This window comes from Lactuca saligna, chromosome 6 (assembly GCF_052625555.1).
Source record: "Lactuca saligna cultivar CGN05327 chromosome 6, ASM5262555v1, whole genome shotgun sequence".
NCBI lineage: Eukaryota > Viridiplantae > Streptophyta > Magnoliopsida > Asterales > Asteraceae > Lactuca > Lactuca saligna.
In genome coordinates this window covers 58995241-59067329 of record NC_136422.1, presented here as the reverse complement: position 1 = coordinate 59067329, position 72089 = coordinate 58995241, and the positions used below count along the sequence as shown (strand labels likewise).

The window sequence follows — 72089 nt, the reverse complement described above, 5'->3', positions numbered from 1 at the left end:
TCAGTGGTGGTGGAGGGTTTTTACAAAAAATGGGAGGAATCGAAGATGAGGACATAGTCGATTGGGTAGAAATTATTTTTTATGGGATTTTGAACACCATGACCCCACGTTGGGTGCCACATTGTTTTGGTCAAAAATCGACTAACTAGAAATCAACCAAAGTGTATGAGAGGTTGTGGTGTTGTTAGTGAAGTGATTAATGAAATTAGAAAAAGATTGCACAAGTGATTTACAAGGAAAGTCCTTGACTGTTGCTAGGATCTCCGACAAAAACCTTGGAAGGTGATAATGATTACCTGCCTTGATGATTTTATTGATTGAAATGAATTATTAAAGAGAAAATATAATGAGTATGAGTACAAGTGCTAATATACTGCCCAAAATCGTGTGTAGTGTGATGAATACATGTGTTATATATAGTCTAAAGTTGATAACAACAATTCTGAAATTTATGGGATCCTCCGAGATCAACTTGTAGTCGTTGCATGATTTGATCCTCCAGGTCTTTTGCATGGTTGTAACTTTTTATTGAGATTTTGACTAATTATTTCTACAGATGTGAGAAAGACAAAAGAATATATTGCTGTTATAAATATTAAAAAATATCAATCAGGATCCTAGAGTTTATTTGGGATCCTGAGGTTCGAGGATCGTAGGTTCTTGAGGATCCTTATACTTTAGGATCTCAAAGTAGTTTAGAGATCCTAGCCCTATATATATATATATATATATATATATATATATATATATATATATATATATATATATATAGAGAGAGAGAGAGAGAGAGAGAGATAGGTTCAAATGTTTCTAACAACTATTGTGTTAATGAATGCACCAATCAGAATTTAAAAAAACTTATATCCTTATTAATTAATATAAGTATTATAGTTATCTTAGTTATATCTAATTATAGTAAATATTTAAACCATTTAATATCCTTTAATTTGGTAAAATCAATTTTAAAACCCTAAATATCATCGACCCCTTTTCCGAAACACATAACCAAGTTCATCACAATTGTCGACACCATCCACCATTTGGAAGATGGGACTGCAAGAAAAATAATGGATGATATGGATATATAGTTTATATTAAATCTCAAGATTTGTGAAAGATGGAATTGTAAATTGTTTTGTGTAGGCGCATTTAATAGCTAATTCTTGGTGGATGGACTATTCATTACTATAGAATAATTTGGTTTTACTCTTAATTCAACTACATTTTGTTGTTGAGGATGATTTCTTTACATAGATTGAATACCTTCCACCTATGGAGACATTTCCATTTTCCCATTTTGATTATCACTTCTGAAGAAGAGTTGCCTCTTATTAGAATATGTCAATATGGTCCTTTCCAAGAATTTACACCATACTTTTAACTGTCCATGAGCAACCAATCTTATATAACACCTCAGATTGTTCTCAACAATTGCTTAATCACTTTACTCATGTCCATTTCTAGTACTTTTTCCCTCTAAATGCCCTAGGCATTTAAAGAAAAATTATAACATATGAATATTATAACACATGCAATCGATCCTATATCCTAATCATATGGGACACGATTCGTGATTTCTCACATAATGACATGATTCTAGATCAGTCTTTTGCTACAATATTTTTTTTATTTGCCATGTTTTCAAAATTTGACTATGAAAAGGGATGCCCTAATCATAATCGAATTTTGAGAATGTGATATATATTGAATTTCCTTAAGTTGAACCATTCCAACATAAAATTAATATATATATATATATATATATATATATATATATATATATATATATCCGTGACTAAAGATGATTAAAATCTCAATCTAAGCTTTTAGAATTGAAATGACGTATAATTTCCTCTCGCTTGATTATAGCAAAACAACTTTTCCCAATTGAATGTTTTGTTTTCTATAATTAACATTGCTAACTTGCAAAACTTATCATAATTATCGTGCTCCCACTAACATGATAATTATTAGCATAACAATTATGCTTTTACTAGCTTTGACATGTATACAGAAATCCGATGGACTTGTAGAGATCAGTACATTAGTGACTTTCTTAGCAAAGTTCAGAGTTCTGATATGAGATGCTTTGATAAAACTTTATCAAAATGATAATCCTTTCCTTAGATACCTCACATGTGTGTCTAAACATTTTTTTAGAACTATGAAAAGGGATGTCGTAATCATAGTCTCAATTGTTTAGACCTTTACCATTTCTCACAGGTTCGTGTTAGTGTGCCGGTTAACCACACACGCTCTATTAACGACTTTTGAGAATGCAAATATCACAACTGCTATTTACTTAAAATCTATTTAGTGAAAGCTTTTCCTCACCATCATTTTCATGAATCGCAGAGAAACCTTATGACACTTAGATTTTATGGTGTATATGTTCCTATCCATGTAAATTTTTCATAACCATAGTCACAACATCAGGTTAGTGACAAATCCAAACTCATATGGACTGAACTTATTTATTCTTAATTTCTTGCCACTTGGCAGCACAAGGGCCTACCATGTCTTCCAGGTTGTTATGCAAACAATTGAGAACTTTTAGAGCTCAGATGCATAGTCAACTTTAACTGGAATGGGCACAGAAATAAGAATATGTCAACACGATAGGTTATAAAGCTCAAGTTGTGTGCTAGTGATAAACTACAGGTTTTATTCTTGATTAGTTATTGAAACTTTTTCAAGACCTTTAAGACTCCCACTGTCCTCTTGACATTTAAGACTCTTTTGCCAAATATTCAAGAGATATTGCGGATTCTTTATCAAGACATACACTTCACATAATTGGCCTTAGTTGGTGTTTGTTTTATCCAAAACATCACAACTTACTAGTTTCAAATGTACAAGAGTAGAAAACATTTTACTCTTACATTTGACAAGTGTTATAAACCTTCTTTAAGATGTGTCACTCAAGTTACAATCTTGGAGTACGACTCTAAGAATTGTTTTGGAGCAAAGTATGACTCATCTTCTTGATTTAACCATTTCAACAATTCATGATTCCTCTTCTTAGCCATAGGAATGCACTAAGATGTCCTTAGATGACCAATTGTGATATGGTTTCTTAATCATTTAGATGATCACAAAACATGATACTAAAGCACTCTCCCATCTTTTTATATTTGAGAAACATGTATCTTGCTTCCTAATTTGATTCTTCTCATTCGTTCTGCCATACATTGAAACTTTTTCAATGTTTCAGAATTATACTTAAACTTGTAAGTATAAGCATATTAACTAAACTTTAGTAAATCATGACGAATAGTCTTATTGATCTTTTGTGGTGGACTTGACCAGTACACAAGAAAGTGTACTCGATCCCTTAGTCCTTCACTTGACTCACATATAAATGTGAGGACATAATTAGTCTCAATTTTCCAAAGTTGAAAGTTCTCATTCATCATACAATACAACTTTCATGATTCCAAGTTTCTATCCAAATGAAACTTGGGTGATGAGAATCTGTCCTTATTTGGTAAATTTAGACACTACCACAAAAGAAAGAATCAAATTCACATTTCCAATATCGCAAGAACATACAAACATCAATTTTTCATAAATGCCATTGCAAGGACATATAATAATTTTATTTATTTATTTATAAAATGTGGGAAAAAACTTTTTCCTTACAATGCAACTTTAAATGAAAACTATGCTATTACATATTTCCTAGAAATCTATCATAATTCCTAAGCAGCATCTCAAAAATCCGATCTCCAAATCATGTGATTGAAATCCATCTTTGCAATCAAATTCATCCTACTCTTCCTTTAAGTTTCCTTCCCTTTTCTTGATCCTACCATACATCGAAAGGTAACCTAGTCACATCATATATTAAGAATCAAGAATTATAAACTTAACCGAGTTAGATAATGGACTTACCTGAAGCAGAGTCAAACTTTTTGATTCTTTCTTCAGGGCGGATTTGCAACCAATGCCCCTTCTCTTGGCAATAGAAACATAAAGACTCTTTGGGAATGGTACACGGGACTATCACAGACTTAGCCTTTCCCTTTACCTTGTGGTCAACTGGGTTGACCATGGCCAATCTCTTTCCATTGGGAAGAGAAAACTTTTCCGGACTTCCAATGTTACCTTGAGGGGTAGACCTTCCAATCAAATTTGTTGGACCTTTGCGCCAAATCATTGTTGATTTAGCAACAACAAGCAAATAAGAAAGATCTATTAGGGTCATGTCATGATCTGTCACAGAGTAGTCTTTAATGAACTCACTATGACTCAGGAAGTGACTAAAGAACCTAGTCAATACCCAACTTCCTTGGGACATCGACACCCAATACTCTCAGCATGTCGATATGTGACTTCATATCTAAGACGTGAGAGCACAGACATTACATCTTCACGTTTCATTGCAAGCAGGGCTTGAGTGATCTTGAACTTTTCAAGTCTTTGAGCTTGTTGACAAGGGAGAATAACTGAAGGAGGTGGAGGAAGAGAAGTATAATTTCCATGATCCAACCATAGAACATCATCTTCATTAGGAAAGCTAGTTTCAAGAGATTTAGGAAGATCATAGTTGTCTGAACCTGACATCTAGAATGGGAGAAATTCAAGTTAGTTGATTTAAGACCTTAATATAACACCCAATATGAAATATTAAGGCTAGAACCCAACACAATATTTAATAACTTGGAAGAGGGATGCCGTAATCCAAGCTACAAAATATTTGAAGGTAGGAGAATGACGATTCACCAATTTCCACCATGAAAAACAAAATAAATTATTAGGTTTTAATTGGATTTCAAATTCCTATATCTTTTGAGATTCATTGAAATTTTCAATGGCATGTTTAAATCTCGATTGTGCCCTCTCAAGTTTGTGACTGGGATGCCGAGGATCACAAACAAGGTGTGAATAACCTTGCAAATATACTTGGTACTCTTAATTTTTATCACCTAATCGATGTGCCAGTTAACCACATGCACTCCACCGATCTATGATAAACCTTAAGCCACCCTTTGCCAACCTTGTTAAATCAAAGTTAGTGTGCCGGTTAACCACACACGCTCCACTAATGACTTAAGCAATGTGCAAAGTGTAATTTCATGGGTTAGCACCAAATTCACATTTTCCTAAGTAACTAAGATTGGGAATCTATTAGTATTTAGTTACTTAGTCTTTATCATTATACTTTTAATTAAGGGAGAATTACAGTCTTGTCTTACCCGTTTGGCTAACAACCAAGTGTAGGAATCACATGTGATTGAACTAAGGGGAGTGTACGGCCAATATGAGGAGTGTACGGACATGGGTGTATGGCTATGGAGTGTACGGTCATACACTCATGGTGAAAAATGTACAAAAACCTTTTCCAAGGGTAGGAATGCTTGTGGGACAATTGCTCTTCAAGTGGTGAAGCTAGGAATGCATTTTGAAGGCCCTTTAGGGGTGTTTTGAGGAGTGTACGGCCACACATGGGTGTACGGCCGTACACACCTCATGTTCATGAGTTCTAGGGATTTTTGAGGTATTAATCTAGTGTTCTAACAAGATTCAAACATTAGGAAAGAGTACTTACGATTTGGAGGCTCAAAAGGGCTCAAAATCACCAAGAACAAGTGTGTATTCCTAGTCTTCTTGGTGAGATTTGAAGATCTAGTCAAAATATGATTTCCATGGATGAAATCAAAGAGTGTAACTAGGAGATGAAGTGTAACAACAAATCAAGGAAAAAACACTTACAAATTTTGAAGATCAAGGATGAAAATCGGGATGATAGTTGAGAGAAAAATCAAGTGTTCTTGAGGTGAAATGCAAGAATGAATGAAAAATGAAGGGATAACATACTTAAGGAGGGGATGTACTGCCCAACATGGGTGTACGACCGTAAAATCATTTGTACGGCCGTACACTCCTTCAAATGGAGTGTTTGGCTTGTTTGTTGGTTTAGAAGTTTACGCGACCCAATCCTATACTCGAGAGTTGAATGTACTGAGCTTTGGACCTTTGAACGGACTCAAAACAAGGTTAAATGATAGCGGAAACGAGTCTGACACTCATTTGAGTTGCCAGGCTGAGCTTTACAAGGCAAAAATTTTCGGGATGTCACATCATTCCCCCGTTAAATGGAATTTCATCCCGAAATTAGCTTTCTTAGCAGTACTACCAGCGCTGAGCTCCTTTGATTTGCAGAATACCCACTTGCAGACTTGGAAATGTTGCCCTAGTGTTCATGATAGGATTCATACTTGGTCCATCTATCATTACCTCGTTTATACAAGTCGTATACAATTAAGATTAGTTAGACGGTCGGATGTGCGACTCTACCCCAAGTCCACAACCAAACAAGGAATAGGAGATAGGGAGGAAACACACGTACTAGATCTACGTACTCGTAATCATATACCACTCTCGCATATACATTGAATAGTAATAGGTGGGATGTATTCGTCCTTAGTCTCTGTGCTCGAACTTGGTCTGGTGGATGAGTGGTATTTCTTGACGGTCTGTGGAACATACGATGACAAGGTTTCGGAGGACAAAGTACCCTTCACACGAGTACTCCGGGGTTTAGAATATGAAAGACAAAACTAAGGTTTAGGTCGGAATGTCTTGATGAAAGATGAAGGTTTCGTGAATTTGACGGTCAGAGTGATAGAAACATATGAACTTAGTTTGGTGAGGACCACGCTGATTCATGACGAACGATGGTAACAAACTCTTTACTGAACAATGTTTTTGCCAATTTGAAACAATCGTCTGTTATACGATGATGTACTCCTAGTGTATTCGACAATTTACTCTTTGTAAACATTCTAGTGCTTTATGTTTTCCCCTTGACGTTAACACTTCTACGTATTGTACCGCGATGAGCGAGTACATACAATGAAAGTGATTTGATAACTAGTGTTGATACTTTATACTACGATCCTCGTTGGTACCACTATGATCGCCTATCATATACAAGTTATGAATCATTAAGATAAGTAAGATGGTCGGTTGAGTAACTCTGCCTCAAATCCACAACCAAACAAGGAACACGAATTAAGGCGGAATCACTCACTCTAAGTTTGCAAAATCTTAGCTATGCACAACCCTTAATGTACATACTAAGCCATCACATCTTCTCATAACGAATCTCTTAGTTCTCTTGAATATCATGACTTCTTTGAATATGTGAGTTTTTATAATTACTTTTAAGTGTTTTTTCCCCATGTTTTAATCTTTTATATAAATGTAAATTAATTTTAAAGTAATTCCTAGGTCGAAGACGTACCGCTACTCGTTGATGACTCTAGGGTTGATTCTCCTGCAGTGATCATCAGAATTCGTCCATCAGCTCTTGAGTTCTTTGTTATCGGGCAGTCCCTCTGGTAGTGAGCAGTCTCACCACAGCCATAGCAGACTTGGTTTTCTTCAACTCCAGGGAATTGGGAGATCGGTCGAGTCGGTGTCCTATAGAAACGGACTGTGTGTCCCTTGTTGTGGCGGTTTAGACACTACATTTCCCGGCATACTACAGTGAGGTGGTAGTTGGAGTTTCCACACTTCAGGAGGGCTCCAGCATATTGACTGGTAGGTGTTGAAGTAGCAGGTGTTGTAGCGGCGCACATATTACTTGTTTTTTCCTCCTATGGGGTTCCCCGTGTTGTTCGCTTCTTTTTCCTCTTGTTCCTTAACTTTTGTTTATATTCCTCTCCCTTTGATGGCTCGGGAACGAGGACTTACATACCATGGCTGACTCCATTGTCGATGAGTCGCTCGGCTAGGCATTTGGCACTATCGAATGTAGTTGGGTTAGAAGATAACACATTTCCTTGGATCGGGGTAGTCAGACCCCAAATATATCTTTCTATCTTTTTGCTCTCTGGGGTAACCATCCCAGGGCATAGCACTGCTAGGTCACTGAACCTGTCAGTGTAGGCCACTGTGTCTGAGCCGACCATCGTGAGCTCCCATAATTCTTGTTCCAGGTTTTAAACTTCGCCCAACGGGCAGTATTCTACCAGAATTAACTCTTTTAGGTTCACCCAACCTATTGAGTTAGCCACTAATAGGGTCAGTGACTTAACATGGCAGTTCCACCATGTCAGGGCTCTGTCGGAGAAGGTACAGACAGCAAACTTCATTTTGCTCCCTTCTGGGCACGAACAGATTGCAAAGACCGAAGCTGTTTTCTCGAACCATCGGATTAGAGCAATGACTCCACCATTTCCATAAAAGGAATTGGGTTTGCAGTTCATGAAGTCCTTATACGAACACTCCCTTGGGTGTCTGTAAGAATATTTGGGGTTGTCTAAGTGAGTACCACTACCAGATCCAAAGGTACCACTTTCACCGAAGTGAGCTAGAGCAGTTACCACTACGGAGGATATCACTGCTTGGAGAGCAGCATGATCGAATTGTGGTGGAGGTAGTGGTGGTTTAGTTGGAGTTATCAGAGTAGTGTGTCTGTTTGATCTGCGAGGAGGCATCTTTGCTAAAAAGAATACAAAGATGACATCGAATAAGTCTATAGCAGTGGACATAGGACAAAAGCTGAAAGAAAAGGTTATCCTAGTTTTAAGTGTATCGGGTCCTGACTTCCACAAGGTTTTGGAAACAATTCATAAACGAGTCTATACCTAATAAAATTTATGAATTTGGAATGGCTATTCTTGAATGAATATTTGTTACTTGAATAACTGTTACCAGCTGCATGTAAGAAAATAATCCTAACACATAATGTGAGCAGTGTTTCCACTAAGTCATTAAGTTAACTGAGATTATTATTTATTAGTGTGACGCATAAGACATTTAGGTTACTTCGGCTGATCTTTCTTAGAAAACTTCTCATGAACCTGCTCTTGTTCCTCCTTAACTCTTCTGTTGACTGCTATGAGGAAGTGGTTACATCTATCAGGATTTGTCGTACGAGAATGGAAGTGTCTAAAGAATCTATGAGATTTAGGGTAACTTTATGGGGTGATCCTTACAGGGTCCTCTTATAATTGTACATTGTATACAAGTTGTTTAAATTTCAAGATGAAATAGACCTTCGAATAAGTGATCCTACTCCAAAACCACAACCAAACAAGGAACAGATAGTGAACACTACCGTAGATCACAAATTCTAAGTCTATAAAATCTCAATTATATATAACCTTAGGAGTATACATTGCAAGATTATAGACCTATGTATAAAGGTCTTTTAAGTTATCACATAAGTTATTTATATATTGCCTAAAATACTCCTATAGCATTTTAACGTAATGTACTTGGTGTGTCTCAAACTTGTTATCGTGTCACAGTATCATAGAATACCCCTATAGTATTCTAACTCTTATGTACTTGATCTAGAATTCTCTTAGCGTTAGGTAAGTTTTAAGATTGTTGCAACACCATATCACTCCCAAACACATGTCGGTGACATCTTGAATGAATATAGTTGATCAGGCTATATTGTTCCTAGATATGATTACATAACTGTCTAGGTTTGACCGTAATGTTCAACCTTTGAATACTTCTATTCTGTTCTTCTTGTGATACTTGTTCTAGTATGTATACATGTATAAGCAAGTAGGTATACTTTTTATAACTTATTGTTATACTCTTAAAATATATTATTATCCAGACCATTTAAGCCCCCTTGTATTTATAGTTGTATATCTTTTATCAGTTGATATACTTAGTTCAATATAAACAATGCACTGATACCAATCTATCAAACCCCAAAACCGAAACGACGGAAATGTTCGGGGTGGAGGACGTCATGTTTAGTATCACAAGACATGTATCATAGTAATAAAAGTAATGAACAACCATTTTATTAGAAAGAAAGTGCTTACAAAGTATGTGTTCACAAAACATAGAATACCTATGTAAATATCAAAACAAGACACAAAGCTATACTGCTCCATCTTCTAAATTCCCAGCGCGAGTACTTGTCTACTAGTTTCCTGAGTATGGAAGTTATTTTGAAAGAGTTGATCAACAATTAAGCTGGTGAGTTCATAAGATTTTAGTGATGTAAGTAAGTTGTAGAAAGTTGTAGTAATTTGTAAGTTCTATTTAGAAAAGTTCGTCTGTTCCTTCAGAAAATCCTATATTTCCTGCTTTGATGAAAGATAAGTAAAAATGACTCTGCAATCCTTTCTATGAGTACTAAGTAGATACATGTTATATAAAACCCCGAGTAAACAAGCAATCGATTGTGTGTATCTGCCCTAAGCCCACAATCAAACAAGGAACAGGAAATGAGGCAGAAGACACACATCCCATTGTTTGTTAGATCATCGTTGTATATAACCCTGGCGTATTTACTTGGTACTCACAGAGTTAAGTGTAATACTTCCTTTATATTTGATGAAAGGATTCTTTAAGAAAACCCTTATTTCTTATAATAAAAATGGTAACAACAATTGTTCCTTCTATAATCACTTAGTTTATACTAGCTATATATAATCTAATATCGAGTAGCTAGTTAATTGTGTGAATCTGCCCTAAGCCCACAACCCAAAAAGGAATAGGAAATCAGGAAAAAAGGACACATCCAACTACCTATCGGGTATTAATTATATATAACCCTGCTGTATAAACTAAGGTATTATAGAGTTAACCACCTAAGATCCTTTAAGTTTATACTGGTTTAATAAAATGGATTAAACCCTTTACTGGTAAGTTTCTAGTTTTATCTACCAAATGTTCTATTTGAAAAGTATGTTTTGTACTAGAAAAATGTGCATTGAATTAGTGTCCTATGACTTTACCCATACCCGGTACCCCTTATGATGACTTAATGTATACGGAACATATATATAACTAAGATCGATTGGATAATAGGTTGGGTGAATCTGCTCTAAGCCCACAACCAAACAAGGAACAGGAAATAAAGCGGAAACCACACATCTTATTATCTATAAAATCCTAGTAATATATATCCCTTGATGTATACATTAAACAATCATAAGGTTAGCATTATGGTCCCTTTCTACTAAATGTACTAGACCCTACTATTCTGTTTGCCGTTTGAAAAAATGTAAGTTTTCCGTAGTTTATAACTATCTTGACTCGAAAATAGTTTGCATTAACTTTCAAGTGGAACTGTCATAATATGAAAGTAATGGGAAAATGTAAGTACTGTAGTATTGTATATAATAACTACTATTTTACTAACTACCTTAAATCAACTATTAATTAAGGTAAAATGTGATATGTTGTAACCATACTTGAATGAATTAGTAAAACACGACGCTTGAAGATGTTGAAATGGTATGATATTTTGTCACCTGCAGACCTGCAAGTTCTATTATAGCTAGCAACAAGGTGTAGGATGGTCAATCTAGTATAGATCTATACACAAATTCATGCTCTTCCTCTAGGAGACTGTGATTACAAAATGAGCCATAGCAGTGATGCCATGCCCCAAAGTAGTGCTCACACTTATGTTATAGTATTCTTGTATATGTATTGTATGTACTAGTGTAGTGTATGTACTCTCTATCTAGTATGTAGTATGTTCTCTTTGTTTCTCATCATAGTGTGTTCTAGTATCTGGTATGAACTGAACCTCTAAACTATACCTCTTATAGTTTACTAGTGTTTTACTTGAAGTGTTATTGAAAAGACTCATTTTACTACTAAGTTATGCTTGTACTTTAGAAACAGAGTTTTGTTAAACTATAAAGTAACATAACTTTAAAAGAGTTTTTGTAATGTTTTGATCACTTATTAAGACATAAATTTTTTTTGAAAGATATTTATAAAAAACATTTACATAATTAACATTGTGTTCAATTTGTATTCCACCCTTAAAAGCATTTAAAACAATTAAAAGATTCATTATAGGGGTATGAACTCACCTGATGTGGGTGATTCAAACGAATATACACGCAAGGATGAGAAGTTCCACAAATGAAGTCCCGAGACTAAACGAGTCCTAAATGACATATAATGGCATATACTGACATAAATATAGTGTTTAGAAGCAACCAAATGCAACGAAACACCTCGTGAGACTAGGAAACACTTTAACCAAGTGTTGGAATCACATGTTATTGAACTAAGGGAGTGTACGGCCAATATGAGGAGTGTACGGCCATGGGTGTATTGCTAGGGAGTGTACAGCCATACACTCATGGTGAAAAATGTACAAAAACCTTTTCCAAGGGTAGGAATGCTTGTCGGACAATTGCTCTTCAAGTGGTGAAGCTAGGAATGCATTGTGAAGGCCCTTTAGGGGTGTTTTGAGGAGTGTACGGCCACACATAGGTGTACGGATGTACATACCTCATGTTCATGAGTTATGGGAATTTTTGAGGTTTTAATCTAGTGTTGTAACAAGATTCAAACATTAGGAAAGAGTACTTACAATTTGGAGGCTCAAAAGGGATCAAAAGCACCAAGAACAAGTGTGAGTTCTTGGTGAGATTTGAAGATCTAATCAAAAAATGATTTCCATGGATGAAATCAAAGAGTGTAACTAGGAGATGAAGTGTAACAACAAATCAAGGAAAGAACACTTACAACTTTTGAAGATCAAGGATGAAAATCGGGATGATAGTTGAGAGAAAACTCACGTGCTCTTGAGGTGAAATGCAAGAATGAAGGAAAAATGAAGGGATAACATACTTGGGGAGGGGGTGTACAACCCAACATGGGTGTACGTCCGTACACTCATGTGTATGGAAGTATACTCCCTCAAATGGAGTGTATGGCTTGTTTGTTGGTTTAGAAGTGTATGCAACCCAATCCTATACGCGAGGCTTGAATGTACTGAGCTTTGGACCTTTGAACGGACTCTAAACAAGGATAAATGATAGCAGAATCAAGTATGATATTCAGTTGAGTTTCCAGGATGAGCTTTGCAAGGCAAAAAATTTTGGGTTGTCACAACAGATCATAGGTTGTCGATTCCATGAACATGCATACAAAAATGCCAATAGAAGCTACAAAAACAGCAGAGATGGTTGAAGCTGTAGAAGAAAATTTTATGGGGAACCCTGAGAAGTTTAGAGAACTGATAAAAGATGCCGAGATGCCCCTATATAAAGGGTGTCCTAATTACACAACATTATCTGCATTCATACAACTACTCAACTTGAAGAGTAAGTATGGAGTATCAGATAAATGCTTTGCAGAATTATTAGTATTGATAAAAATAAGCTACCAGAAGGAAACGAAATGTACATTAGTACATACGGGCCAAAAAAGCATTCAAAGTAATGGGTTTAGGGTATACGAAGATACATGCATGTGTCAACAACTATATATAATTTACAGAAAAGAATACACAGGCATGGCAACATGTCCTACTTGTGGTAAATCAAGACGGAAGGTCGATGAACAAAAAACTAAAATTTACGAGAATATTCTTGAAAAAGTTTTGTGGTGCTTTCCAATTATTCCGCGTATGAAACAACTTTTTCAGTTTAAGAGTATTGAAAAAGATTTAACATGGCACGCAACAGCCGGAAACGTGGATATTGGTGTTATACGTCACCCAGCTGATTCACCAGCATGGGCTGCCATTGATGACACATATCCTAACTTTGCTAGCGATCCAAGAAATTTACGGTTAGTCATTCCAGCTGACGGGGTCGATGTGAATAGAGGAAATAGGAATCATAGTGTGTGACCTATTTTATCTGTCATTTACAACCTTCCACCATGGTTGTGTATGAAGAGAAAGTTCATCATGCTTTCGTTATTGATTTTGGGAACACCAGAAAATGATATTGATGTGCACGTTTTATTGATGATCTGCAATTATTATTTTATATTGTAGTTGAAACATACAATGCAGATGCAAAAGAACAGTTTAATCTACATGCAGTTGTGTTATGGACTATTAATGATTATCCTACTCTAGTTACATTAAGCGGTTGTACTTATAACGAATTTCAAGGTTGTGTTGTGTGTGGCGAACAAACACACTGTATTAGACTCCATGAATCGAATAAACAAAGTTATGTTGGTTATATACGATTTCTACCATATGATCAGCCATTCAGAAGAAAAAAAAAGGCATTCAATGGACTACAAGAGTTCTCACCCTCTCCATAACATATGAACGGGGAGGAAATATATAATAAGGTTAAATCTATAATTAATAAATGGGGAAAGGTGTTTAATGGAAAGGAGGAAGAAATCCAACAATCTACAACTAGAAGAGGTGGGAAGATTATTAAAAAAAGAGAAATTCAAACCAAGTGGGTACTTCAGATGTGGGCCAACAAAATAATACACACTGGATGAAATTTAATCTATGGTATAGACATCTAAGGTATTGGCGTGACAATTTGATTCCACATTGTATAGATTTTATGCATGTCGAAAAGAACGTGGGAGAGACTTTGACTAGAACTGTGTTGAATGTTCCCTGGAAGATGAAAGATGGTTATAAAACTTGATTGGATTTGGTTCATTATGGTTTAAAACCAGAGATACATCCTAAAATAGAAGGAAACAACACAACACTTCCTGCAATAGGTTGTACATTGACAAAAGAAGAAAAAGATAAATTCTGTGAGACTTTATACAACTTCAAGGTTCCTTAAGGGTATTATTCTAATTTTTCTAGTTTGTTGAGTCTGAAGGATAGGAAGTTGATCAGACTAAAATCACATGACTGTCACATGCTCATGCAACAATTTTTTCCCATAGCAATTCGATCTATTATGCATCCACCCACCAGAGTTTCTATTACAAGGTTTTGTTTCTTTTTCAGAACAATATGTAGCAAAGAAATCAAACTGGATGAGCTCAATAAGTTGCAAGAGGAGCTATGTGTAACCTTATTCCTTCTTGAGAAACACTTTCCACCATCATTTTTTGATGTGCTGATTCATTTAACCGTTCACCCAACTAGGGAAGTAAAATTATCCGGTCCAATATTCTTTAGATGGATGTACCCGTTTGAAAGGTTTATGAAGGTTATTAAGGGGCACGTGCGAAACAAAAATAGACCAGAAGGATGCATTGCAGAAGAGAATGTTGCGGAAGAGATGATTGAGTTTTTTAGTGAGTTCCTCAAAAATGGATACTATTGGTATTCCACATGACAATCATAACACATGTGGAATTCAGAAAGGTGTAGATATTAGTTCTATTACGGACGATACTCCTCTATCAGTTGCTAAATCGGTAGAAGTCTCTGCTGAACTATTTAGCAAAGCACATTTCATTGTATTGCAAAATACAAATGAAGTACTCCCGTATATCATGTAAGTCTTTTTTACATGTATGTGTTTTTTGTTATGATACTAACATTAACGTATTGACAGATGACACATGGAATTTTTGCAACATTAACAACCTACTAAACGAAAGGCACAACTAGAGAAAGAACATAATAAGACATTTGGTCATTGGTAACGAAAGGAGTTATATTGTTTTCATATATTTAGTGTTCTTTGTTATGTATTTCTTTGTATCTTAAATTCATAATCTAGTTACTATTAAGGTAGAGAGAAAGATATGGGTCTGTAGAGAAAGTATGACATAGCAATTAGATGGATTTCACATGGACTCAATAAGAACATTATTAAATACGATGTATATGCTATTAATGGATATACTTTTCATAAAAAGCTCGTGAAGGTAAAGTTTACCAAAACAATGGGGTTAGTGTCATTGCATATTATAGCAATGTACTTTCATTATTCAATATTAGACAAAGTTGTAGTTTTTTCATTTATTTATCATACTTTTCTGTTAAAGAAATTTGTATTCTTTTAATTTTTTAATGGTGTATGATCTAGTGCAATTAAAGGAATAGATGACAAAAGGGCAATTTGGTCCTTTCTTATAGCTCTTATTCAATACAATTATATTGTTATTTGTTTTTTTATTTTTTATTTTTTCAGAAATTGTTTCTGTTGAGGTAACTTTACAAAGCTACCATTCAAATTTTATCATTAATTTATACAACCCATTAATTGCAAAAAAAAATGTACTTTTTTGAAATGACATGATTGACCTTTTTGTTCATTTTTTATTCTGCCAAATGATATTAAATATGAAAATGGTCAAATTTATAAGTCTTCCAAAAAGTCTAAAACTGTCATTTTATTGTTTAATAACTTAACCAGAAAACAATTTTAGTTTAACAACAACAAATTTTCATTTTATGAAGACTATTCTTTAAACTTGCAAAATGCAATAGTACAACCAGAATGAACATTACATAATTATAACAACATATTGAACGTATGACTCCTAATCATACCGATAAGACATTATTGTTCTTTTATAACTATATTTACATATAGACACATATAATAGTTGTAATCATAGCTAAATGCTACCTACACTCATAATATTTTTTTCTTCTCAAAGTCAATTAATCATATTTTGACACACATAAAAAAATGTACATGACCATTAACAACCAATACTAACTTGTTTTCTTTTCCTGCGTTAACTAAGTACAACTAGTACTAAACCGCCCTATGGACACACAAATATTTAATGTGACCATATGTATCATCTTTTAGCTACTTTGTCTGTTATTTGTTAAAAAGGCACCAGGTTATAGACACACATACAACTGCCTCATGTTACAATACGTTTATCTATTGTCTCTTATAAAAAAAGTATGACAATATTAATCGATACCTGTGGCTGATTGTGACCTATGGCATCAATGTTCGAGTGTGACTAATATTTGTCACATTTGGTATAATTAAGTGTGGTTAAAGTTTTGACTATCTATACAATGACATAACAAACTAATATAAATGTATCCAAAAACAGTTCGTAAATTTTGTTAATGACCTTTGGCCACACTTTTAATAAAAAGTGTGACAGGCCGTTTCTCGGAAAGTGTAACCGTAGGTCATTTTTATACTAGTGAAAAGCATGTCTGAAAAACTATTTATTGTTCGTTGTATTTAAATTTATTTGTATCAAACTTGATTGCTATATTTTGCTAGGTATGTCTATGCAACTTGAAACATGAGGTCTTATCGTCTTAAGTCCATTCCCTTACACTTTACTTTAACGACTAACTCTTTGAGCCAATTGTCATTATGGATAGCACTACTAGAAATTAACAACTCCTCACTCACCTGATTGCTGGAGTTCATGATACCATATAATCTATGGAACGATAAACATAGATCTTGATAAGGCATCAGTCATAGGCTTGGTTGTGAACTCATTGTTTGCTCATATACATACAAACTAGCTTACTTATTATAGCAACATACTTTTTTCTCATTATAGCAACAAACTTTTATTACTAGAAACTTATATACTCGTTTTAGCAATGAAATTGTTTGCTCCTTGTGACAACGAATTTGTTTGCTCATCATAGCAATATAACTTGTTACTCGTTTTAATAACGAACTTTATTTCCCATGAGATTATGAACGTTACACCTCATTTGGGCAACATACTTTATTCATCATGATGACAATAAACTTTGTTTATGCGAACTTATTTATTCATTTTAACAATGTACTTTATTTATGGAAACTTCTATCAAAACTTTGATTACATTTCATTAAACTAATATTATTTTTAACATATGAGTACTCACCAACTATTTTTATAGTTGACGCTTGTTTTAAATGCTTTCTCAGGAATCATCTAATAAGAGACACATAGAGACACAACACTTGTAAGAGCATTTGCATGTGTTGTCTTTCAAATACATTGTAATTTACTTTAAAAAGATGTTCAAACTCATTGAAAATTTTATAATGCTTTTTAATACTATGGTTGGTGTTGTCTTTTAACTTTTTCTATGAAACCCTTTGTACTATCGCGTCCTGTGTTTCCGCTTTAGTAGGGCGTGGCAATAAGAGAGACATATATAAACCACATCCTCGTTTGATAAGTCATTAATTGAATGCTCAAACACATTCTTCACATCTTCTAATTTGATGGTGACATTTCTCGCGACCATAGGATGCACACGGGAACGGAAGGCAGTGCTGGAAAAAAACGTAGGACAATAATCTCCAAAACGAAAGTCGGTGACAAGAAAAATTTTGTTCTTCCCAAAAGATATCTCGTAAACCCCAATCTCAAAAACAATTTCAACTACTTTGCTCCATGGGTCTGTGATAACTTCATAGCAAAAGACATAATGTAGAAGCAAACAATCCCAATGTACATTAGGAATGTCTTATCACCTCCCAAGACATAAATTTTGGAACATAGTCTCGCATGCCGAATTTTCATGCTGATTTTGGGTTTACAAGACAGTGAAATGGATGAGTCAAATACCTTGTTGTGATGCAATGAAAAAGATGATACAAACCAACCCCGAAATGAAAACTTTCCAATATTCTAGACTTGTTCTTAGTGTTCCAAACATGTTCTTCACGTTCCGAACCTGTTCATCGCATTCCGAAGCATTCCAGAATGTAATTTTAAGTTTCCGAACACTAGATATCGATCACATAATACAAACAACTAAACTAGGTTTGGGTTCGTCCTAATAGAATGACATCATCTATTGTAACTCCGGAACGTTGTCAATTCATTCTGGAGGATAAACATAAATTTTAAGTTGGAGTAAATAACTTACCGTTAAGACATCTAGATCATAGTTATCATCTTCCATATCTGAGTGGCGTGTCGGAGATCAGAATCAGTATTAGAGAGTCGGAGTGGTGTGGTGGTGATCTGAATCAAAATTGGAGAGTCCAAATCGGAAGCGAAATCACGTGTCGGAGATCGAATTCGTAAAATCGGAGTGGGATCCAGAATGAAGTCGATATCTAGATTTTTTCATTATATATTCCGGATTTGAATTCTGAGTGTGAGATCTAGAATATGTACGGGTATTCCGTAATTGTTTCCGGAACGGTCCATCCTGGAGGAAATGTAATGGGCCGACCCACAAGAAAACGAGTCCCAAATTGTTTCCGAAACATCACAATCCGGAGAAAATGATTATTTTGGAAAAATACTTTAAATGAGTTACTCTTTTTAAAAAAAACACAAAAAATAGTTAATTTACTCGATTTCCAAAAAAAAAAAATTAAATAAATAAATAAAAACTCTATAAGGACCTGGAGTAGTATGAGTTGCTCACTAAGAATTTAATAGAACTCTTCTACCATACTTTTCCACGTATCCTTCTTTTTGGCATCACGTCTTTCACATGATAAGATAGTTAACATTCTTCCAAATTCTCGACCACCAATCCACCACTAAAATTATTTTTCACGAAGACTCTTTTTATTCTTACCGAGTTTCAATCTAAAATTATCATGTATCCTACACCATATCGTCTAATAACATGTAAATGAATAATTATGTAATTAATGGCATCAGATTCAATAAGGTTATCCGTTTATGCCTAAATAAAGAATGCATTGAGTTTTTTTGTCAATTTAAGTAATCATGTTTCTGGTTTTAAACAAAACATTGCGAAATTACGACATGTATAAATTTGTAACAAATTGAAGATGGTTGCATAAACTACTAAACTAGTAAGAAGGCTGTTTTGTTTTAAAAATTAATGTTGCCTATAACATTTCTAAGATAGATAGTGTAGGGAATAGATATGGGAATCTTTGGCTAATACCGTATTAGTCTTACTTGTAACTCTAGCCTCTTGGTGTTCTAATAATAAAAAGTCTAGCCGTTAAAAAAAAGTTTGTAACTCTAGCTTCTTGCTGTTCTAACAATAGTCTAGCCGTTAGAAAAAAATGTTCAACAATTTAGAGCAAAAGGTTTATTAGTGATCCGTTATCTTATTATTACTATGCCTCCAAATAAGGTATTCTCTTCAAGTAGCCCAAAGCTTCCAATCTTATTCAAACTGAAATCAAACATCCATATACGAACAGTAAAAGAAAACCCCTTAAAGTCTCGTGGCCTTCAATCCCCTTTAAACTCCCTTTCTTCCATGACAATTTTCATTAGTCTTTTCTTTTCCTAAAAACGATTTAGAAAACCCCTTAGGAAGTGTCGTGGCCTTCAATCCCCTTTAAACTCCCTTTCTTCGATCACAATTTTCATTAGTCTTTTATTGTTGTTTTTTACTCTCTCTCTCTCTCTCTCTCTCTCTCTCTCTCTCTCTCTCTCTCTCTCTCTCTCTCTCTCTATCTCTCTCTCACACACACACACACACAACCTAGCACTCACACACAACCTAGCACTCACACAAACTAACACATGGGCACTTTGGTTGGACATGTTGCACCAGGGTCTGTTTTTCTTTTCGTCGGATTATGGCACCTTGTTAACCATATCAAACTCCATGTTCAAAACCCCAAAGCCTTCCATTTCTCCCCATGGGTGCCCACCACAAGGATAAGGTATTTGGAACTTTACTACATCATGGTAAGTTGTTCTCTGGCCATTGTTATGGAGATATTTGTTTTACCAGATCATCACCATCCGTTTGACACAGATGGCACCATTCCTTCCAACCATATGCAGAACATGGAACACTTGTTCATTTTTTTGATGTTTATAATCTACGCTGGCTTTGCCATACTACTTGACAAGTTTCAACCCAAAGCGCAATACGAGTTGACACAGTTGCTTTTAGGTATTGCGTTTGGGCACCAACTCCTCATCACCCACCTTCACTCAACTGGAAACATGGGTATCCAAGGACAGTACCATATGCTTCTACAAATATTAATTCTTATCTCTTTCATTAGTACACTTATGGCCATTGGCTACCAGAAAAGCTTCATAGTTAGTTTCATAAGGTCCATTAGTATGTTCTTCCAGGGTCTTTGGCTCATGGTTATGGGTTTCATGCTTTGGACTAAAAGTTTGATTCCAAAAGGTTGTTTCTTGAACCTGGAACAGGGTCACCATGTAGTTCGGTGCAATGGAGAAGAAGCAGTAGAACGCGCCAAGTCGTTAGTGAATATTCAATTTAGCTGGTATCTACTTTTGGTGACGATTTTTGCTATCTCACTTTACTTGGCCATGACTAAAATCTACGATAAACAAGTTGAGTACCAATCACTAGTAAGGTACGATGAAGAACACGCAGATGAAGACATTGAGACTCAAAGTAAAACAAGCAAAGTCGACGAATCACATAGCTTTCTTCAAATGGAGAAATCTTTTGCTCCTCTCGACATGGAATTGTAGATAAATATAAAGTGATGAAAAGAAACTCATAATTGGTGAGTTTTGATAAAAATAGCTTCTATATATTTCACTACAATTTACATACAATTTATAGAGACCACAATAATTTATTTGAGGAACCTATTTTATATGTATGCATTATTTATAGTTTACATTCTACCAATCCATTAAATTAAGGGTACTCCTAAAATTAACATAGTCATTAAGGATGCAAAGAAGTCAAGATACTCGAGATCGGGTCGTTGAAAACTCAATTCAAAACTGATTTTAATCGAGTCCGAACCAAGCTTGAGCTTAGTATTAAGCTTGGGTATTAAACCAGCTCAAGCTTGAGCCTATGTCACTAAGCTGGATTAGGCACGCAAACGTAAATGAGTCTATATATAATATAAATTATTATTATTTTTATATATTAAAATAAAAAATATTTGGGTAATTTGGGATTTATTAGTAAATGAGCTTCTTAATGAGTTTGAACCGAACTTAAGCTTATTTAGGCATGTTAGCAAAAAACGAGTCAGGCACAAGCCCGAGCTAAGCTTGTATAATTCTTTACGAGCCCGGACCGAGCTCAATACAAGGGAGCTCGAATCGAACCAAGCTCGACCTCGAGCTCGAGCCTCATATGACTTAAATGAGTCCAGGCTGAACCAGGTCAAGCTCGTGTTCGACTTGCCCCGTTTACACCCATAATAGTAATCAAGTTCACAACTGAAGATTAGGGACTCATGTTGACACCTGTTGAGTTCGAAATTTGTTGCAACAAGAGATATATTAGTGCGGTATCTTGTATTTATAATAGGTGCTTTGAGTTCCATATGTTATATCTATGGAATGATACTTACGAATGCTGTTATGCTCCTAATTCATGGTGTATGTCAGTCCGAGTTGTTTGTTAGTCTTTCAAGTAGACTTGTCTTAAGTGATCATAATTCGTTGCGTAAAACATACCATATGTTTATTCGTCCTACAAATAGATGTTTGTATATAATGTTTAAGTACAAAGTCTTTTTTATTCTGGTTTCAAAGAGATTTATTAATATTCAATGAAAGGGCACAAACTATTATATTTGTTTTGATTTGTTGAATTTTGGTTACGCTCGTAAGATTTGTCATGGATTGTTATAGAAAAATAATTGTTATTAGAGTAGAAATCATCCAATCGTCTGAATTTAAATTTCGTTTTGTAGTGTTTTGATATGGTTTGAGTCAATATTATATTTGTTTCTTCCTAATCAATTTTCATTATAATTTTTAATTAAATCATTGTTGTTAATCATTTGTATCCAATCTCAACAGTCAAGCTATTCTCAATTACACAAAAAAATAAATAAATAAATAAATAAATCTCAAATACTCGTGCACCACTTCTTTTTCCATATTAATATAAAGATTGGTGTGAACGCATGGAAGACTATCTTTATAGTATAGATATAGGTGTTTGGCACACAATCAAAAAGGATTATTTAGTCCATATGTTAAAGGTCGTTTTAGTTGAAAAACTATTGAACCTACTACTATTGCAAACAAGAAGAAAATTCAAATGATAAGAAGTGTTTGAGGGAATTAAGATATATAATTCTTCATATATTATGGTTCGTTTGAAAGAGCACAAAACGGCTCAAACAATGTGTTTCTTACTTACAAAGAATTGTATGAAGGCACTAAAAATAAGGAGATCATGGTGACAAATATCATTTGTGAATTTCAATAAAAAAGGTGATGAAACGTTGTGTGAAGTCTATAAAAGGTATTGTGTATTCATTTATAAACTTGAAAAGTATGAGATTATTCGGAATCAACATGAAATGAACAAAAAATTTATCGGATTACTCTAGAAAGAATGGAAGTACATTTTATTTTTGTGAAAATCCATGAGAATGTCAATTCTTAATCGTTAAATGAGTTGTAGGTTGTTTTAAAAGCATATGAAGATGATGTCAATGGGTTTTAATACATCTATACACACTAGATTTGCACATCAAAATAATCAAACTATCCTATGCATATCTGCAACCTCAGAATTTATGTTTTACTAATTATAGAAAATTACTTTTAAAACTATTAATATACAAAGAAATACATAATTACTAGCCTACTTTGTAGCTTGATCTTGTTCTTCTTGAACCCTTCATCCTTCTTGATCTTCTTGATATAACCATGTCGGTTGGATGAGCAGATCCAATCCAGAATCCCTCTAGTGGAATGACACCCAATACTTTAAAGATATAACTAAAAAATCTAAAAGAGTGGATGATCTTACAAATCCTAAAAAGCTTTGGAAGTCTTGCCATGAGGAGAGAAAGCAAGAAATTAGGAAAAAATCAAGTCAATGAACAAAGAAGAATGAAATCCTTAGCATCTTTTTATAGCCTTGGCTCCTTATCCAAGTTTCATCACCCATCCCACATCACATGGAGTGAATTTCAAATTTTATTTCCCATAACATGTGGGATTGAGATAAATTTCAAATTCCCTTATGTATTTTGAAACATTCTAATTATTCAATCACTTAACTAGTTAATAATCAAACCTTAGAATTAATTAATCACCAATTAATTTATTAAACATAATAAATTAATAAACTAATTTTCTTCTTAATTATAATTTTTTTTTAATTTCTCATTTTCCATGGGAGGCACCCAAAATGATCATGTTACTATTTAGAAATATTACTATTTAGTTAATAACCATGAACACTCTTTCAACACCCTCTCACTTGGAAAAGTCATAAAATATATCACGTTAAATAGTTCTCAAATTATCAATATGGAATTATTCATCCAATGATACTACCGAACTCTGAATTAATCATAATTTTAAACCTTAGATAAGTAATTAGTTATTATTTTGTTCTAGATATATTTATGAACCCGAGACATGGATAAAGGTAAATGCTAATGTTTAAAATTATGCTTCCCGATAAAGATTTGTCACGAATAAATCATAATACTAAATTGAACAAATCAATTTCAGTCAACGCTCGACCAAACACTTTAGATGTCAACACCAAGTCACCTAACAATCGATAGATATCACTTCTCCTGTTAAGACAGAAGGAACAAACAAACATTGACTACATAGTTTTTGTCAGCTCACCAACTCATACGTGGAGATACCCTTTATTACGACCAGTTTTGGATAGTATTGGAGCAGAGGAATCCCCAACATATTTGTAAGGTAAAACACCATTTACAAATCTCAGTTTGAAGAATAATAGATATTATCATATTAGAATTACTCATGATTTGATCCATGAAGTAATTTCTAAGTGCGGGTTGTTCTAATAGTTAAATACATATCAATTACTCACACGTGTTTGGCCAATCTCCATGCTATTTCCAAACTCTATCGACAATCAACCAATGATCTTATGATAGTATTAAATCACTACTTCCTTCCATAAGCATGATCGATTATGTAGGTTTGAGTAAATTAAAATTTGGAAAGTGGATTCCAAACATGTAAAATAACAACACTTTAATATGCTAATTGAAATGATGGATCTTCATCATATATTAAGATCCCCACTTAATAATTTTCAATTGAAATTAAGGCATATATTACTTAACTTCTCAAATTTAAATCAAACTAAAGTAAGTGTGCTCAAGCTAATTCTTTTGCAAAACTAATGTTACTTGACTTTGTCTGACCGTCAGAATTGGTCATAGCATTGACTTAGGGAGTGGATCAACAAGGCTATCTTCAAATATGACTCTGTTGGCTATAATGTCTTCTCATTTGACCAACCATCAAATGTGATGGTACATACTGAGTAATTTTCATGTGAGCTTGTAGGCCTTCGGATCCGTACATTGTAACACCCATAAAATTCGAGCCAATTTAAAACATTTTAATTCACTCAAATACCATTAAGTTCATACATTTGTTTTCAAAATAGTTTAAACATCAGAGTATTCCCCAGAACCATATCACATAAATCATAAAACATGAGGAGCGGTATAATTACACCTTCGCCTTGCCACGATCTCCTGAAGTACCTGAAACAATACATTGAACTGTAAGCACGAAAGCTTAGTGAGTTACCCCAAAAATACCAACCACACATAAACATACTAATATCATATCACAAATAGAACAACCATGCACATCGGGTCTACTGTTTTACTGGTCCGCCCGCACCGGGGCTTCAGTACACCTGGTCCACCCTCCGAGTCTAGCCATGTACATCGAGTCTATAGTGTGATTGGTCCGTCCGTACCAGTCCTTAAATCCACCTGGTCCAGTCTCTGAGTCTACAGTATGACTGGCCCGCCCACACCGGGCCTTCAGTCGGCCTGGTCGACTGTAACATACACGTTTTAAAATCGTGTTTTGTAATGAATAAAATTGTGAAATATTACGTAAAATTCATTGTTCAGTTCTAACAGATGGTTTTTAGTAGAAATAAAGTAAAACTATGTTTAGAATCACTCAGAAAATATTGGAAGTCTTATGAGATTCAAATTAAAAACCAAATAGTGAAATTTAGCGAAAATATGAAATTTTAAATAAGTAAAATTTTATTATTTGATGTTGTAGAGAATCTCGTTAGAAATTTGTAGGCGAAAACCTCGTCAAAATCCGAGTTATAACGAAGAAGTTATGATCAACCGAAGATCCGCGACAAAACCGGCACGGCGCCGAATGACGTAAAAAGTGAGTTTTTGATAAACTACTTTTTAGCCTTAGTAATTTAAATGAAAGTCGTAGTATTCGTTAAACCGAGAAATTCGATAAAAAAACGCTAAAATCTTACTTCGTATGAGGAAGTTCTGATTTTTCAAAGTTTCAACTTAGTAGTAGACAGCTAAAAACTCGAATTTTAGATCGAGCGATATTTTACCGATACATCCTAAACGAGAATCGAAGGTCTCTTCATATGTATTACAATGGTAAAAAGTCTGACGAAAACGGATGTCGGATGAAGAAGTTATGAAATTTTAACGGATTTTCTTGTTCCGGTCTGTTAAAAATAATAATATTAAAATTAAACTCAAAATTAGCCAATGAAATCTAAATGAAAGTTGTAGAGCGTAATTTTAGCTACGCGTGCATATAAAGAACGTCCAAAAACGGAGCTCGTATGCGAAAGTTATGGATTTTAGAAGTTTGGGGCACATTTTCTGAGAAATTCGCATGAATAGTACTAGCCTCGCGAGATCTCGCCTCGTGTCCGACACGCGTCACGATTCGGTTCGCCCAGAGCGTCGGTTCCTCGCATGTCTGACGCGTGCTGCTTCCGGATTCGGCCGATGTCGCGACCAGTAGTCTTCCGACGCGCGTTTCGCACCTGCCCCTCGCTGATGATGCCACCGAGCTGCTTCGCAAGCAGCTCCGTCACCCTTCCGTCCGAGCCTCGCTGGAGCCTTGTGCATCCGCCGCGTGTCCTCGCTGAGTCACCTTCTCGGTCGTACCCTCGCCTATAGATTGGAGGGTGCGAACCCTCCCGGCTAAAATGAGAAAATTTCCATTTTTCACCCCTAAATCCATATATTCACTATTTTGACTTTTCCCGAAGCCCTGGTATCATTTTTAAAGCCCGAAACACGTCCCGAGACCCCCGAGAAGCCCGGAAAATTTTAACTTTTCGGTTTTGAAGCCCTACCTTCGCAGAGCCCGGTTTTCAAACAAACTCCTGGTTTTCAACATAGAAAGGCATATTTAAAGCTGAAGTGTTGTCCAAATTACTATTTTAACCCCCGGTTAACTTAAGGTGAGTTTAATATATAGGAACAATTGTATGTTATGTGTTATATGTGCTATGTGCTTTTCAATATTATCATTCTGAGTTATTTTCTCGTGTTATTCGCTATGTTTATAGCAATTGTAATACCTTTGACCATGTGATCAGTGAAAGGACTTAGATTCACATTGGTACTGGTACGTAGCCTCTGGCCATGTAGAGCATGTCTCCATAAGAGAATTACTTCTATTCTATGGCATTGGCATATGGTTAGACAGGACTATAAGCCTGAAATCTAACAAGATGTTAATCAGAAATTGCATGTCTTCTATGCCAATTGGGCCAAAGCTTTATGATGTATATCAAGAATTGAAAAGAATATCTTTGAATAATGTCTTTGATTGATATGAACGCTTGTTACATGATCTCACATACATCCTCTTGTTCCTCTTTTCCTTGCCACATTGAAGTATATATATATATGGCATAACATTATATTGTATCTATTTTTGAACTCACTAAGCGTCACCGCTCACCCTATCAATGTTTAACAATTGCAGGTGATAAATAAATAGTATGTTTACATACTATTGAAAGATGTATAATAGTTTGTAATAGTACTTTTGTACTACTTTTTATGTTTGTATAAATTACAATATCCTAGGTAGTTATGTAATATATATAACACTTTATAATAGAAGGTTTGTATCCAATAGTTTGTAAATCCTTTATATCAATGTAACATATTGCTTTTATGAATATGCAAATAGCATGTTTTGGAGTAATGATAATGTGAAATATGAAAGTTTGGGTCTTTCAAAAATACGAAAGTTGGGGTCTTTCAACCATGGTATCAGAGCAGTAGTTTAAGCGAACTAAATTCCATGGATTGGTATTTAGACTTAAACTATAAGAAGTTCAATATATGAACTTAATCATTGTAAGTATAGGGATACAAACCATAGGAAATATATAAGTAAAAGTATTAGGTAGTAGTAAACCCTAATATTCTAAAATACTATCTTACTCCGTATTTCAGATCAATGGCTGAACAAGTAAGTAGCCATACCCCTAATGTTGGTGGAGATCCTCAACCCGAGGAAGTGAATACTCCAATATCTCCTCGTGAGGAGTGACTTTTAGGTAAACTTACCGGTGTTATTAGACAAACTCTCGAAGAACACAAAAAGAATGATGATAAAGGAAAAGAGAAAGTCACTGGAGAATCTTGAAGCGGGAAATTGAAGCGTCCCTCGTTCAAAGATTTCAAGAGTAGTGGTGCTACACAGTTTTCTGGTGTCCTTAATCCTATAATCATTCTAACTTGGATTCAGAACATCGAGAAAGTATTTCGTGTTTATCATGTGGATGATGAAGACAAGGCTATTTATGCTTCTGCAATGCTCATTGGAGAAGCTTTAGTCTGGTGGGAAGCAACATATGAAGCTCTGGATGGATGTGACCAGGAGAACTTATCTTGGGAATTGTTCAAGACTCGTGTGCTAGAAAAGTATTGTCCTCTAGATATGAGGAGAAGTTTGGAGAAGGAATTCCTCGAGCTTAAACAAGGAGGAATGACTGTGAATGAGTATGAAACTCAATTTAATCAAAGAGCAAGGTTTGCTACGAAGTATATTCCAACTGAAGACGAGAAAATTCAGTTATTCATTGAAGGACTACAACACGAAATCCATGATTTCGTTGTCAACCGGGATGTTTTGTCATTTGATAAAGCCGTTGAGTATGCTCGAAGGCGTGAGCATGACTTAGAAATATGTGGTGCTACTCTTACTATTCCAAAGCATCCATGTACTGAAAGAACTACTCCTGCTTCCACTATTCCACCAGCTCAATCTATTCGAACTGATCCTAGCAAGCAAGCACAATCTCAGAGTGCTTTTCGTGGCCGTGGTAGGGCACAATCTTTTTCTATTCAATCACCATCATGTCACGTTTGTGGAAGGAATCATCCGGGTCAATGCAAAATAGACAAAGAATCCATTGTCTGTTATGGGTGTGGAGAAACAGGTCATATCAAGCCAGCTTGCCCAGGGAAGGATGTGACTTGTTATGCATGTGGTATTACTGGCCACAAGAAGCGTTTTTGCCCTACTCTTACTAGCCAAGTGACGGGAAGTCAAGCTTCTGTTCAACAACCAGCGAGAACTCAAGTCCCTGTCCAACAACCAAAGAGTAGTCCAGCTAAAAAGGAGGAGGTGCCAAAAGCTAAGGGTCGTGCATTCCAGATTACCGCAGAGGAACCACGTGAGGACCCAAATGTTGTGACGGGTACATTTCTTGTCAACTCTAGACCTGCTCACATCTTAGTTGATTCTGGTGCTTCAGATTCTTTCGTATCTTATGAATTTGCGCATTCTTTTCAAACTATTTTCTATGCACTTGCGCAACCATTACTGCAGGAAGTATATCATTACTTGCTGATAAAATCTATAGGGATTGTGTCATAGAAATTGAAGGCTATAATTTTCTTGCTAACCTAATCCTTATCTCCTTTCCCAATTTCGATATTGTTCTCGGCATGGATTGGTTATCAAAGAACCATGCAGAACTTTTGTGTTACGAAAAGATGGTACGCATTCCTATTGAAGGGGAAGATCCTATTCATGTCTATGGTGAACAAAGAAACTTAAAAATAATCTCTTTCCTCAAAGCTCGTAAATTCATATCGAAAGGTTGTCCTATCTATCTGGCCTATACAGTTGACATCTCAAGAAAGGAGAATAAAACTGTAAATGATATTCCCATTGTTAACGAATATCCCGATGTTTTCCCCGATGATCTGCTTGGACTTTCTCCGGACAGACAAGTAGAATTCCGAATTGACTTGTGCCCAGTGCTGCTCCGATCGCAAAGACTGCTTATCGTCTTGCACCAGTCGAGATGAAAGAAATGATGATCCAACTGCAGGAATTACTTGACAAAGGCTTTATTCGACCGAGTACCTCTCCCTGGGGTGCTCCAGTATTGTTTGTCAAAAAGAAGGACAGATCGATGCGAATGTGCATTGATTATCGTGAGCTGAATAAGGTGACTATCAAGAACAAGTACCCACTACCTCGCATCGATGATTTATTCGATCAACTTCAGGGTGTTAGCTATTTCTCAAAAATTGATTTGAGATCTGGCTATCATCAGTTGAAAATACAAGAGCAAGATGTACCGAAGACTGCTTTCCGTACTCGTTATGGGCATTTCGAATTCCTTGTCATGCCATTCGGTTTGACAAATGCTCCTACCGTATTCATGGATATGATGAATCGAGTGTGCCGCCTAATGCTCGATAAGTCTGTCATCGTATTCATTGACGATATTGTAATCTATTCCAAGTCTGAAGCCGATCATGCCATTCATATTCGTGAAATCCTAGAACTCCTTCGAAAGGAGAAACTTTATGCTAAATTCTCAAAATGTGAATTTTGGCTCCGTCAAGTTCAATTTCTCGGCCATATTATTTCCAGTAATGGTGTATCTGTAGATCCCATCAAAATCGAAGCCATTCAAAATTGGGAAGTGGCTTGTAATGCTTCTGAAATTCGTAGTTTCTTAGGTCTCGCAGGATATTACCGGAGATTCATTAAAGACTTTTCTCGTATAGCCGTACCCCTCACAAGCCTTACACGGAAGGAAGTGAAGTTCGAATGGGGTGAAGATCAAGAAAAATCTTTCTCAACTCTAAAAGATCTTTTAACTCATGCTCCCATCTTATCACTCCCAGAAGGTGATGATGATTTCTCCATATATAACGATGCTTCAAGATTGGGACTCATTTGTGTGTTGATGCAGCGTGGTAAAGTAATAGCCTATGCCTCAAGACAAATGAAAGATTATGAAAAGAATTATCCCACCCATGATCTTGAACTCGCTGCAGTAGTATTTTCCCTAAAACTTTGGAGACGTTACCTTTTTGGTACGAAATGCCAATTATTCACCGACCACAAGAGTCTCAAGTATATATTTAGTCAGCAAACTCTGAATATGAGACAACAACGAGCCATGGAGCTAATCAAGGACTATGATTGCGAAATCCTGTACCATCCTGGAAAGGCTAATGTGGTTGCAGATGCACTTAGCAGGAAAGTTTATCGTAATAGTATGTGTTATACTATTACTCACACTACGGTGAAGTTCACCATTCTTGATGAACTAGAGAAGTGGCAAGTTGAAGCCTTAAAGACAGAAAATGTAAAGAAGGAAGGAATGATACATTATGTTGATGTGTTACTTGACGATCCACGAGGATTAAAAGTATTTAAGAATCGGCTATGGATTCCAAAGATTGGTGGTTTAAGACAAAAGATTTTAGATGAAGCTCATAAATCTAAGCTATCAATACATCCTAGCACAAGTAAAATGTACTATGATGTAAGAGCTGATTATTGGTGGCCTGGATTAAAGAGAAACATTGGAAGATATGTACAGGAATGCTTAGTATGCTTACAAGTCAAAACAGAACACCAAAAGCCTTACGGAACTCCAAAAAGCCTTAGTATTCCTGTATGGAAGTGGGAAGAGCTGTCCATGGATTTTATTACCAAATTCCCAAAGACTGCTAGAAAGAATGGTAGAATTTAGGTAATCATCGACCATCTGACTAAGAGTGCACATTTTCTCGCTATGCGTGAAACGGCTCCAATGGAGAAATACGCACAGGTATACTTGGATGAAATTATTGCAAGACATGGTGTGCCACTAAAGATCATTTCCGATCGCGATACTCGCTTCACTTCTCAATTTTGGGCGAGTATTCAACGCGAATTAGGATCTCGAGTCGCTCTCAGTACCGCTTATCATCCTCAGACAGATGGTCAGACAGAGAGAACAATCCAGACAGTAGAAGATATGCTTCGTGCATGTGTTTTTGAGTTCGGTGGTAACTGGGATAAATACTTACCGCTTGTCGAATTTTCGTATAATAACAATTACCACACTTCAATCAAAATGCCACCATATGAAGCATTATATGGTCGCAAATGTCGTACGCCATTATGTTGGCGTGATGTAGGACAGAAGATCCTTGGAGGCCCTGAAATGATTCAAGACACCACCGACAAGATTCAAATCGTACGAGAAAGAATGAAAGCAGCCCAGGATCGAAAGAAGTCCTATATGGAAAAGAGAAGATGACCTATAGAATTTCAAGTGGGTGATTTCGTGATGCTGAAGGTATCCCCATGGAAAGGCCTTATGCGATTTGGGAAGAAAGGAAAGTTGAGTCCTAGATTTGTTGGTCCTTTCAAAATCATCCGGAGAATTGGCAAGCAAGCTTACCGCTTAGAATTGCCTGAAGATTTGGTGGGTATTCATGATGTGTTTCATGTAAGTTATCTGCGCAAATGCTTGAGCATCTACGATGAGACCGCTCCATTATCCGAAGTGAAATTGGATAATAAGTTAAGATATGTAGAAGATCCTGATGAAATCGTGAATGAAAGAACAACTAAGCTACGCAATAAAGAAGTACAATTGGTGCTTGTCAAATGGAAACACCATCGTGGCCCAAACTATACTTGGGAGAATAAGAATGAGATAAAAAGCAAAATATCCCCATTTATTTTAATCAATGTAATTTCGGGGATGAAATCTTCAAAAGGAGGAGGTATTTGTAACATACACGTTTTAAAATCGTGTTTTGTAATGAATAAAATTGTGAAATATTACGTAAAATTCAGTGTTCAGTTCTAACAGATGGTTTTTAGTAGAAATAAAGTAAAACTATGTTTAGAATCACTCAGAAAATATTGGAAGTCTTATGAGATTCCAATTAAAAACCAAATAGTGAAATTTAGCGAAAATATGAAATTTTAAATAAGTAAAATTTTATTATTTGATGTTGTAGAGAATCTCGTTAGAAATTTGTAGGCGAAAACCTCGTCAAAATCCGAGTTATAACGAAGAAGTTATGATCAACCGAAGATCCGCGACAAAACCGGCACGGCGCCGAATGACGTAAAAAGTGAGTTTTTTATAAACTACTTTTTAGCCTTAGTAATCTAAATGAAAGTCGTAGTATTCGTTAAACCGAGAAATTCGATAAAAAGAACGCTAAAATCTGACTTCGTATGAGAAAGTTATGATTTTTCAAAGTTTCAACTTAGCAGTAGACAGCTAAAAACTCGAATTTTAGATCGAGCGATATTTTACCAATACATCCTAAACGAGAATCGAAGGTCTCTTCATATGTATTACAACGGTAAAAAGTCTGACAAAAACGGATGTCGGATGAAGAAGTTATGAATTTTTAATGGATTTTCCTGTCCCAGTCTGTTAAAAATAATAATATTAAAATTAAATTTAAAGTTAGCCGATGAAGTCTAAACGAAAGTTGTAGAGCGTAATTTTAGCTACGCGTGCATATAAATAATGTCAAAAATGGAGCTCGTATGCGAAAGTTATGGATTTTAGAAGTTTGGGGCACATTTTCCAAGAAATTCGCATCAATAGTACTAGCCTCGCAAGATCTCGCCTCGTGTCCGACACGTGTCACGATTTGGTTCGCCCAGAGCGTCGGTTCCTCGCATGTCTGACGTGTGTTGCTTCCGGATTCGGCCGATGTCGCGACCAGTAGTCTTCCGACGCGCGTTTCGCACCTGCCCCTCGCTGTTGATGCCACCGTCACCCTTCCGTCCGAGCCTCGCTGGAGCACTGCGCATCCGCCGCGTGTCCTCGCTGAGTCACCTTCTCGGCCGAACCCTCACCTATAGATTGGAGGGTGCGAACCCTCCCGGCTAAAATGAGAAAATTTCCATTTTTCACCCCTAAATCCATATATTCACTATTTTGACTTTTCCCGAAGCCCCAGTATCATTTTTAAAGCCCGCAACACGTCCCGAGACCCCCGAGAAGCCCGGAAAATTTTAACTTTTCGGTTTTGAAGCCCTACCTTCGCAGAGCCCGGTTTTCAAACAAACTCCTGGTTTTCAACATAGAAAGGCATATTTAAAGCTGAAGTGTTGTCCAAATTACTATTTTAACCCCCGGTTAACTTAAGGTGAGTTTAATATATAGGAACAATTGTATGTTATGTGTTATATGTGCTATGTTCTTTTCAATATTATCATTCTGAGTTATTTTCTCGTGTTATTCGCTATGTTTATAGCAATTGTAATACCTTTGACCATGTGATCAGTGAAAGGACTTAGATTCACATTGGTACTGGTACGTAGCCTCTGGCCATGTAGAGCATGTCTCCATAAGAGAATTACTTCTATTCTATGGCATTGGCATATGGTTAGACAGGACTATAAGCCTGAAATCTAACAAGATGTTAATCAGAAATTGCATGTCTTCTATGCCAATTGGGCCAAAGCTTTATTGATGTATATCAAGAATTGAAAAGAATATCTTTGAATAATGTCTTTGATTGATATGAATGCTTGTTACATGATCTCACATACATCTTCTTGTTCCTCTTTGCCTTGCCACATTGAAGTATATATATATGGAATAGCATTATATTGTATCTATTTTTGAACTCACTAAGCGTCACCGCTCACCCTATCAATGTTTAACAATTGCAGGTGATAAATAAATAGTATGTTTACATACTATTGAAAGATGTATAATAGTTTGTAATAGTACTTTTATACTACTTTTTATGTTTGTATAAATTACAATATCCTAGGTAGTTATGTAATATATATAACACTTTGTAATAGAAGGTTTGTATCCAATAGTTTGTAAATCGTTTATATCAATGTAAAATATTGCTTTTATGAATATGCAAATAGCATGTTTTGGAGTAATGATAATGTGAAATATGAAAGTTTGGGTCTTTCAAAAATACGAAAGTTGGGGTCTTTCATCCATTCTCCGAGCCTCGGCACGTCTGGTCTGCCCTCTTGGGGTCTTCAGCCTATCCGCACCGCTCGTTGGGCCTTCGGGATATCCGGTCCGCCCTGGGTATGCTGGCCTACAACACAAAGCAGGACTCGCCTCAACCCAACCCCCGTCAAACAACCATGTGCACATAAACCAATTAATCACATAACAAATCCTTAACCAGACAATCAGTCTAATAGATCACATAACATATCAACATCCTAACGAGGATTCCGACCTAACCAGTCACTAGTATAACATTACCTTATATACCGGGTACCGAACTTAACCGGGTCACTAACATAACACCATCCTAAATATCAGGATGCAGATCTAGCATATCAATAACATAATAAACAATACCCGGATTTCCATCCGATATAGGGTTGGCCTTGGTGCCATAGACCCTATCGATATAGTGAGGATAAGTCACCTGCAATTGCCGACTGGAAAGATAAGACCAAGCTGCTCCGACTACCGACACGATCTTCACCACAGAACACTACCAAAGAACCAATTCCAAAAATACCCAAAATTACCAAAATACCCTTGGAAGTCAAACTGGTCAACCCTCGGTCCAAGTCAAAGTCCTCAGTCAAAGTCAACCTTCCTGGTTGACCCTACTCGCTTAGTTAACCAGTTGACTTGTCGAGTTCTTATGCTCAGAAACTCCCATGCCACGACTCAACTCGCTGAGTCGCCCCAAGACTAGTCGAGTCCAACAAGCTCTGAGTCCCTTCCTGCTCAACTCACAGGGTCATCCCTCGACTCACCGATTCACAACTCAACTAGAAAAGGTTAGGATTCCACGACCAGACTCGTTGAGTTCAAGAATAGACTTGCCGAGTCCAAGGCAATCTTCAACAGAATCGCCGAGTTGTTCTTCTAACTCGCCGAGTCCATGCGCATATTCACACAACTCGTCGAGTGCACCTATGTGACTCGTTGAGTCTCTTCAGTTCTCATTCCAAACAGAGGCTTTTCAAGCCATGCAGGGACTCCAATCCATATATCCACTCTTCTACAGCCTAACCCTCACATAAAGTTGCAAACTTTACGTGAAAGCAAGGAGATATAAGCCCAAAACACTTCTAGGGCTAGGGTTTAAGACAAAGGGCTTCACCAATGACTCTAAGACAGGAACTTTGTGACCTTTTGGGCCATCACAAGTCTAGATCTGAAGTAGCAGCTTCAGATCTAAGCCTGAAACTCATGATAAATCCTAATCAAGCTAGTGGATTCCAAATCAACCACAATTCATGAAATAAAAAGGAAGTAGCTTAAGGTAATGTCCTCTTACCTTAGAGATGAGTCTAAACTGATGTAGACTTCAGATCCACAAGCTCTCTTGATGCTATCCTTAAATTCCTCCAACTTCTCTTCACCAATTTCTACTTCCAAGCTTCAATCTTCTTAATAATGGAGTCTCTCATGATTTAGGGTTTCTCTGGAACACTTAGGGGAAGATAGAGGCTGAAATGAAGACATATTATTCTTTAAATAGAGTGCAAACCCTAGGAATTAGGGTTTCTTATTCCAGCACGGACTCATCGAGTGCAGCCTCCGACTCGGCGAGTCCAATCACTTAACATGTGCCCAACACACACTTAGACTCGACGAGTTGCAGCTCCTACTCGTCGAGTCCCTCTTTTCCAAGCTTACATTTTTACCTACTGAACTTTTGATTTTGACTTCGGATGTTACAATTGAGGTAAGTTCACCCAAGAGTCAATATAGAATGATATTTCTAGATAATATTTGACCCTAATGGGTCACACTAACAATAACTTGATGCAAATATACTATTTATAAGAATCTAATCCTTGATAAATATATATAATTCTTGTAATTACTTGGAAATTATTTATTTCATGGAAATATTAATTGTAGATGTTAAGTACCAAAACATATCATAATATATCATAAGTTATGATTTATTATGTCATGTACATCTTTTTAGATAAAAAGGGGTTTTTGTCTTATATGGATTTATATATTTTACATGTTATAAAATTAGAAGAGTTTTTTATAGAAAAACTAACTTCTTCTTTTTATAAAATATTCAAGGAGACCATAAAAAAGAAAGAATACTTGCTTTTGATTAATTTATTCAACACACCATGCTCTTAGAAAGATGGCTAGTTGATTTGATAAAGCAAGGATCTTAAAGTGCTAAGACCCATGGGATATAGACTAAAGTAAGGACTTCAAAGAACTACTTTTATCCCCTTTTTCACAAGTGAAAAGCCTGAAATTTTAAGTTTCTCATCGTATTCTCTCTAGTTTTGTCTCTTAAAGTTTTAAGATCAAAAGTAAGATGAATTTTAATACTTTACTTAAACTCTCCTCCAGAAGAAAAGCTTTGTTTTGTTCGGAAAGGCCTAAGAGTGTTATTATTACAAGAAGACTACCATCTTATCAAGTTGGCTAAATGTTGGTGGATACTTCTACAGAGCTTCTTCCTTGCAGCTTAAAGTCATCTTAATCAACTTCCTAATTGTCAAAAGGAACCAAAGTCTACAAAGGTTGTAATGCTTTCCTTTTATGGTTGTTATAATCTTTTGAAGTCTTGCAAAAACGATCTTTTGGTCACAATAAAACTAGTTTTATTTTGATCAAATCTTAAGTTTTCCGTTGCTGTGCTTATGTTTTTGAAACAATTTTTGAATAAAAAACCCAACAAATTGTATCATAGCCATTTTGGCAAGATTCGTTAGATTCTTTGTTAAGTTGATTAAATATTTGTTTCTAAAAAACAAGGATGTTTTTCTCTTTGCAACAAACATCCATACATATTTTATATAAGAACTTGTAAAATGTTTATAATTGTGATTTCACGACCAAAAGTTAACAAACGTCTTTTAATCATGAAAGTTGTCTTAGAAAAACAAAGAATTGTTTTATATCGTTTTGAGTATATAAATATGTATGATGTGCATACACTAGCCAAGGACCTTTGTGCTATTATTTGTGTTGATTTGTTGAAAAATTGGTTGTAATATTTATTTTTTTCATATGGTATGTAATAATAAAATAGATTAGTTTTCATGATTTATTTTTGTACGTAATAGATTAGTTTTTAGAAATAATTTTTTATACAAAAATGTAACAAGAAATAAAGATGTATCCAATTTTTTAAGATACAAAGTTAATTTTCGTAACCTTTTAGAGCGCATGGGAAAAGGCAACCTTTCTACAAACTATTGCGAAAAAACCATTGCTGTTGGCAGTTTCCCTTGGAGTTATTGGTCCTTATGCATCACTCTTCGCAACCATTTCTAAAAAGTGTTGTATTGTGCTGAATTTTTTACTTTCAAGAGGTCTTTCAACTTTTTGCAAGCAATCAGTGTTTTCTCAAGCGGGTGCTTCTACAACAAAATTACTATGAAGATATTATGTCCATTGAATTGTCACTTTAAGTGTGGACTTGTCATTTTGTGATGGCTCACAAAATGTCATTAGTTCGTTGATTTATAAACATGTGTTTTTAATATCTTTGTATTGTTTTATATTTATGTTGTCATTATTGTGTTATGGATGTTAAATTAGTTTTTCAAATGCAAAATAATATTTGAGCATAAATAAACACCACAAAGGAGTTTGGATTTAATTAAATTTTTATATTTAACATAAGATAGTAAAATAGTTTTAAAAATAAAACAAGTGTTTTCGTTAAAACTAGTAACCGGTACTTTTTCAGGATTAAAATTATATAAGCGCTCAAATGCCAGACTTAATATTAGCTATTAAAATTTGATCGCGTCAATTTTATAAAACCCGATTTTATAATAGAACATTGTTAAAATGTGATTTTACATAAAGTTTTTTTATTTTTTATTTTTTATTTTTATTTTTTTATTTTTTTTTATAAATATACCATGGTTTATTGGATGAGCACAATAACCATGAATATTATATGTTTTTTTAACTAGAATAATAAACACATCAAAGATCTCTTACAAACCTCAAATTTATGTAATCCATTTTAAAGAACACTTGCACATCTCTTGTATGCACTGTTAGGATAAAGAATACTTAACTGCTTACTGTTGTCTTTTGATGGTCGACGTGTTTTCATTATTTCTATAACCAAATTACATGTCGATTACAGAAGTTTTTAAATTAGATTATTTGATTGGAAATTTTTTGTGATAAAGGATACCTAAGAAAGAGAGTCTCGATGAATATATGGGATCAAACATGTCTAATTAAGTTTTTCATTAGCGATCCCATAAATCTAGGAATTATATAATAAGATATAATTGATAATCGATATCTACCGGGTTGGATTCAAATGAAGGGGTTAAGTGATACCTAACCATTTATTTGTTTTACAACCTAGATCCTAGACTTTGATAATTTTGTTTTGGAAACTAAAAGGGTATTAATTATTAAAGATTATATGTTGAAAATACCAACTGAATTTTGTTAAAATTTTGTAGATGTATAATCTATTCTCATAACCATGAACTATCATTTTCTTTAATGGCTTAATAAAACAATAACATTTAATAGATATAACTTTAATGAATGGGTTCATGTCTTGGGATATAATCTTGTGATAGATGTGAAATCGTTTACACTTGAAGGGCCTAGTCAAAAAACAATTTGCTTTAAGAAATAAACCTAAACATGAACCTAGTAAAGAGATCACTATGATGCTCATGATGCTTCTAACATCACACTAGGAATAGTTATTCCTAACTTCTAGGAACTCTTTGATAATATATATATATATATATATATATATATATATATATATATATATATATATATATATATATATATGGTTAGGTTATTGTATTCTAATTAATTATTATGTGGATTTAGGAATGATTATGGATCAATCATTTTAGTTATTTTAAGAAAGATATTTATCCATATTATTAGATTGAAAAAAATAGAATTAGATCATTTAATTAAAAGAATGGTAAAAATGTACATTTCCATTACTTTCAAATTAGGAAACACAAATTTAAATAAGAAATTTTTCGAATTTTAATGCATTTTTTATTATCTTAATTTTGAATTTTTAATTCTTTAATTAATTCAATTTTAATTCTGTCAGAATGCTATTCTTTTAGAATAATGTTCTATAATACTTTTTTGTTAGAATGTTATTCTATTAGAATATTAATGAAGAATAATAAAATTCTTGAAGCTGAAATTGAATAATAACAACATTCTAATATTTTCATACACATTCGATACATATTTATGATAAGATATATATTTCAACCAGAGTACACATATTGATTAAATGAACTTCTTAAAGAAAGACAACATTATTGAACCATTGCTTGAATAATAATACACTTTATTAAATCCTATGATAAAATACCATATGGTTATAACCAAAGAAGTTTGTATGAGAACCAAAAGAATATTGTCCTTCCTTATTCTGAAAGAATATTTATTGGTCTTCCTCATTCTGACAAAATGCATACCAACACATAGTTCTTCATCTTTGTACATAGTTACTGAAGGCAATTTGATTACTTCTTTGCTTTCCTATGAATTTGAAAAAAACAATTGATAAAAATCAAAACTTTATAATAAAAGAAAAAATAATGAAGAAAGAAAGTTTGGAAATTCAATTACACAAGGTAAATAGGAAATAGTGAAATGTTAAGACAAATCAAGTCAACTTGATGGCATCTGCTTAAAGAACTTGCCTCCCATTGTTATCAAAACAATAATTGGTAGTAAAAAACGTAGCCACAAATAGATGGTCTATTAATAGCTCTCCTCTAGAGAATTCACAAAGCCACATCCACTTTGATTGAAGCTAGCTAGCTCATCAAATGAAGGATACCAACAACTTAGAACTGGTGAAACGTAACATCAACAAAAAAAATGCCAAAGAACATAAATATTGTAAGGTGTTCATACAAAATTATGTCCACTTTTCATCTACGATGTGTAGTTGTTATCAATTTAATTGGGTTATCAAAATTTAATAAAACAATGAATGATTTATATGAATTTCAAAGATGAAAATGAGTCTATATGACCTCCAAAAGTCAATCTAAGACTATTAAAGTAAGCATACCAGCCTGGAACCATACCAAACAAGGCTAAAGAATCTCAACTAATGAAAATTTATTAGGATTGATGAGCCATATCTTGCATTTAACACTTGAAAGAAAGCATCATTAGTAAAAAATCTGTTTCGGCTATATCTTGCATTTAACACTTGAAAGAAAGCATCATTAGGATTGACGAGCGATAAAAGGTTTAAGGGGGATGAATTACACCCAGTGGTGGGATGTGATGAATTCTAGATAAAAATGATAATTGGTGTGATGAATTTGAGATAAAACAAGATTATGAGTGGTAGCAATGGATTTAGTTGATGAATACGCACCACCACTGGATGTCGAAGGTGCTCTAACGAATAAGAAGCAAATAGGCGGAGACCATAAAGACGCCAGGAAAGGACCGATGCCAAAACAAAGAGGTAAAAACAATCGATTCTTCATCCATTAAGAGACTAAGGATCTAAGTTTGTAAAGATATTAAAGACGATGGAGACTAGTGGTGCATTTCAAGCTATGGTTTATATGACGTAGATTGGGATTTAAATAGAAGTTGTACCATATTTTTGGGCATTTTCCATATATACTAAAATTAGTTTTTGTTTTATAAAAATGATTATATATAAAAGTACACAAATACTTTTTCAAAATGATTGGTTCACAATCATTTCTACATCCATACAATACTTATTTAGAATACTTGAACCTCTTTCTCTCTCTCTCTCTCTCTCTCTCTCTCTCTCTATATATATATATATATATATATATATATATATATATATATATATATATATATATATATATATATATATATATACTAGTAGTGGACCCGCGCAATGCGGTGGCGACGAATAGTTTTTTTTTCAGCAAATAGTTTTCATTCGACGGTTGGTTTTTCGATTTATCAGTTTTTTTTGGTTTCGGTCAAGTTCGGGTCGGTTCTTCTTTCGGTACCGAACACATTTAATGGATAGAATATGTTATGGTTGAATCGAACCGGAATCGGTAAGTCGTATTCGGTCTGGTTCTCAGTTTCCCGTTCATTACTTTATCAATTTTCGGTTATATCAGTTTTGATCCATTTTTTGAACCAGTTACATTCGTATTACAAAGCACATGTAATGTATTGATAAATATTAATTATTACGAAAATATATTTATATCCAACATTGTTGTTATAAATTAAAAATAAACATACACAGTTTTTTGTTTAATAAATATACGTTTACATTTGAATGTGTATTATTAAGAAATCAATGAAAATAAGATTGTATTTTGTTGTTAAAGACTTAGTTAGTCATTTATATAAACATTTAGAAATAACTAAATATGAAAAAATGCTTTAAATGTATAAAATTGTCGTATTAGAGTTTTTGAAAACTAATATGAATAAAAAGTTTGAAACTACCATATTTAATTAAACATTTGGTAGGATTAAAGCCTCGAAATAAAGATAAATTGTTAAGTTATAGAAGAAAGTTAATTTTTAGATGTAACACAATTACCATGTTTTTTTTTGCAAAACTTCATCTTTTAAACAGTAATATTCTCATAAATTTATTTTTTAAGCAACTTTTAAACAAAACAATTTCATTTGTCTTGTTGTAGGCGTGTTAACATGTACATGTACATATCTTCAGCAAATTTGTAATCATGATTGGGATGAAAAAAATTGTTCAAATAGTTAAAACCATGCATGACACATGCTTCCATTTTCTTTTTCAAATACCTGAATATTAACAAAGATTTGATAGTTCTTACTTTATAGCCAAAATTCATACTATATTATCTAAAAAAGTTATCATCCAGCAACACATCATAGAAATTACAAATTTAAAAGATAAAAGAAAAAAATAGAACATAATTGTGACCGCATAATACTAAATGTCTAGCTATAAACATGGACTTACTAATATCTTGGAAAAATTTATCATTGAACAAAAAAACAAAACATAGAAATTGTTTGAAAAATGTGCAGCACCACCAATAAGTGGAGATACCATATCATTTGGTGTGTATTTTGGAGCATATACATAACCCAAGGATCTTTCCAATTCAAATCAAATGTACATATATAGCTTTTCCACAATACCACCTATTACATCAAATATTTCCAGAGTTCAAAATGAATGTTGATCAAAATCTCTCAAGGGTAAAAATGTCAATTCCAAAAAAGATGACTTTCTACAGTAATTACAAACATTAGATTGCTAACCAAAGAGAGGACCAGATGCATCAACGTCCACATCAAGGGTAATTTTGTCAATTCTGAAAAAAGTAGGGTTAGTTGCAAAAGCGGAGGTGGGTTGTGATGTCGGAGAGAGTAACAACATAGGCGACATCGGTCGGTAGAAACCACCTCCAATCCATCAGGAATAAAAAAACCTTTCAAATTGACCAATAAAACCAAAAAAAAAAAATCGCTAAAATTAACCTGAAAATTCAGCAAATGCTTGTAAATATGTAGTGTTGGCCTCTTGTTTATGCGAGAGAGAGAGAGAGAGAGAGAGAGAGAGAGAGAGAGAGAGAGAGAGAGAGAGAGAGAGAGAGAGAGAGAGAGAGAGAGAGAGAGAGGGAGGGAGGGAGGGAGGGAGGGAGGGAGGGAGGGAGGGAGAGAGAGAGAGAGAGAGAGAGAGAGAGAGAGAGAGAGAGAGAGAGAGAAAACTTTGTACAAGCATATCAGATATTGAACACGAAATAGCAAAACATGGAAGACTGTCTAGTAAAGATACATTTTAACCCCATGAGATTATCTTGAACCAAAACTTTGTACAACATCAGCCCTTTTCCCTGTTTCCCTGTGGTGGAGTCAGGTCTTCAAATGCTATGTATCCTACAAAGAAAAAACATAAACCACTCATAATCTGGTAAGATAATGAGCAAATAAGATGATTTTAGTTGCTTTATCTTGGCCATATAGCATAAGAACTCTTACTAGGTCAATAAAAACAAACAGATAACTGGTAAAAGGAATTACAAAAAAAAAATTGGCTTCGTACAGCATTTTAAAATAGTGTTGGAACAGAAAGTCTTGACCGAAAAAATAAACAACCCCTTAGATTCATATTGAACAAAGTAGTAAAACAAAAATCTCCATTTTGATTCGTGAATGGAGATGTGGTCTTTTAATTGCTTCATGAGACATGTTGGAAATCGTAGCCCAGTCACACAGAAAAATTTTGTGATGTTATTTAATAAAGGCTAAATTAGTATTCAATAAGCAGGTTTGAATAGAAAGTGCATAAATGAAAGTAGAAAACATACTCATTTATGCTAAAGTTTAGCACCTGTATTGCTCTTTACCAAGATGTATATATCAATGATCAATCTTCATGCTATTTACCGCCATCAGAATTTTTAAACGTGGCCGAGTAAGTCCATCCAAATTGATAGGCTATAAAGTTGGCTTTGCATAAGAACTGTCACTTGTAGTAGTTTTAAGCTTCACTAGGTGAATACTTTGAAGGGTAAAATACAAAAGATAAAAAGAGTTGGAGAAAAACCTTCAAAATTGTTGTCCAAACTGGCAGTCATTTTGAAAAATTGATGCGCTATAATTACTCACCTGCAAAGTATACGGTGAAAAACATAAGAATTAAGACATAAGTTGTATTTCTAGTGAGAAATAAGCACTATTAGTTTTGAAGCTATACATGCATTACAAGAAAGCAAACGATCTTAACCTTGCATAATTCAAACCTGGGTAATTAAACAACAAAAATTTGTAGATTTTGCATATTCGATTACATATGGAAAACTAAAATACAAAAATCTGAACCTGGAAAATCTACCCGTGTTCGTCAAGCCCTAATCACAAAAATAAGAACAAATTAGAGATACATAAGAAATGGAGAAATAAACACATCGTTATGAGAGAGAGAGAGAGACCACTCAAGAACAGTCGAAATCTTAGATATCCTTTTTGGAAGCAGTTCTTAGGGTGACCATGAATTCACGTTGTAAGCTATAAAGTAAATATCACAAAATGTTAACTAATAAGTGTAAATAGGATGAAAAAAATATGTTGACGTAAAGTAGATATTAGGGCAAGCAACCTAAGCAATAGACTCTTAAATACTCTAGCAGCAATATTTTGAGGATTTACAGATAGAGGATCGGTGGTAACGATGGGTGATGCTGGATTATGTTTGGATGATCGCTGATGCGGTGAAGGTCTCGATTCGTTATAGTGGCAACGACGATCAATTTGTTTAGGGTTGTAGAGGATGTGGAATGTATTGGCAGATTCAAATTTTGAAAATATAATGTCTGTGAGATTGTGTTTGTCTTGTTATCATTTAGTACACCAGCCATTAGATTGTAGCAGGTTATCAACGGTGCATTATCATGCCCGGTTGGCAATCTATGTGAGCGATAAAGATAGATAGATAGATTAAACTCTGTATTCTTATTGGTTGATAGAATTTCACATGGATCACCAAAAATTAAATCCTCACCATTCAATATAGATTCGATGGTTCAGATTTCGTCTCCTTGAATTTGAAGATAATTGTCTTAAAACCTATGGGACCCACAAATATGAATGGTTTATATAATGGTACACACACATATATATATATATATATATATATATATATATATATATATATATATATATATATATATATATAAATATAATATAATAGGTTAAGCAGTATTCTAATAAATAAAGTGACATTATTTTTAAACTTGTTGACACAGCGGAATAATGCAACGCTGAAAAGAGCCACTTTGTGTGATTTAAGAAGCCCATGTTTTATGGACTGAACAACTTTAATCCCAAGAAATACAAGAATGCCCACATAGAAGGATCATGTTTTCTTTTGTGGAGAAACATGACACTAGAAAAGAATTGCTCTTCTTATTTGAAAGGAAAGTCTTGAAGAGCATAGTACTTTAGGTATCTACTACATAGAACTCTTACTTTTCATATAACACACAAGTAGTTTCTACTTAAATCTTAATCTAATATTTGGAACTTGCTTGTAGATATTTACAAAAGATTAACTGTAACGTTACATTTTCACAACAAAATTTTTTATTTTTATTTCGGTAAAACTTCCCAATCATAAATCCATTTTACGAAAACCATTTATTCCAAATTAGATTTATAAAAACATAGTGTACTATAATAAACGAGGAATCCACAATAATACTGATGAGTGTGTATAGTCACGCTTTCACCTTCTCACGATCACCGATCGAACCTAAAAAAAATTGGGTAAGCGCAATGCTTATTGAGTTTCACACAAATTTTTCCCCAGAATAGAGCATAAACAAGCTTGCATATTGGGTCCACAGTCGTCAGACTAGATTACCCAGGTATGTTGGCTTATTGCCTAACAAACCACTATTCCTAATCCTCTGTGCATGTGGCTTACAACTATCCGACACCTGGTCTATTGGCCTACAATACAAGACAGGACTGCTTCAACCTCAACGAACACAATATGTCGACATACAAAATAAAAAATAGATCAAGTAGGCACATAAACACATACAACTACCAATCATACAGCTCACTACCACCTACTAGACACTTCAAATCACATTGCTCCCCTACCGACAACTCTGGATGGAATGCGTAACCATAAGGAACTAGAGGTGAGATAGCCACCCGAATAGATGATCCTACAGTAGAGCCACAACCAAACAAGGAACATGCAAGAAATCCTAGATCAGGAGTTCTCAGGCTATCCTACATGGCTTCATACTACCCTTAGGGCATCCATATACTAAATGATAACTAAAACTAGTAGGTCGAGATTGATGCTTTCGACCCAAGGGTACAATGAGGAAACCTTATCTGAAATGAAGAACCCCAAAACATTATGAGAAACTTCACGTTCTACACGACTTGCTCCTACGAATCCTCAAACACCGAACATGGAAGAATTTTAATCAATAGGCTGAATCTTTCAAGTTTGAACCAAAGTGAAATTGGTTAAAAAGTGAATCGTCAACGAAATTAAACTATCAACGACCCCTCACGCCGTGAGCATTTATTGCTCATGTCGTGAGCCATTAAAGGAAAAAAATAATCGAGATTCCTTAATCCTCACAATATGACACGCGTAGTCTCATATCATGAGATCTATCAAAATGAAATTTTTATGAATAGACACTTTAATCCACAAAGCCACTAATCCAACTTCTTTAGAAGGCTTCCTAACGACCCAAATACCATAAAATTCAATGCTTTAAGGTCTTTCATGTCAAATGCAAGATTTGATTTCAATGTAGGGCATTCATGATGATAAAGGAGGTAAAAACTCAAGGATGAGCTCAAGCATTACCCAAACCTCAGATCCACTACATATAAACAACAATGGACTCCAAGGACCCATAAAGTTGCTACCTTATGGTGTTCCCAACACTCTAACTCATTTAACCACCGATAATCATGCATAAAACCTTAGATCTCGCAACAACTAGTCATAAAGCTTGAATCTTGGTTACTTACAATGGTCCATAGATATTGCTAGAAGATGAAAATGAATCTTCCAAGCTAGATCTATGCTCCAAAGGTGACCACTTCTTCTTCAAGCAACCAAAATGCCAACAAAAGCTCAAAATTCACAAGGAGAGGATATGGTTAGGGTTTTCTGAGTTTGAGGATGAAGGAGGATGTAAATGAACCCTAAAATGAAGTATATGGGGTTTAATTACGAAGGAAACCCTAAAAGATCATACGCTTGGGCTGCAGCACATCTCATGTTGCGAGATTATATATCATGTATGTGAGCTCAGTTAAATCAACATTTTTCGTCTAATCACTTGTCACATCGTAACCTCTCTACGGTCACATCATGACACCTGGTTTTACCCAAAAACCATGTCTTTGAATCTTTGAAGCCCTATATCGAACTATTTTGGAAACTAGGTCTTATCATTCTCCCCCACTTAAATTAGATTACAACCTTGAAATCATTTTTTGCTTCCACTCTAGAAATAATTACATGTGGGTCCTTAAAACCCGACCCCTCCAATACATACTGAGATTACTAGAATGTTAACAACTGCAAACATTAACATTCAAGGTTCCAAAACTAGGCTCACAAGCCAAATCGAGCAGAGACTCTAGTGGTCTAAAATATGACTGCTACAACACTTATTAAACAGTCAACCACCTCTCGTCAGCTTTGTAGACTTAATGAGAAACAAGCAACTTGAAAAAAAAATTTCTATGCCACATGACCACATCCTTAAACCAAAAGAGAAGAATCCACTTGTTAGTCTGGGACTTATAGATCCCGAAATCATGCACAACCTTCAAGTAAACTGAACCACCCCATTTGTCACTTACGCTAATCAAAATTCTCAGTCCTAATATGACCAAAATCTCCTTTCCTTACGCCGCTTATCGACTCATGATAGATGGTCGTTGGTCCGAGGCCTTATGCGTTGGGCATACGAGGAGTACGCATGACATACCAGGAGGTGATGGAAACCCTATTTTGGATTTTAACCCATATATAAGCATCATTATATCTTTCCTATATTTTAGGTCAGCCTCCATCCCCTTTAGCCTATATTGAAACCCTAGAGAGCCTTAAGTGAGTTTTGGAGCTTGGAGGATTGTTCGTGGTGGTTTGTGCAAGAGAAGAAGAAGCTTGTAGACTCATTCTTTGGAAGAGGGTTTTGAGATCCATCATTAGCATCTTCTTTTAGTGGCTTGGGAGGTATACACTTCAAACCTTTCCATTTCATTTCTTAGATCTTCTTCTTGGCATGTTTCGAGTGATTTTGGTCCTTTTGGTTGGTGATGGGGAGTGAAAGTCGCTTTTGGAGCTTATCCTTATAGATCTGGACATATTAATTATTCCTTGTTCATAAAGGTGTAAACTTTATGGTGGTTTTGGTGTCATGCAAGTATTAAGTCATTTATTAAGCTCCTTTGAGCTCCAGAGTCGCATTAAGCCATGCCTACATATAAAGTTGGCAACTTTATGTGATTAACCACCTTAGGAAAGTCATATATGAGTTTGGATCGAGGTTTTATTGGATTAAGTGCTGAATTGGAAAAGCTAGCCAAGCTGGTGAGTACGTGGGGCATACAAGCATGTAAATTGTGCGTACAAGCATTTTAATATGTACATTGCACGTACATGATGAGTACGCCTAGCATACTCAACAAGGTGGTTTTCATTTGGTCTTCGATTTTGGGCTTAAGTGGTTTTGATTGTCTCGGGAAATTTAGGGCCATAAAAATTCATGGGTTGGGCTATTGAGATTTTTTTGGACTTTTTGGGAAAAGGCCTATGTAAGGGATTGGGCCCAATTTGGAAAATTGGGCCATAAATGGGGCGTTGAATGCTTCTTTTGGATTTTGGCTTTTGGACATTTTGAATTAGGCCTTAGCCTTAGGCCAAATTAGATGAAGATTAAAATGTTATTTTACCCTAATTTGGAATCTTAATGTGAGTTAGGACCTATCTATTAACGGCTTGTCATTTTGGTAATTGACAACCCGTGGATTTTAGCGGATCTACACTCAGATTTTTATCCGTGGGTTTTAGATGTCTGAGGTGAGTCCCTTCACTGTACTATAGGTCGAAGCCACCAATGTCAGCCCATTGGCTTATGTATTATAGGAAGAGCAGGTGTGGCCCTTAGCATTTGTATGAAAGACCCGGAAGTGGCTCTTGGCAAATCAGTATGCAAGACTAGCGTTCGGACCCAACCAATAAAGTGGATAATTAGCTGTAGAATGCATGTTAGGTTTCTCTGTGAGGCTTGTATGGAGGACCAGGAGGTGGCTGCTGGCACTTGCATGTGAAACCTAGGGTTTTGGCCCTCGTCCTAGCAAGGAAAGACCATGATATGGCTCGTGGCACAACGGAAAGGCTATGGTTGGTACAGAGCATCCGCTATTGCATGTTTAATATGGATAAATCGTATATTTTGTATGGTATGTGGTATTTGGGGAAATCACTAAGTTTTGTTCTTACAATTGTTGTTTGTGGCTTCAAGTACTTCCAGTTCAAAAGGGAAGGGCCTGATTTCATCATAACGCATACACCCATATTTTTCGCAACCTTAAGATTTTGGGATTGTACTCTGATAACTATTTTTATTATAAAATACCTTTAAGGGTTTGAGTAAATGATAAACTGGTGTGTTGGTTTTTTGAAAAATGATTTTTTTACTTTCATATTTTAGGATGTTACAAGTTGGTGGCAGAGCCTTTATTTGATGGATTCGGGCATACTCTTAGGTATACCTGAACTCAAACTGAGGGTTTGGTAAAATTTTCATAGAATAAATGTTTTATACAAGGGGTTTCAAATAAAATAAAGGGGTGTTATGCGTGTAATCTGCCGAGCTCAAGTAAGTGGTTCCGAGAATACCTATACATGTTTATTATGTTACATGATTATGACAATCGCATGCTAGATTAGGGCTAAGGATATGTTCAGGGTTTTATACAAGGAGAGTTTCCTTTATACGCCTGATTGTTTGAGCTTTTAAAATTGCATACTAGTATGGTTTTCAGATGGGTAGACAGAATTGCTTGATTAGTGTATGTTGGTTAGATTTTTCGTTCCCTGAATGCTGCTTGCTTTGTGCTTTCTGGGAATCTTAGCGATGTGGATCAACTACTAAGTGAATATGCTAAGTCATATGTTGTACATGTTAAATAATCCAAAGTCATAGATCTGACCTTATTATGCATCTCTTGTCTGAGTCCAAGCTTTCTAGGGTTGAGTCTTTTACTTGAAGGATTATTTGATCTATGTTGCTTGTGAGTATATTCATGAGGTAGTTAGTTGACATTGGTGGGAGCCTTTCAGAAGCTGAGGGAAAGGTGAGGTCGGGAACCTAGGAGAGCCTAGGAAATGTTTTAGTGGGTTTCTTTCTACTGTTTAGTGATCAGTGGGTGCATCAGTTTGAGAAGGTGACATAGATGATTTGGGATGATTCCTGAAGAAACTATGGAGAGGTGTGGAAGGTAGTATTGGGATCGTACTACTAAACGCACATGATCCATACTCAAATCAGGGAGAGTCTTGGAGAATCTAGGAAGCTGGTGGCATAAGGATTCTTGGGTATGTTCTGATAATTTGTATGTTGTATTTCAGCTTTGTGATGAGCACTCAAGAAGGAGGTTCTGGTTCTTGTTCTGGATCAGGTGAAAGTACTGAGCTAATTAGTAATCAGATGCAAGAGTTCATCTCGTCGGAGATTACCCACCATATTTTGGAGCAGACTCTTGTGATTTTTGGTATGGTCAAGGAGGGGATTGTAGAGATTTTAGATGAGCGTTTGGGCACATTTTGTGTTGAGGTTATGGCTATCATTGGAGCTCACACACTTTCTTTCCATGAGTGTTGCACGTGTGGAGGTACCACGTTCCATAGGAGAAGGACCCCATTGCTAGTCGGAGGTACTTAGCGGATATGGCTAACATGTTCAGGACGAGTTTCCGCCCCAAGGAGTTGAAGGTAAGATTTGCTTCCAGCCTTTTGACGTAAAGGGCATGGGACTGGTGGGAGGAGTCAGGACGTGAGGTGGGTGATGATGTTGTTGAAGTGATGAGGTGAGATGATTTTTCGACCAAATTATAAGGTGAGTTTACACCAGTGATTGAGGTGGAGCAGTTGGCGAGGGAGTTTTCAAGATCTCTGCCAACCTACTGAGACTGTGGCAGAAATCATTGCCAAGTTTCGGGAGAGGGATTTATTTATTCCACAATATGCAACGGATGAGGAAATGAAGAAGTTAAGTAATCATGCATGTTGAGGGATGACATCAGAGACTTTGTGAGTATTTCAGGGTGCAAGACATTGCATGATATGATTTGTAGAGCCCGAGTGCAGTAGATCAATTTGGAGCACCTAGGGAAGAAGAGGATAGATCAGGTATCAGTGCAGCACGTGTGGGAAACTGCACGATGGGGTTTTTTGTTCTAGAGTATGGGCTGCTACAAGTGTGGCAGGGTCAGTCATGTCAGCAGGGATTGTCCTCAGGGGGTAAGCCCATTATGTTTTCTTTGCAACCTAGTGGGCAATAAGAAGGTCGATTTTCCGATGTTGAGGGAAGGAGCAGTGAGTGCACCTGCTTCAATTAATTTGAGTATTATTGATGGTTGTGAGGGTAGTGTAGGATCCACGGCAGAGAGGAATTGAGCATTGTAGTGTCAGATAGGAAAGGCCACGACTCCAGCAAGTGATAGTGCAGGTATGTTGTGCTTTGCTTTCTTTATAGTTGTTATAGTATTTATATTGCTTGGGATTTTGTATCATTTTGTGTAAGCTTATTCTTTGGTTTAATTCTCTGTTATTGTTTGGGTAGTATCGTCAAGAATTGTTATATGCCAATTAGCATGCCATGAATCATTAACAGGTCAGTTATGGGTCGTATCTTGTTGAGTGGGTTTTAGTGCGTTAGGTTCATGTTCCAATTCTTTGATGGGATTGATTCAGGGTATTATTGGAAGGTATATGGTCAAGATCTGATGGTTACTTCTCCAATATAGTCGGGTTTCAGTGGGTTTAGCATTTGATCTAGTGGGATCGACAATCATCTATGGAAGAACTTTTGGGTTTAATCACTACCATTTTTAAGGAATGAGCGGTAGTAAGAAGACAGTTGTGGCAGTCGATTGAGCTTGTTTGGCCACTGGGAGGGCCCATGGAATTGATCTATTGCTAGGGTTATGGTCTTTTCACTAACATAAAAGACTTCAAGATTTGGATGGTATATCATTGAAAGCGTTTTGGGTAGTCAGATTTACTGAGATTTCGGGAATGTTTATATGGATTTCGAGATTTTTGTGGACATTGGGATGGGCTAGTGATTAATCACTAGTTTTGGTTAGCACATGTTATCGGTGATTCGAAGGATGAAAGTTGGATTGGAAATCTATCAAAATTTGTGGGTTAGGAGAAGTTCGTCGAATCGAAGTGGGGGAGAATCATTCAGATTTTCAGAAATTAAATTAGGCGTGAAACTAGAATGAGTTTCACATTTCTGTTGGGAGGGAAGACGATTCAGGTGGCCGTCTAGATTGTGGATTGTGTGATTTGGGAGTTCAAGAAACTTCTAACAGTTGGTTCACATCTTTTTGGTGATGGACGACATGCTTTTGATGGACCTAGGTTAGGGTTCCAAGGATGACCCGAGCCCTGGTTTGCATGCATATTTTAGTGCGTGTTCGACTCAGGATGAGTATGGATGGATTAATAGATGAGCAGTAATATCATGGGTAGTGGCCATGGCAAGATAGGAGGGTTGTAAGACTACGGGGTAGCTAATAGTATTCACTAGTTTAGCATATAGTGTAGGAGTGTTGTAAGACTGTGGGGTGACCAATAACATTCACTAGGTAGGCAAATATTGTAGGAGTGTTGTAAGACTATGGGGTGGCCCATAACATTCACTAGGTTGGTAGATAGTGTGGGAGTGTTGTAAGATTGCGGGGTGGCCCGTAGCATTCACTGGTCCTTGTACAGCGATGAGGGCATGGCAAATCCAAGATTGGTTATGGATTTGTTCGGATGGATTAGACTAGAGTAGGTCAGTTTGTAAAACTGTGGGAAGGCCACAACATTCAGAGAATTAGGAAAATGGTGGGTCGGGGGAGGCCGATGGTAATATAAGAAGTTGGTCTTGTAGCATTCACTTTTAACATTTGATTTGCTAGAGCTAAGTGGATCAATCTATTATGATCGGTTCAATAAGAAAGATTGTTGGAGCCATAAGTGGCAAGATAGCTAGGGCAATTATTTCTAGATGAGGCTTTCATTCAAAAGTCATGTTGGGCGACTGTGTGTCTATATTGTTCAATAAACATGTAAGTAATAATCACGAAAAATTCTATAATTTTTATTTTCATTCACATTATTGGGAATAGAATCTTCATTTTTTAGGAGCCCAGAACATTGTTTATTAGGATTTTGGTTTTTGGAAACATATAGCAATGAAATTGGACCTGCATATTACCATATAATATATGATCAAACATGTTTTGCGTATGTTAATTCAGAATGCATACATGTGGTAATGAACAAACGGTGGTTTTCTGCTTATGAGACAAGGGATGTATACATTGAAGTAACATCTTGTTATGATATCACGTGAGTTTAATCAAATACATTTAAAGGAACTAGTATAAAGTTATTACCATAACCAATATGATTCCTTTTTTAATATGCGTAAAAATCAATATATATCCAAAATGATGTTGTGAAGTTATTCTGAGCAACAAAACATTGCCCACATTGAGAAAAAGAGTTCGAAATCTAAAAATAAGAAGCTTGTAAAACATTCATTCATGTATATTGTATTAAAATCTCATTATACTTTACCTTTTGATGAGCATATGATACATTGTATGTGTGTGTTGTTTAACAGGAGATGTACGATTAAATAAACTTGCATGTGGCTAGCAATAAAAATGCTTGCGAAACAATGTAATAAAAAATTATAGACTTTATAGGATTTATATCTACATTTTTACATTATCATGAAAAAAAATATAATCAATCAATCTCTTATCTTGAAAACAAAATACAAATGGAGAATAAACACTATGAGACATAACAAACTAAGCTAAACAATAAGAGATGATAAACATCTAAACTATCTGTCTGCAATACTCCCCTTCAAGAAGAAGCATGAAGATTCTTTATGACCATCTTGCCAAGAAGAAAATGAAATTCATTTGTTCCAAGTCCATTTCTCAGCAGATCTACAAACTGCATTTTGTTGTCAAACATCATTAAGGTAATTTCTTGAGAAGCAACTCTTTCAAGAACAAAAAAAAAAAGCAATCATTCTCAACATGCTTTGTTTGTTCATGAAAGATGGGGTTCTTTGCAAGGTGGCAAGCAACATGGTTGTCACAAAATAAGACTATTGGAGAATTGATGATGACTTGCAGTTCCTTGAGAAGCCATTTGACCCACAAAATATCACTCGTAGTTGAGGCCATGGCTTAAAATTGAGATTCAGCAGAAGAATGAGACACAAAATCTCACTCATAGTTAAGGCCATGGCTTGATATTGATTGTGTGGTATATGGACATCCTAGCCAGTCTGAAACAAAAAAGGTAGTTAACATCAGTTCTCTAACACATGGCAAAAGATGCCCTGTCCTGGTGTACCTATTAAATAATGTAGTACCCTAGTGACAACTTGCTGGTGACTAACTCGAGGGTCACTTACAAATTGACTGAAAATATTGACAACATAAGTGACATCATGAGGGGTGGCTTGAATGTAGAGGAGCCGACCTACAAATCCTCTATGTACACCATAATCAACTTGATATTCATTTTCCTTTCAATCCAAGTTTAAGTTCTGCTCAATAGAAAATGCACTCGAGTTACATCTCAACATCCCACTATCCTTGAGGATGTTTAAAACATACTTTCTTTGACTTATCACCAAGCCCTTAGAAGTTTTTGTCACTTCTATACCATGAAAGTATTTTAGTTCTCAAGGTCTTTGATACTAAAAACCTTATCAAGCTATGTTTATGTCTATTTAATTTGGTCCAAATCATTCTCGTCTATGATGATGTCATCCACATAAATTAAGGTGATAGTTTAAACACCTTCTTGCTTTTATATGAATAAAGAATAGGCCGCTTTGGATAGGTGAAAGTCTATGCACGAAAGAATCTTCATGAACTTGTGATACCACTTGCGAGAGGCCTGTTTCAACCCATAAAATGACTAATGCAACCAACAAACATGAGTTTCATCTTCTTTAGAGAATCCTTGAGGAACTTTCATGTACAACTCTTCGTCTAAGTCTACATATAAGAAGGCACTATTAATTTAATGATGGTGTACTCAAAAAATCTTATTTTCAACAACTAACAATAGAGTGCGCATAATGACTAGTTTTGCCACCAGTGCAAAGGTGTTGTGATAGTCCACACCCGCTATCTATGTAAACCCCTTGACCAGTAGTCTGGATTTGTAATGTTCCACCTTGAAATCTGTCTTGAATTTGATCGTATAAACACACTTTGAATCAATTGCTCGTTTCCACTTTTGAAGATTGATTAGGGTCCAAGTTTCATTTTTCTCCAAAGCTCATATTTCTTATTGCATGTGATGTTGCCAAATTTCATCCTGTGAAGCATGGTTAAAAGATCGAGGCTCATCATTTAAAGTGATGGTTGTCATCTAAGCTTTATTATTTGTAGAGAAACCTTTATAAGAGACAAAGTTAGATATATGGTCTGCTATCGAGGTTTCTCGATTGGAATTGGGTTGTTGATGGTCGATCGAATGGGGTAGTTTGATAAAGTAAACATTGAATCTTTGTTGCTGTGATTTCATACTTGTGCTTCTACTTAAGCTCTGACTTTTAGATTCATCACCTTGTGGGTCTTGTTGCGTGAGTGCCGTGGTATCATCATGTGTACTGGTTTCACCGTGACTCGATTCCCCCCATTGAGCATCTATGATATTATCGTCAGTTTGATCATGACTAATGAAATCAATGTGATCATTATGTACATGATCTTTATGCATTGGTTCTTTCATGGGAATGGTATCGAAGGGTTCATTAATGAGATGTTCATTACAACATGCATCGTTATGAAGTTTGGTCGGTTCTTCATCTTTATCGTATTGGTTAAATTTATCATTCTTGAGTGGAAGAGTGTTTTCATGAAACAAAACGTCCTTTTTGATCATAATTATCTTCAAATCAATATCAAAGATGTTGTATCCTTTGGTCCCTTGAAGGTATCCTACAAACACACCGATCTTTCCCCTTTTCTCAAACTTGTATCCCTTCGTATCTGTATTCTTGTAGTAGGCTAAGCAAGCAAAGACTCTCATGTGATCATATTGAGGCTTTTGGTTCCAAATAATTTCATAAGGGGTGTTGTTTTGATAACTTTAGATGGAAGCCTAGTAATTATGTAGGTTGCAGTTAAGATGCCTTTGATGGGTTTTAGGTAAAACAAATAAACTAGAAAAACAATTCCTAAGTTCACATGCAACCTACTTCGGATCAATGTTTTAACTATTGAACATATAACTTTGAATTGCAAAACAAGAACTCTAAGGAGAGAGGCTATTTTCGAAAATAACAAATTAAGGTTTCGAGTTACATACCATTCAACTGTTATAGCAAACAATTGGTAGTCCTTTTGATCTTGATCTTCTGGAAACCTAGCACCACAATTGTAATGCCTCTAATGGAATCTCACCTAAGAGCTATCAAGAAGGAAACTTATGAGGAGAGAGGTTAGGGTATGTAATTTTGACCTAGGGTTTCTTCAAAGAAGGAGTGCTAATTTTTGGAGACAGGAGGCTCTTTATATTGCTGAGGTATCTAGAGTTTAAGGAAAACCCTAATGTTCATTTGCTTAGGGCCTAAGCTTATCCAGAGGCGTTATGTAAGCCCCTTGGATGAAATCATTAGGGTTTCCCCTATAGATTTCATCCACCCCCTTCCCAGCAGGTTCTGGAACCATCTACTCAACTACTTGATAATTACAAATTAGTCCCTGCACTTTATAATTAATACAATTAACCCCAAAATCAATTCTAATTAATTTTTGGATAACTATTAATTAAACATTATTATTTCTAATTAATACAATAACCTTTTCACATATTAATAAATCATTATATTAATTTATTAATCTTATAATAAATCAACATCTCTCTTCTCATAATTTCCTTGTCTGGTTGTTAGGTTTGAGGGCAACCCAAAAGGACTATGCAATCTATTTGGATCTTTGTTTTCTCTATAGATAGAAATAAACTATGAACATCAAGAATCCTAATGGTAACCTATTAGAATCGAAATATACACTGGATTAGGGGTACATACCTCTATATTAGTGTTGAAAATAATAATACCAATATCCTTTTTGAAAACCTTGTAAAGCAAGTAGCAGAAATCTAATGCCTCTACTGGCTCACACACAAATCCCTAGAAACCGTAGAATGAATAGGAGAGAAATGAGAGAGGTATAATTTTTGTTCTTACACTTGTTAGGAAGCTTATGAACGAAAATAATGAGCCAATGGGTCATATTTATAGTTTAGATAACTTGCAGACAAAGCTACATTTCAATTGATTAAATAATAGATTTAATCTCAATTCATATCCTTTACTTATTTGCATCTACGATGCTTCCAGAAACCATAGAAGAGCCTCTAAAACTGTCCATGCCATGAAGGGTTCTAGAATTTTTTTCTTTAGTTCAACTATTGAAAAATTACAATTGACCCATTGACCTTTAAATAAATCCAATTAATCTCAAATTAATTTTTTTGTTAATTCTGGTTAATAATTAATTAATTCTACGTGATTGCTTATTAATTTATCAACCAAAAAATTAACAAATCAATTACTTAACTATTAATCACATATTAATTTATTAATCATATAACAAATTAACATATTAATTATCTATTTCTAATTAATATATTAATCACATAACATATTAACAATTTCTCTCTCTCTCTCTCTCTCTCTCTCTCTCTCTCTCTCCTAATATCATTTCTAGTTATTCTGGTTATGAGGGCAATCCAAAAACGACTAGGCATGTATTTGCAAGTTTATACCAATGTACTTGTAGGCTTAGACACTTTAATCCAACGCAGTCAACGTAGTTGACGTCCGTAAGAACATCATTCACGTGACGCTGTTTTGGTGAATCTGAGGGTGAATGTAATAGGGAGAACTAAGGTTGATTATAGTCCACTCTCATGTGTTTTCTTTGTTCTTATCTTTCAAGATCGAAACATCGAAATAGGAGGAGTTCTTGTATCTAGGATCTCGAAACCTACTCTGATACCATCAAAAACTAGATGGTATCAGAAAAAAAATTATTATTAATCAATCTCTTAACATGGAAACGAAATACAAATGGAGAATCAATATTATGAGAAATAACAAACCGAGCTAGCTAAACAATAGGAGATTATAAACATGTAAACTATCGTTCTCTTATTGGTTATGCTACATGTAATTGTATGGTAAATTTAGATTAAATTATATCTATATATCATATTGTGGTTTTTCTATTTTATTAGATTTCATATAATATTTATTTATAATAAATGTTTATCTAATTCATTAATGTAACATTCCTTATAATTTCTTAATTTCTAAATTGATTCCAATTATTTTATTCTTTATTTATTTAAATTACTAGTTTAAATTTAAAAAAGAAATAAATATTTCAATTTTCATAATTAATATTTTACTTTTCTCCTATAAATTTAAATTTTTTAAATTGTTAGATCTTCATGTTTTTTTTTTTTATATTGTTTCATAAATTGACGAAAGGATGGTGATAATGACCACATCTTAGGTCTTCATTTGAATTCCTGTAAATCGTAAGTTGCATTCCCAAGCGAAATCGCCACGCACACTAGTAAAATACAATATATCCAAATTCCACCAGCTAGCCGCTTGAGTCCATATCGAGATCGCCATTGGACAACATAAATTAAAAACAGGGTGCATAGACGCAACATGAGAATCACACTACGAACATATATGATGATCCACTTCTATACCCCTTTTTAAAAAATTCTCTTTAGCCGGAATCTTGTCCACAAGCATTGACGAAACCATAACATTCACTTTTGTTGGGACCAAGTTATATCACAGTGTAGGAGAATCGGCCCGAGATTTCCGAATTAACTCCATGAACGAGAATCCCTTGGACAAGACAACGTGACACTTTGGAAAATCTCTAACATATAGTTACCTTGTATTACAACATCGTAATTTAGTCGTAATAGAATATGGTTGCAGTTTTGTTCGTTTCAATTTGGTATTGAATTTGAAATACCAAAAATTTGCAAAGAATGAGAACCAAAAGAATCGATCCGGTTTTTATGAGAATTGGCAACATAATCCCGAAAACCAATGTTAGTATAATAAAATTGTTATAATTAGATTAGTTGCTACAATCTTCAGTGACTAGTTCACTACAGTTTGGTCGGATTCTCATTTTTCTTTTTGCGAAAGTCTACACATACCAATCGAGTATCATATATTATGTCGCTAGAAAGTACGTACACACGTTTTTAGCTAAGGAATAAGAGATACAGCTGTCGACAAGATCTCAAGTACATAACCCTCACACATAATAAATGACGAAAAGTATAATACAAAGAATTAAGAGAAGCACTAAAGGCGTTGTTACAAAAAATCAAAAAGTGCTACCTGCATTGGTAAATATAAAAGCTAAAGTGGTTAGTTCACTTCATTAAATATATTCATCTATAGATTAAAAAAAAGGCATGAATGTGAAGGTAGGTTAGAAGTGCTAATCATACAAGAACTTTTCAATACACGATCATTACAAATGCATGTGAATTAGTATAATGAATTGGAGGCCAAGAGAGTGTTTGGTAAGGAAAGCGACTTCCATGAAACCATTCTTATAAATCAAATCAAACCCTCCCTTCACTGTAATTTTCCTCACCGAAAATGGCACATCTTCTGCTTCCCTTGGCTCTTTCCTTCCTCACAACCGTTTCACTAAGTTTACCAACCACCACCAACTACTGGAGATCCATAAGACCAAACCCTTTTAAGTTCAGAACAGAAAAATTCACGCACTTCCAGTTCTACTGGCATGATGTTCAGAGCGGTTCTAACCCCACCTCCATCACCATCGTTCGACAATCACCAGTCAACACCTCAAGACCCAACGGATTTGGCCTTGTCAACATGATCGATGATCCATTGACAGAGAGACCTGATATCAATTCGAAGTTGATAGGGAGAGCACAAGGGATGTATGGGCTGGCTTCGCAAGAAGAAATTGGGTTATTGATGGCGATGAATTTTGTGTTTACGACAGGAAGGTATAATGGGAGTACTTTAACGGTGTTGGGGAGAAATCCGGTGTTTCAGAAGGTGCGAGAGATGCCGGTGATAGGAGGAAGTGGGCTTTTCCGGTTTGCAAGAGGGTATGTTCATGCGAGCACGCATAACCTGAATACCACAACAGGAGATGCCGTTGTCAAGTATGGCGTGTATGTATTGCATTATTGAATTTTCCAGTTTTAATTATATATCATGTTAACCTATTAATAAAATCATTTTTATGATTTTTTTGTATGATTTTTTCGTAGTTAAACCCAAACATATATAGCATATATAACATGATTATATCTTTTGTTTTGTCTGTAATAAGATTATAAAAACCAACTAAACCACATAATACCTTTGGATGATCGGATTAATCACAGCCTTTAGTCTCGATTACCAAGTTATATGTATACATTTTCTGATAACAGTTATGAGTACGTACACAGCCTATTACAAACAAAAGCGTTCTAATAAAAAGGCAAAGCCTTTTAATAGTTAATTTTTAACTACTGAGACATTATATTGGGTAAGGACGTTTCGTTTGCAGAATGTTATAAAGAATGAAATTTAACAAAGAATCGAAACCTAATTGAATTGGAATATGTTAGGTGTTTTGTTGACATAAAATGAAAAGTAATGTACACTAATAAATGAAAATGTTATTGTCACTTGTGATTCTCTCATTTAATTGGTCACATGTTATTTTGTTATAATTTTAAAATATATATTTATTTTCCACTTGTTATTACTTCATTATTCATTTCCAATATACCATTATTTTAATTTGCATAAATTAAACCTACCATAATAACTATTAATTTAAATTTCAAATTTCAATTATTTCAAATAAATTTACACTTTAAAACTTTGAATTTAACATTTTGTTATAATAAATCGTGTAGTACACTGGTCTGACAATTAAACACATAATTTTAGTTAATTTAATTTTTGTATGTTTTTTTCTTGTAATTTTCATTTATTTCATATTTCAAATTCAAATAAACTTCTCATTTAATTGCTCCTATTTAACATTATGTTTTAATCAAACCGTATAGTATACGGGTCTCACAACTAGTGACATAATACGACCAAAATATTTGTATTGATTGTTATAACTTATTATTACTTTTAATAAAAATTATAAACTTCCATTTAATCAAAAACTGCATTTACTTTATTCTTGGCTTATGTTTTCTTAATTAAATTTACACAAGAAAAAAAAGTTAGTTTCACAAAATGAAAATAAATAACTACACTTATCAACTATAATAAATAAAGATCAATTTGGCCATATGTCAATCTCTTATTAATTTTGATACTTGTCATTTTGTGACATTTTTGAAATAAATAATATCCGTATGTTAATTCTTAGGTTTCTCAAAATTTTAAATTAAAAAGCTACATAATATTCATATATTTATATTTATATATTTAAAGTATTAAATGCATAAACGTGATATTAAATTGCAATTAATAAATTTCTTTATTTTTTATTTCAAAATATTATTTGAAAAACTATTTATTGTTTACACTTTTAATATATATATTTTTTAATCAACCCGTATAATACACGAGTTTTACACCTAGTATATATAACAATTAATACGATCACTTTTCGTGCAAATTTAAAGAGTTAAATAAAGACAAATAAAAATGTGTGTGCGCACGTATACATGTTCATGTGCATCAAAGTAGGCTTATTAGCATAAACATAGGTATCAGTGTGACTATAGGTGTAAGTGTGGGTGTAGGTGTGGGTAGAGGTATAAGTATGGGTAGAGATGTGTGTAGCGTAGGTATGGGTATAAATGTAAGTAGGTATTGGTGTAGGAGTGTGTGTGTGTGTGTGTGTATGCGCTTGTGTAGACATGGATGTATATGTGGGTTTGGATTTGGATGTGGGTGTGGGTGCACTATGGAGATTAATTGTAATCAGATGTATTAGGATCAACACCCAACGTTTTGAAAAAGATTTAAAAATCCAACGCTTCCTTTTGATAATTAATGAAATATCCACAATCTTCCATATGGTTAGGATTTGCAATTTTCTAAGAGGGCCAAAGTAGTAATGTTAAATGTAACATGGGCATCTGGAATCAAGGTGGAGCATTCTGAATGAACCTAGAACATTCTAAATCAAGATGAATCATTTGGAAATATTGTGGGGCATTTGGATTAAGGATGGAGCATTTGAATAATGCGCTCCTAGTATGCCAAATATGCTTCATCCCTATAGAGAAAGCCAAATGTGCATTTGGCTAAGCCAAAGGTGATCCAGTAAGCCAAATCTGCTCCTAGCTATGACAAATACATTGCTACTACCTTGGAATCTCTATAATGTGTTGCTAATGTGAGAATGCATTATGGAGAAAGCGTTGATACCTACTAAATGTGTTGTTGGTCTTCAAAGATGTAACGTCCAATTTTACCGAATAAAATTTTTATTTTAAAAATAGAATAAGCACCCATTTTTATAGACCTACATTAAGGTCAATCCCATTTGTTCATAAATCATAATTCAAATTTAGAGTTATAAGGAAGTGTAACATCCATAAAACTCAAGCAAATTTAAAACTTTCTCAAGCATTGAAAAACCATTATTTATTACAATTTTTTTTCAAAATACTACATATCAGAGAATTTCATAAATCAAAATCATAAAATGTGAGGAGGTACATGATCAAGCCTTCGCCTTCTCGAGATCATCTAAAGTACATGGAACGATATCAACAACTATAAGCTTGAATCATAGTGAGTCCCCTAAAATGCCAACACCATACAATCAGAACAATATCAAAACAAACAGCATGCATATAGAGTCTACATTATGACCAGACCTACCTCCTCAAGCCTTTAGTCTATCTGGCCTACCCTTAGAGTCTTCAGTATGACTGGACCGCTCTCACCGGGACTTCAGTCTATTTGGCGCACTCTCAGAACCTTCAGCATTTTCTGGTGCACCTACCGAGCCTTCAGCCAGTCTGGACTGTTCTTCAGGCCTTTGGCCTAACTATTACACCCTGATGGGTCTACAGTCTATCAGGGTTGCATTGGGTATATTGGCGTAGAGCATAAAGTAGGACCGCCTAAACCCACCCGCAATAACACAATCAACACATAAATATCATATGCTAGCTAGCATGTACATAAAGTCATGCAGATCTACAGATCACTAATCATAGCATCATTCTATATACCAGGATACCGATCTAACAGATCACAAAACATAGCATCACCCTATAACTAGATACATATCTAACAAATCACTCAACATTGCATCATCCTATAACTAGGATACAATCCAAAAGGGTCGGCCTCGGTGCCTTACACCTTATTTATATAATGAGAAGAACTCAACTCACAATGTCGAACTGAACTGAAAAGATCAAGTGTTTGTATCGTTCTTTCGCGATGACCATTAGTCTGTGGATGGTAAGCTATACTTAAACACAACATGGTACCCATTTCCTCTTGTAGACTTTTCCAAAACTGTGACGTGAAATGACTATAACGATTTGATACAATTGTTAGAGAAACACCGTGAAGTCTCACAATTTCCTTCACGTAAGCATTCACAAGCTTATCCATAGACCATTTTTCATTTGCTGCTATGAAGTGTGCACTCTTGGTGAAACGATCCACGACCACCCATATCATGTCGTGACCGCTCTTTGTCCTGGGTAGTTTAGTGACAAAATCTATTGCGATGTCTTCACATTTACCCATAGGTACAGGCAAAGGTTCTAAACTACCATATGGTTTCTGATGTTGTGCCTTAACCCTCGCACAAGTTACACACTCGGCTACATATTTTGCTATATTAAGCTTCATCGTCGGCCACCAGTAATAGGGTTTTAGGTCCCTATACATTTTAGTGCTACCGGGATGAATTGAGTACATGGTTTTGTGAGCTTCTTCCATCAGAAGATCTCTTATCCTATCTGACTTAGGTACCCAAATACGATCTTGGAATATCTTCAATATATGACCATTTATACCAAACACCAACGTTTTGCCTAAACATTCCTCATTTCGGTCATTTTTCTCAGAAGCTTCTTCTTGAGCTTTCTTTATACTCTCCACAATTGTCGAGACAACTTCTATTCTCAACGCTCTTGGCCTTTTTCTTTCAAGATTGACTTTCCGACTGAGAGCGTTAGTAACAACACTTGCTTTACCAGGGTGGTAAAGTATATCACAGTCGTAGTCTTTAAGTAATTCTAGCCGGCGTTGCTGCCTCATGTTTAATTCTTTCTGAATAAAGAGATATTGAAAACTCTTATGATCAGTGAACCATTTGCATTTCGTGCCACAGAGGTAATGCCTCCATATCTTCAGAGCGAAAACTACTGCTGCTAGCTCCAAATCGTGAGTCGGGTAGTTCTTACCATGCTCTTTCAATAGTCGAGACGCATATGTGATCACCTTTTCTCTTTGGGTTAACACACAACCCAATCCAACCCTAGATGCATCGCTATAGACAGCGAAGTCTTCAATTCTGTCGGGTAGAGATAAAATCGGTGCCTCACATAGCTTCTTCTTTAGCAACTCGAATGCTTCTTTATGCTTATCACTCCACGCATAAGCGACTCCTTTGTGGTTCAAAGCTCTTAATGGACTAGAGATCGAAGAAAAGCCCCAGATTAACCTTGGGTAATAACTGGCTAATCCCAAAAAGCTTCAAATCTGTGTGGGACTTTTCGGTTTCTCCCACTTCATCATAGTCTCAATCCTTGTTGGATAAACCCTTATACCTTCTTAGTTGACTACGTGACCTAAGAATTGGACTTCTCTAATCCAAAAATCACATTTTGAGAAATTTGCATACAACTTTTCCTTATTCAAAATTTCTAACACTTCTGCAGGTGTCTGCCATGCTCTTCTTGGTTTTTCGAGTAAATTAGAATGTCATATATGAACATTATCACAGATTTATCAAGGAATCGATTACAAACTCTGTTCATTAAATCCATGAAGGCTGCTAGAGCATTGGTTAGTCCAAACAACATAACCAAAAACTCATAATGTCCATATCGTGTTCTGAATGCAGTCTTCTCTATATCCTGCTCTTTCACCTTCAGCTAATGATATCTTGACCTCAGATCGATCTTTGAAAAATAACTTGAGCCTTGCAGCTGATCGAACAAGTCATCAATCCTTGGCAACGAATATCTATTCTTTATTGTTTCCTTATTCATCTCTGTGTAATCGATGCACATTCTCATACTTCCATCTTTCTTCTTCACAAATAACATCGGAGCTCCCCAGGGTGATGAACTAGGTCTAATGAAAAATTTATCCAATAACTTCTGAAGTTGCATCATCAGCTCCTTCATCTCCGTTGGTGCTAATCGGTACAGTGCTTTTGCTATGGGCGTGGTTCCTAGTAACAAATCTATTATGAACTCCACTTGTCTATCAGGCAGTAATCCAGGAAGATCTTCGGGAAATACTTCTGGATAATCACGCACCACTGGAATGATCTGCATCTCCTTCTTTTTCTTTCTTTGCATCGATCACGAATGCTAGATATGATATACATCCCTTGGCTAAACACTTTCTGGCTTTCAGTAGTGAAATGATTCCAGAATTCACTCTGTGTTTGTCCCCATACACCATAAATGATTCTTTCCCTGGCGGGTTTACTTTTACTATCTTCTTTCTGCATAATATCTCGGCATCATTTGCGCTAAGCCGATCCATTCCCAGAACGATGTTGAAACCATTAAGTTCTATAAGCAATAATTCCTTGTGGAACTTATTTCCATTCAAGTCAATGAAGATATTTTTCATGCGATGGCTAATAGGTACAAACTTGCCACTAACAACTTCGACTAATAAAGCATTATCTAGTCTATCAATAGGCAAAGCTAGTTTTCTACCAAACTCATGCGAAATGGAGTAGTTGGCTCCAGAATCAAACAAAATTTGATCAGTCAATTCATTTACTAGAAAGGTACCTGAAGCGACATTAGCTTCATCCTTCGCAGCCTCAAGTGTCATCTAGAAGGCTCTCGCCTTCGGCTTTGGTGGAATGTTAGGCTTCGCTGCCTCTTTCTTCCTCGGACAGTCTTTCAAAATGTGCCCCTCCTCGTTACATCTAAAACACATCCTCTTGTTGGACGGACACTCATTGGCATAATGCCCAGTTTTTTCACACTTGTAGCAAGTCACCTCCTCGCTACATTTCCCAAAGTGATTTTTCTTGCATTTCTCGCACCATTTTTCTTCGCCTCCTTTTCCTCCAAACTTCTTTGAATTAGACTTCGAAAATTTGTTTTTCTTGCTGGAGCCAGAAGTTCCTTCAAACTTTCTCTTTTCACCAACTTCAACTTTGCTGGCGGTTCTTCCTTTGATCATGTCCTCAATAGACTTGGCTTCCCAAATAGCTGCCTCTAGTGTAGGTGCCTGACGTACTGGCGCCGCGTACTCCCATGGGAGTCCCTTTGCGTACCGGTCTACTTTTGTCAGCTCATCTAGAACGATGCGCAAAGAAAACTCCATATTGTCTGTAAATTTATTAGTATATTCATCAACTGACATGCTATATTTCGTCAATGTCAGAAACTTGTTCTCCAACTCCAATAGATTTTGAGCGGAACAAAGCTTGCACTTGAATTGTGCCAAGAACTCAGTCTATGACAATTGCAGTGGATCATTAGGGCTTAAAGACTTCCCTAGAGTGTTCCACCAACGAATGGCTCTACCTCGGAACTGACGCACTACAAAGGTAGTTTGCAACTTGGCTCTGCAGCCACAAGTCATGAAGTCTAACTCCATCCGGAGATCCAATCCATCACTCCAATCAGGTCCTTTCCAGTGAAGGTAAATGGTTTGCAAGTCAAAAAGTCCATGTACTTGCATCCCAATCCATTATGTCCTCCACCTTGGTTGTTTTTTCGAACTATCGGTGGGTTTTCTTGACCAATTATCCTACTAAAGTTCTCTCCTTCAGACTGTCCACCATTAACTTTGGGCTCTTCCACACGAATTGACAGTTCTTCATGATTCTGTCGAAGCAGATGCCTCGTTTCTTCCATTTGGCGATCCAAAATAGTTTGAATCATCATTTGCACACCAACCATAGTCCTTGGCTCAAGTGCTGCTACTGCAACAACTACTTGTTCTATCACAGGTATTTGATTCCTGTTTTCATCAACATTTCCAACTCCACTCCTTGTTGTCACCATTTTTGATCTATACACCGAGTAAGGTGAAATTAGATCCTCATTCAAGATAGGTATCCAAATCATCCTTATTACTCCAAACGATTACATGCTAGTTCTAATATCGTATACATACACTTAGAATCCTAAACACATAAGTTTTCTAGATCTGGTTGGCAACAAATCGTAGATCCGAACAAATAACATCATATATGGCAAACATATAACATTTAGCACATAAAAGCATTTTAGGCAACTTTCCTAAAATAAACTAGTTCTCGTGTCTAAAATATAACAGGCACACATCTCACAATTTCACTTAGCATTATAAGTTTAAGTTTAGAAATCCTACAAATTCCTAGTTCACTTAAACTAATGCTCTGATACCAACTGTGACATCCCCAAAATCACGGTCAGAAAAGACCGGTTTAATTTATGCTTCTAAAATAATTTCAGAGTAATCCTTTGATTAAAAGAGTTGCGGAATTTGTTCCCAAAACGAAATATGATAAAATAAGATTTACCAAAGTATTTCTTAAAGAAATGTATTTTCATTATATAACAAAACCCGGGATGTCATGTTTCGATAAACAAACAAAAAGCATAAACATTACTACAGACCTTACGAAAATTATGTAAAACAATAGGTTCATAATCCAAAAATAACTTGATAAGTCATCGAACTTATGCTCTGGAACGACTACCTGTAATACAAAGCAAACTCAGTGGGTCAGGCTTGGGAGCCTGGGGAGCATATAGGTTTTTCAACCTACAATAAAGAATTAAATTTAATTTCATCAACTAATAATAAACAAATTACCCATTCCTGTTATTCTCATTTTACGTCCCTAAAAACAACGAACACAAGGGACCTAGTCTAAGAATATTTCATGCTTCGGGGGTTTCCCAGTAATATATGTCAAATAAGGTAACCATGAAGGGGATGGAGTACATTGAATGAACACCCAAGTTCATCAACACCTATAGGTGGCGAGCCTGGTAGCGTTCCACGAGATTGTCTAGAAAAGTTCGTGGTCGTCATCTAAACTCCGCTAGATGACTGGATCAAAAACAACAACATCGAGGCATCTCATGACTTTATCACACATCAAATATCTACCCAAGTTCTAACCAACAATTTGTAGATAACAATATACATATGCATTTACTTGCAACTTTAAAATGATAAGATACTCATTCAATACTCATTCCAAATAAAGAGATAACACATAATTACATAGCACATGTTTAATAGAATATATGTCATATACATAATCCATTCAAACAATACTTGTATTAGAATTGTGTTTAAGAAGAGGACTATGTACTCACATAACATGTATTACATAAGAGATACTTTATATCTATGTGATGGAAGAAAGGGTATATACACTCACTTGATCAGAAGATGATCAGGCAGCACTATGAGTAGCAGAAGTAGTATTCTTCGGTAGATTTGGAAGATCTTCACACACCGAGCTTCTTGTAGGTAGAACTTCGACTCGAAAACTATCTACTTCTCGGAATCTTCGGGATTTGGGACTTGATTTGGGTCTCAGGATGATACTGGGGCTTCAGGGGTACTTCAAGATGACCAGAGAGGATTTAGGGAGTGAGAGAGTGAAGGGAATAGCAACAAAAAGCAGTTGCCCTTCAATTTCTATTTATAGGGTTGAAAACTGAATTCACGTCGTCAAATCTCAAAATTCACGTCGTGAGTTCAGTCAGGCATTCATCATTGCGTTCATCATCAGTCCAATTGCTCTGGAAGACTCTAGAAGGCGTCAGTACTGAGTTCACATCGTGAACACTGCGTCGTGAACTCTGACACAGTGTTGGGGTTTGCGCCCCGAACTTCAGAAATTCATAACTTTCACATACGAGCTCTGTTTTTGACGATCTATTTTTCCACACATAGGTAAAAACAAGATCTACAACTTCCATTTAGACTCCTTCAGCTAACATTGATTTATTTTTGTTATATATTTATTATATTATTTTTAGTAGGTTGGAACAGGAAAACTCCGTTATAAAATCATAACTCCTTCGTTTGATGTCCATTTTTGTCTGTCTTTCCGTCGTTGCACTACTATTGATGAGATCTTAAATTGTCATTTAGAAATTTTTGGCTAAATATCGCTCGATCCCATATTCGAACTTCAGGTTGTCTACTGGTAAGCTGAAACTTCGAAAAATCATAACTTTCTCATACGAAGTCAGATTTGGGCATTCTTTTTATGCACGCTCGCGGTTTAACGTATTCTACAACTTTTGTTTAGATCACTAAGGCTAAATATCCATCTATTGTAAATTCACTATTTAGGTTGCGCTGTGTCGTACTTGTTATGTCGAGAAGGTTCGACATGTCATAACTTCTTCGTTATAACTCGGATTTTAGCCTTCTTTATATTTTCGGAAACCTCGTCACGACCACTACGTCTTCTTGTATCAATATCGGGATTATCTAACATTTCATTTTCACAATTATTTTCAATCTTTATTCATTTAAGCCACATAATTAAGCAATTAAGCATAAAACACATAATACTCAAATAACACATTTTTATTATTTCAAAATGGGTTACAAAGTTTAACCTAGACTTAATATATTGCTATTAATGACAAGCCTAGAAACACAGCAGTTACAGTTTAGGGCATAGATAAGGGCCAAGAGTACATAAAGTGGGCGACTTTATGTCCATGGCGGCCTACATGTGGTCAGATATGTAACCACCTCCTCTTGACAACCCCAAATCCGAGAATGCCTCCATTTTGCACCAAAATGAACATATACTTTTATAAGATGAGATCTAAGCAATAAGAAGTCAAGGTATCAACTTTATACCTCATGATGGTTGCCAAAACAGAGTAGATGTCGGATCTATAGCCTCTTCTTCACTCCAATCTATTTAATATTGGAGTCTCTTTCCAAAAGAACACAAGATTTACTCTCCGAAGCTCACACACACTCAAGGAGGTAGTAAAGCATAGCTAGGGTTTCACTCTGGACAATAAGGTGGTAAGGAAGGCTGGTGAAGGGACTTAAGGTCCATTAAATTAGGGTGCAAACCCTAAAATTTAAGGTTTTCATGCACATCCTTAACTCGTCGTGTTGGGGTCCTCCAACTCGTCGAGTAGGTTCGAAAACCACACGACTTTATTAGGTTCTACACGACGAGTTGAGGCCTCCAACCCGTCGAGTAGATCTTGTGTGATGTACATAAATCCTTAAAATTTCATACATGGGAGTAGGGAATGTTACAATTCTCCCCCACTTGAACTAGACATCGTCCTTGAAGTCTGCTACGGTGAATAACTTTGGATAATACTCCTGCATCTCGGCCTCCGGCTCCCAAGTCCACTCGGATCCCCTTTGATGCTCCTATTGTACCTTTACCAAAGTTACCTCCTTGTTACGTAGAACCTTCACCTTCTTCTCCAGGATGGCCACTAGCCTCATCATGTAATTCAGGCATTCATTGACCTAAATACCATCTAATATGCACTTTTGCAATTGAAAGACGTGAAAAGTGTTGTGAATCTGACTAAGCTCCTCTGGGAGATCCAGTTTATATGTCACACCCCAAAACCGAAACGGCGTAAACGTTCTAGATGACATCATGTCAAGTATCACAACACATGCGTTATAGTAATAAAACTACAACAAAACATTACATTAATAGTAATAGTTTTACATAGTTTACATAACATGGTATCAAAGTAATACCGAAAAATGTAATAAGAACAGCATGGTACTAAGCGATCTTCATTAACAGCTCCGAGGATGTACCTGTCTAATGCTAACCTGAGAATACAAGTTATTTGAAAAGCGAGTATTAGCATTTTTACAAATGCTGGTGAGTTCATAAGTAATTAGTGACATTTTATTCAAATAACTTTATAATGTAGTAGTTTAAGAGTTTACAGTGTATTAGAGTTCTTTCCAGAAAATCCTATCCTTATACCATGACTGGACGGAGTTATATGGTAAAAAGTATTTTTCCCTTAATTGCTATCATTATCAAAATACTGAATTTGATTATTAAAGGAAGCAAGAGAAGTCAGGGAAATAACGTATGCCTCAGCAGTGAGGACTGCTGACTAAGGCAAAGGAATCATAGACTCCAGGAGAGTATCGAACGAAAGACACGCCAGGTTCCGTCTAACCAATGGAGACACAGACCCCAGAAGGTACCAAATGAAAGGTACAGTTGGTAAGGTCCAAAACAGTGTATATAGACCGCAGACAGTATTAAATGAAAGATACATCTTGCAAGGTCAAAACAGAGAATACAGACCGTAGATAGTATCAAATGAAAGATACATCTTACAAGGTCAAAATAGAGAATACAGACCGCAGACAGCATAAAATGAAAGATACATCTTGCAAGGTTAAAACAGTGAATACAGACCGCAGACAATTGTTGGGTTATGAGCATTCTAACACTCCTATGGTGTACATACAACCCTATAAACCTTGGATATATTTTTTCTCTATTATACATGCAAATAAGAACT

The 72089-nt window shown here is 35.4% G+C and overlaps 1 protein-coding gene, 1 long non-coding RNA gene and 1 pseudogene across 7 annotated transcripts; 2 read left to right on the top strand and 1 right to left on the bottom strand.

The window, feature by feature from the left end:
- The first annotated feature begins 19710 nt into the window (after positions 1-19710).
- Positions 19711-21137, top strand: LOC145001811 (uncharacterized). The gene has a single exon (XM_078961157.1). The coding sequence runs from the start codon at positions 20089-20091 to the stop codon at positions 21025-21027; it is 939 nt and encodes a 312-aa protein (XP_078817283.1). The 5' UTR covers positions 19711-20088; the 3' UTR covers positions 21028-21137.
- A 22118-nt stretch (positions 21138-43255) lies between these two features.
- Positions 43256-44894, bottom strand: LOC144999608 (uncharacterized). 6 transcript variants are annotated; one of them, XR_013660926.1, is made up of 6 exons: positions 44646-44894; positions 44479-44554; positions 44244-44397; positions 44094-44155; positions 43855-44009; positions 43256-43423 (listed from the first exon to the last, which is right to left on the bottom strand). It is a non-coding gene; the product is annotated as an uncharacterized LOC144999608 (long non-coding RNA). The 6 variants fall into 6 exon arrangements; XR_013660923.1 differs by having other exon boundaries at positions 43855-44155; positions 44244-44289; positions 44369-44397; XR_013660928.1 differs by having other exon boundaries at positions 44369-44397.
- A 15018-nt stretch (positions 44895-59912) lies between these two features.
- Positions 59913-60644, top strand: LOC145001059 (dirigent protein 22 pseudogene; annotated as a pseudogene).
- The last annotated feature ends 11445 nt before the right edge of the window (positions 60645-72089 follow it).

Coding starts and splice junctions, on each gene's coding strand:
- LOC145001811 (XM_078961157.1), top strand. CDS start 20,089: ATGGGCACTTTGGTTGGACATGTTGCACCAGGGTCTGTTTTTCTTTTC.